The sequence below is a fragment of the Rhinolophus sinicus genome, linkage group LG14 (assembly GCF_036562045.2).
Source record: "Rhinolophus sinicus isolate RSC01 linkage group LG14, ASM3656204v1, whole genome shotgun sequence".
Taxonomy (NCBI): Eukaryota; Metazoa; Chordata; class Mammalia; order Chiroptera; family Rhinolophidae; genus Rhinolophus; species Rhinolophus sinicus.
In genome coordinates this window covers 20,994,004-21,047,742 of record NC_133763.1, presented here as the reverse complement: position 1 = coordinate 21,047,742, position 53,739 = coordinate 20,994,004, and the positions used below count along the sequence as shown (strand labels likewise).

At 38.7% G+C, this 53,739-nt stretch overlaps 1 protein-coding gene across 1 annotated transcript; it reads right to left on the bottom strand.

Moving 5' to 3' along the window:
- Window positions 1–7,072: 7,072 nt before the first annotated feature.
- LOC109434256 (short-chain dehydrogenase/reductase family 16C member 6) lies at window positions 7,073–33,108 on the bottom strand. The gene is made up of 8 exons (XM_074318621.1): window positions 32,976–33,108; window positions 29,568–29,914; window positions 26,937–27,170; window positions 25,394–25,490; window positions 23,632–23,694; window positions 20,964–21,129; window positions 9,812–9,937; window positions 7,073–8,537 (listed from the first exon to the last, which is right to left on the bottom strand). Exons 2-8 carry the CDS (start codon window positions 29,886–29,888, stop codon window positions 8,408–8,410), a joined length of 1,137 nt encoding a protein of 378 aa, XP_074174722.1. The 5' UTR covers window positions 29,889–29,914; window positions 32,976–33,108; the 3' UTR covers window positions 7,073–8,407.
- Between the last annotated feature and the right edge of the window lie 20,631 nt (window positions 33,109–53,739).

The window sequence follows — 53,739 nt, the reverse complement described above, 5'->3', positions numbered from 1 at the left end:
CAGGTCTTTAAAACCCACGTGTACTCTTCCCTGAAACTGTCTGCCTGAGACTAGCCTGTGGTCTGCAGGTTTTCCTTTCTCATCTTTCCTTATAAGCAACCTTATCCTACTTTACAAGTGGGAGTACATCTCATCCTTTCTGAACTTACTCATGATTCATGGGTTACTCATGATGGCCTGGGTTGCAAACACCTTCTGGGTAACATTTGGATAATTTGAAAATGGATGTCTCCTGATGAAGAGATCCACGAGGGCAAAGCAAAACTAGCCACAGTGCACAATGCTAAAGGGGGCCATGCCTTTTTTTATCTAGGTGGTAGTCCCAGGATGAGGCTTTATGCCGTCTCCATCTATCTGAGAACTATAATTTAGAAGTGAGATTTTTATATAGGAATGTGTATTAACACTCTCATTTTTAAATCTAACTCAGATTTTTTTCTAATAGTAAGTAAGCATTACTTTGCTTTGGCGCTTTAGTTTGACATTGAGGACTGGCTCTATCCTTTACATGGCAGAAGTTCTCTACCAATTGAATGAGCTCAATATATAGCTTCAAGATTATGATGAAAATGTACTGAAAGTACATGAAATATACAGTACACAGGAAATTGCATCTTTTCAATTACTTACATTTATGATCTTTAAAAATATAGAAAAAATCATAGATGCCAAATTAAAAACCTGTGAGGAGATAATATAATTTTGAAAGTTGTTTAGGGGTTATTCAAACAAGTTTGAAGACCATTGACATATACCAATTTTTCTTTCATAATTTTGTATTGCCATTTTTATTGCTTTTACAATTACCATTTTAGTAATAGATTTTATAATCAATAGTTATTAATTTGTGAAACTAAAAACCTGTTTCATCTAGCTAGAAACAATGGAAAAAATAGAGGGATTATCCAGTTATCAAATAATAGAGCCATTGTTAGAAATTAGTTTTGAATTGAGAGAGTCTTTAGAGGTTTAGGTCAACCTCATTTTAATGACATATACCAAGTGCTCATTTTAGCATTATCTGTAATGGCCCAAACTGGAGCAAATATCCAGATAATTTGTGGCGTATTCATACAATGAATACTATACAGTAATGAAAAGGAGTGGACACACAATTTGTGGATGAATCTCATAACCATAATGTTGAGCAAAAGAATGACATACACAAGTAGATGCTATGTGATACCACTTAACATCAAGTTCAAAAACACAATATCTGTCTCTGGTGCTGAAAGTCAGAACAGTAGTTACCTAGGCAGAGTAATGACAGGGAGAGCTCAGTGGCCGCCTCTGAGGTGCCCTAGATCTTCTACATTGTAATCTGAGCAGAGGTTACCCTGGTGCATTTTCTATGGAAAAGTCAGGAAAGTATACACCGGAGTACTTTTCTGAATGTGTGTTTTATTTCAATAAAAAGTTTACTTTAAAAAAACATATTGAGCTTCTCTCACCAAATTCAAACCACTGCAACTATTTTATGTTAAATATTCTTTGTTTTACTTATCTTTAATTGTTGCTGATAATGGTGATGATATTCAGGTGAATATTTTGTCACTTTGCACTTCATCACGCCACTGAGCGTTCTTTGTCAGGTGTGACCTTGTTAAGGATTCGTGTCCTTTGGCAGCCCTTTTGGCTGAAGCAGTCCCTGTGAAGCAGGTGTAAATGTGAGTCAGATCAAGTGTAACAAGCTTTTACTTGAGTTTGGTTTCTTGCAGCATCTCTCATTTCTGGCAGGACTGAGGCACGTTTTGAAGTGGCAGGTCCACAGGAGGATTTTCTAGTCTGATCGCAAACGCCCGTGCTTGGTAGTACACTGTGAACTTTCCCTTTGAGACCTGCTGCTTCCAGAGGCTCCTGTGGGTATAGCGGAGAGTGCCCCCAAGCAGAGGCTCAGGGGGCTCGGAGCACGCAGCACCTTTTCCTACACCCACACCCAGGGAACACATGTCCGTTTGCCCATGTTCACCCCACCCCCAGTCTCCTACCACCCCCCTAACCCCCTTCCTTCCACCCGTGGTGCCCAACCCCGTGGTGCTCTGAGGCTAGCCCCCACATGCAGCGGGGCCTTCTGCACCAAGGCAAGCAATTTCTTTGCTTTTAGATTTAATTGATTGTTCATGTTTAGCAGTAGATACATGCTTTTTAAGGATTAATTCACAGACAGCTTCCATATCATCAAATTCATAATTATGGGTTTTGCACATACTATGCCACAATCTTATCTTTACATTACAGTTTAGAAAATGACAATAACAAAACCTTCTGGAGAAGCACCTCTGTAGTTTTGCCAGGTGGGGAGCATGGTCTTTCCCAGAGTGGGACAAACACCTGTTCCCTATGAGGACCAGCAGCTGGTGTACCTCACTTCTCTCCCACCCTTGTAGGGCTGTTCTTTGTCCTCTCTATGTCCCCAACCAAAGGTGACACCTGGGTGAGTTTGGAGCCCAGCCTAGCCTTTGCTGAAATATGGTTATTCCCTAGGAGTGGGGTTCCAGGGATAGATGGGGAAGAAGGAAGAGAGAGCAGCATGGAAAAATTACACTGGATCCTGGCTCAGCAGAAACTGAGGAGGAAATTGAACCGCTGGCTTGTGGGCAGAGGCTGACAGGCAGTACCAGCGCGCAATGTGGCACATAGTCATCATTTGTCTCTTGCTCTGTTCCGTCTGTGAAGGATTGCTCATGTATGTCAGTGTGGAAATTGCAGGTGAATGAAATGCAAACGTAAAAAAATCAAAAGGTGATAGAATACAGTTTTGACTTGGGTTTATAAGATGTTAGAGCTGGAAAGGATTTTGGAAATCAGTTAAATCCAGAAGTTTTCTGACAGTGGTTTTGCAGAAGTAACTTAGGCGATGTGGGACCCTCCCTCACCACCCTCTGTTTTGAATGTCTTCTATATTAGGGACTAACAAGTGGCTATGAGTCCAGGCCTTGGAATCACCTCAGGCTGGATAGAGGTGCAGTCGCCTGTCTTTGGGATGCAGTTCTTCCCCTTATTGGGTGTGTGCCCCTGGGTAAGCTGCTACATGACCTCTTGGCACTTCAGTTTTCTTATCCATAAAGTGAACATCACAACACATACTAACTCTCCTGTCTGAGCACCAGAACAGGAATTACATTGCTAAGGCAGTAAACCTTGTCAGTAAATCATTAACAGAATAAAAGCGTACACATGGGCATTGTAATAAAACATATCAAATAATTATTACAATTCTTCAAAGATTTAGAATTTCTGGTTGTGAAAACTGCAGTACATTGCAAAGCTAACATCCACAGGCTTAGGAATAGAAATTACATTTAAAGATCGTTGCTTTGGATGGAAAAACCTTATTACTCAGCAATAAAAAAGAATGAAACCTTGCCATTTACGACAACATGGATGGACTTACAGGGTATTATGCTAAGTGAAACAAGACAGAGAAAGACAAATACTGAATGATTTCTTATTTGTGGAATCTAAAAAAAGAAAAACCCAAACCAAAAAAATGAATAGAACAAAACAGAAACTGACCCATAGATAGAACAAACTGATGATTGCCAGAGGGGAGGGGTGTAAGGGGATGGATAAAAACAACCACTTTTCATTCGAAGTTTCACATGAACCAATTAGTGAGGAAGACAATTTTATTATTAAGTTTTCCCTTGTAATTGAAATACAGTGACAGAATCCCTAAACAGGCATTTTGAATTATGTACAGTCATGAAGTATGTTTTGGTTCCATATACGACATCCACAAGTTATAGCAAATATCAGAGGAAACGTTAAAATGCCATTGTATACATTTGCATTCAAAGTTAAATACAGACTTAAATGCATCTGATTTGTATGCGGAGTTAAATATTTTTAGACAACATGTTCCATGAGATTCATCAAGCTCTAGATATACTCAAATTTATGTTTCAAATAATTTGTCCTAAATTTATCCTAATGTTGTCATAGTCTGTAACATACTCAACAGCTCCAGCACCAATTGTATCAGCAGAAAAGTTCCTTTTCAAAGTTAAAAAATTTAATAAAAATAATCTACAACCTTTTATTTGCCTAGACTAACAGCAATGTAATTGCTTTGAATTATATTGATTGAAAATGAAGTTGGTAAAAGTATAGATTTTGATGGTCTAATAAATGAAGTTGCAAAAAAGTAAGTCAGAAAACTCTTATGACCAACCAACTTATCGTACTAATAAAGTATTTATTGTATTATACAAATTATGAAACCAAAATGTTTATATTTCTGTATTGTAATTTGTAAGTTTGATGTTATCCATGTATCAGAATTATCACTAAATAATAAAATATTCACAGTTTTCTGTTTTGGTACCGTTTGTGGCACTTTTCCCTGCTTTATGAACAGAGAGTGCTGAATTTTTATTTTGCCTTGCACCTTCCGTCCCAACCTTGCACAGTTCTCCTCACACTTGGATCCCTCTTCACTGGATCGCCTTGAAGTTGATTGGGACCATGGCACCCCAGGAACCTATCTCCTGCTCCTGAACCTGGGGTGCTTACTGGAGACAGCTTTTCTTCATTTAAAAAGTATTTTAATCAAGTAATCAATATTATTATAAATATTTTAATATTCACTAACGATTAATATTTATTTCTGATATTAATAACAGTTATTAATTAATTAACTTTAATTAATTAATGTGTATTTTCTTTACCGTTTTCTTTGATTCTCCTCCAGTATTTTTTTTTTTCCTGTCATCCATGTAACCCAGGTATGGGGTATTTCCAGGGCGGAATCTGCTTCTATCCTAAAAGCACTTGAAGGCCGGCAGTGAGTTTGTCTGTGAGAACCTGCTGCTCTCAGACTTGCCTCTTGGTTTAGGGAGGGCTCATTCCTCATTCCAAGAAGTTTCCAAAATTTCTTCCAGCAAAAGCATGTTTCAGCCTAAGGTATAATTCCTCTAAAAAAAGATTCTCCATTTTCTTTTTGGCTTCTCCACTTACCTTTCATTGTTTTTCTTCCAAATTCTGCAAAATTACCCTCAGACAGAGAGTATTTTCCTTTTCTCTTACTGAGTTCTGTTTGTGAGTCAAAAGTACATTCAGTAATTTCACAAATATTTATGCTTTGTGCCTAGGTTCTCAATAAAAACATATTGCAAGAATGAACCCTAAATATAGATTTTTCAGGACTGGAAGGGATCCGGATAATTAAATTATTAACCTTTAATTTTCAGAAGTGGAAAAAATCCATTTTCAAGAGTCATTTTTATCTCAAGCATCTGTTGTTAGAGAGTTCTTTCTTCTGTTAAACCAAAACCTGCCTCCTTTCCAGTATCAAGGAAAGTAAAAAGCTTACTTTAAAAAGTGAACTTACGCAAAAGAAAGTGCTCTCATTTTCCAAAGCCCTTGGAAGATTCTTTTAGTTATCACAAACTTCTATCTTCTCAGCCTGTAATTTTTTTCAAGCATTTGATTTAAAATTGTCTAATTCATTATTAAATATTATTCACATATTTTAATTTTTAATATTTTTGACTATTTTTATTGCATTAGATTAGGAAAACTTTTGTAGGATGAGAGTATCTACCAATTACAATATTATTCTGTTGCAAAAATGAATCTTCACTTTCCCACACCGACATGGCTGTGTAGTGTTTTAAGTACAGTGAGCAGGTAAGGTGAGATTTCATATATAAAGTGCTATGGTAACCAGGGTGCTTTTTAAAAAACTTGGTGGGAAAAAAATAATAGACATGACTAAATTTCAAACACAATTCAGTCTTGTTGCTTTTATTGGACAGAGTTCATGACTATATGTGAAGATTTGAAACACAGTTACATGGATAGCTATTATATATTATAATAGGTATTATAATATTATAAAAGTTCAAAGATAGCCTAATAGGAAGAGAAAGAGAAATGCCCACAGGGAAGTCTTTAGGTACAACTCAGTATTCAGATTCAGAAGACAGCCATGGACAGGAGTCAACTCAGAGAGTGTGAGATGCAGTGAGAGTTACTCTTTTTGCCTGTGTGGGGGTATGCCTTGCAAGAGTCCATGCAGCACTCAACAGACATGCAGAGATGCCAGTTCCAGTGCCAGGAGATGCACATAGGGCAAGTGAGGGACCTGCTTAAAAGCCTCATGCCCCACAGAGTCCACAACTCCATGGGCATAGACTTCAAGATCCCAGTTACCAAAATCCCCTAGCTCAGGGAAGCCCAAAGTATGGCGTCCTTCCGCATCAAGTATTTGTAATTCATTTATAACTCCTCTAGTCTGATGCAGATTACAATTCAGTGATTCTTTTTCTCATAAGCAGTGTTGCTTAGAAACACATTTGACATTTGACTCTTATCAGGTTACGAGGGGAACAGAGCTTGGAAGTTAACCTAACAGAAAATTATCTTGCAGAAAAGCAAAATGTTTTTTTAGCTCTTTAACCACAATACGTAAATACGAAGGAAAGATAACAGAGGAGCAAGCTATGCAGACTTAAAATGTTGTAAACTTAATAGATGAGAAGCCAGACTTCCACCAATATTAATCATGAAATAGGCAAAACCAAACCAAACCAAACCAAATCTCCTTTGTGGCTCATAGCTGTCACAAAGATCTTGAACCTTATTTACTGACTGTCTTATTCACCACTATATTTCTAGTGTCATAAATAGTAGGCATGCAGGAAATGTGTGTTGAATGAACAGTAAGTGAATGAATAAAAGACCCCTTAGGCTAGACAATTGATAAATAAGACAGGCCAAACTTGCAAGTTAGCAGGTTACATTCTTGAGTGAAGTGAAAGCTGACAGATCTTTTGATATCCAGGTAAGGGGGTATGGACCAGTTTACTTAGTGATAAGTGACCCCTGAGAAACCACTGCTGGGTGTCAACTCAGACAAAAATATGTTAATGCTCCTGAAGCATTAAGGAAAATTTATTTGGTTTAAGAAGCCAAGGAGGTATCAAAGTTTTATAAAGTTTGTATTAACAAAAGTGTTAAAAGATAACTCATTTCCTTAAAAAATAATTACATTTTGGAGTGTTTATTCCTCTCTTTAAAAATTTTTCTCTAGTTCATCTTAAATAAAATTATGCTTTCTTTGCGTGAATATAAAATTATATCCCAAATAATGGGATAGATCTTATGTATTGAATGTGCATTCTTTGGTTAATAGAACACATATTTCAATTTACTTGAAAATGTATTTTTTTTTATGTTTTACCATTAACTCACTAGCTCTTAAACCTGGTTGAGTGAGGCACAGTCAGGTTGATGGTTTTAGTGATTGCAGCTAAAGAACCATTCCACACCCAGGAATTCAGGAACATTCCAAACCCAGTGAATTCCAAATTCATTGTTAGGAATGCTTGCAAAATGGCTGGTATGTATCGTGCATTCAAATGAGTATAACACTTTTTTTTTTTTTTAAGGGGGGAGTTTATATTTGTGTATTCCAGTACATAGATGTTAAGAACATTTATTAATTATGAAAATAAGTTTCCATTTCAAACCAGTAGTATATAAAAGTCTAATCTGTACTTTTATTTGTTTCTTATGTTGTAAAGAAGTTATGAGTTGTTTGGTACATTTAGATGCAAACCTGATTAGTTATGGATTTATTTTATTGAATAAGCGGAATTTGATATGATCATCTAACTCCAGTAGGAATTGATAGGCAATACAAATAAGCCTTCACTTTGTGAGATGAACATTGTTGTCCTTAATTACAAAACTAATATGTTTTTTAAAATCTGATGTCAAAAAATTATCAGCCTACGGACCGGCCCGGTGGCTCAGGCGGTTGGAGCTCTGTTCTCCTAACTCCGAAGGCTGCCAGTTCGATTCCCACATGGGCTAGTGGGCTCTCAACCACAAGGTTGCCAGTTCGACTCCTGCAAGGGTTGGTGGGCTGCACCCCCTGCAACTAACAACGGCAACTGGACCTGGAGCTGAGCTGTGCCCTCCACAACTAAGACTGAAAGCACAACAACTTGACTTGGAAAAAAGTCCTGGAAGTACACATTGTTCCCAAATAAAGTTTTGTTCCCCTTCCCCAATAAAATCTTAAAAAAACAACAAATTATCAGCCTAAAACACTGATTTAGAGGGTAGTTATTTATACTCTTATTTATTCCTTTTCTAAAAGTATCATATATTATCTTTAAAAATTACTTAGGGTCAATTTGTATTAATATGTTTTTATAAATATATTCATTGGAATGGCTATGATGTCCTTATTTACCAAACTAAAAAATGATAGGAAAAACTATACATAATTTGAACAGATGGAAAAATTACCAGTGTGTAAACCATGTCCTGGCCATAAGGTTGGCACTTTTGAATGCCTTAATAATCCTTGGTACACTGGAATGATTTAAGCACTAGAAGGAGTTCCAAATGGTGTATCCTTACAACACTTTATTTTATTAATATATTTGAGGCTTCACCTTTTGTATTCCTCCTTAGTTTCAGTCTCAATTTCAATTGCTTTCTGTCTTCCTTTGAAAGAAGCCATGCAAGTATCCACTCCAAGGTACTCTGCAAGGGCAATCATCATGTTTGGAGACACCATTCTAGAGAAAAACAGAGAAAAAAAATCATAATACTTTAAGAGGAGTCAAAGAGACTTCTTCGCAAAGATTACTTTCCAAGTACACAAAGTGTGATGCCCTTATTCATGCCGTGTACATGTCACTAAATGAGAGGGATGAACAAAGAAATGCTGTGTCACCTACACTGTGTGGCATCGGACATCCAGGGAGCTTGGAAAACTCCCAATGCTCGGGCCACAACTTATCCATATATTATACACACTGAATTTTGTGGAAAGACTATGTACATCCTTATTTACTAGACTAACAAATGGTAGCAAAAATGAGAAAGAAAACCAGACCGACTAAAGCAGAATTTCTCAGGAGTGGGCCCAGGCATCAGGGTTAAATGTTCCGCAGGTGACTCCAATGCATACCTGAGGTTGAGAACCATCGCTCAGGTTCCGTGAAGATGAAAGAACTGTACCTTTAGCTTAGTTCTGCTTAGATCAGCTCAGTTCTGCTCAACCTAATTTAACTTAGCCAGTATTTATTGCGCGCATATTCTGTGTTAGGTACTGTACTAAGTCTGGAGCATATAACCAGCAACAGTGCAGAAAGTGGGCCCTGTGCTTCTGGAGCATGCAATCTAGCAAGGAAGACAGATGTTATACACACATTTGTAGGTGTAATGAGTACTGCAAAAGGCAGGGACAGGAGAGATGGGATGGGACATCCAGGACTTTGATGTAGATGCTTAGGGCAGCTCTTAAGCCAGGATGAATAGAAAGTGCCATCTTAGGGCTTCCTGTGTGCATACATGTCCAGTGAACACATGAATAAACCCAACATGGCAGGAAAGTATGTTGAATCAGGTATAAATAGTAAAGTACTAGATTTATTAATAACATAATTTTATGATAGTGAATCACTGGTTGTGTTTTTGACTTGGCAAGTAACTTTTTAATTATTCTGGTGACACACTCAGTTTTTACCCCTCTATTTTTCAAAATAGAATTGTAGATTAGTCAAACTAAAAGAGTTCGCCAATAATAATAATAATAATAATAATAACAACAATAACTGTTTCTCTTGAAGTAAATAATTTGTGCTCTGTGAGGCCTAATTTTCTTAGTGTCTGGAAAAACCAAGACACAGCTAGCTGTAGTCTAGTAAATTTTCCTTGTGCTATTGAAGTTCTTCCTTTTACCATTTAAAAAAAAAAAATGAAGTTACTTTCTGGCAAAAGAGGTAACAGTGATGGGACAGTTTGTTCACAATTAACCAAAATGATAGAGAGGTCATTATTAACTTACTGTTTAAGGAGAAATGCAAAATACATAAATTTGGGCATTACTAAGTAAAGTTGTTCCTCTAAAATAGCATTTACAATTTTCTGAGCCACATACTCCTGCTCCAGTAGAGGCAACAGAAATGGATACCTGGAATAAAAAGAAAGAGTTACATTGTCAGAGTGGTACTTTTTTTTTCCCCCAGACTGGTATTTTTTGTTGTCATCATGAACACTAATCATTAACTTTCAGATATGGAATTAATAGTTATAAATATCCAAACAAAATGTAAATATTAAGAACTGCCTTATATTTTCTCTTATGACCAATATTGGGACAGTGCTAATACATTTTATTTCCTAGAGTGAATTCCCTGCCTTTACTGATTTTCTGCTATGTGATGGTCTGGACATATGGAAGGAACTGCTTTTAGATTTTTTTTTCATTTTTCTTCTCTCCATCTCAAACATCAAGTAAGTGTGTACTATTAAAAAGCAAACTTGCAAAAAACAGTATTTTACCAAAATAATATCTTGAGCATGTGTAATATGTCTTTATTTTAGGCAGACCATTGTTAAATAGTAAGCAGAATTAGATGTTTGGGGGCCGGCCTGGTGGCTCAGGTGGTTGGAGCTCCGAGCTCCTAACTCCGAAGGCTGCCAGTTCAATTCCCACATGGGCCAGTGGGCTCTCAACCACAAAGTTGCCAGTTCGACTCCAGCAAGGGATGGTGGGCTGCACCCCCTGCAACTAGAAAAATGGCAACTGGACCTGGAGCTGAGCTGCACCCTCCACAACTAGACTAAAAGGACAACAACTTGAAGCTGAACAGCACCCTCCACAACTAAGATTGAAAGGACAATTTGACTTGGAAAAAAGTCCTGGAAGTACACACTGTTCCCTAATAAAAGTCCTGTTAAAAAAAAAAAAAAATGAATTAGATGTTTGTGAAATCAGTGGAAGTTGAAATGGGATGAGCATATCGATAAAGCTCCTATAAGGCATTACTTTGACATTTTATACTTTTATATCATGCTTCTCTATTATTTGAATCACACCTCCTCAAGAAATTCTGTTTATCTCAGCTGATTCTTGAAATCAGATCAATTCCCATAATTGAATGTTGGTAGTCTTTGTATTTTGTACTCCTAAAAGTTCCTTAGAACTGTGTCCTAAAGGGCTCCACCATTTATTAAAAGACACTTTTCCAAAGAAAAATAAAAATGATTAACAAGTACATAAAAAGGTGCTCAGTTTCACTAATCATTAGGGAAATGCAAAGCAAAACCACACTGAGTTATCACCTCACACCTGTTAAAATGGCTACCATCCAGAAGACAAGCAATAAGTATTGGCGAGGGTGTGGATAAAAGGGAACACTTGTGCACTGTTTAGTGCAAATTGGTACAGCCACTATGGAAAACCATATGGAGGTTCCTCAAAAAATTAAAACTAGAACTACCATATGATCCAGGAATCTCACTTCTAGGTATATATCCAAAGGAACTGAAATCAGGATCTTGTAGAGATGACTGTACTCATTGCAGCTCTATTCACAATACCCAAGATAAAGAAAGAGCATAAGTGTCCATCAACTGATGCGTGGATAGAGAAAGTGCAGAATATTATTCAGCCATGAAAAAAAGGAAATCCTGCCATTTGTGACAATTTGGATGAAACTTGAGGGCAATATGCAAAGTTGAAATAATCAGACAAAGGTGAATACTGTATGATATCACTCATATATGTGGAATCTAAAAATGGCAAATTCAGAGAAACAGAACAGAACGGTGGTTGCCAGGGGTTGGGGGGTGGGGGAAATGGGGAGATACAGACTTCCAGTATAAGATTAACAAGTTCTGGGTATCTAATATTAGTACAACATAGTGATTATAGCTAATATTGTGCTTATATACTTTAATGTTGCTAAGGGAGTAGATCTTAAATGTTCTCACCACAAAAAAGAAATGGCGGGGTCAGACAGGTGGCTCAGTTGGTTAGAGTGCGAGCTCTGGGCAACGGGGCTGCTGGTTAGATTCCCACATGGGCCAGCGAGCTGTGCTATCCTCAACTAGAATGAAGTCAATGAGCTGCCGTTCAGCTCCCAGGTGGCCAGATGGCTCAGTTGGTTGGAGCTCGGGCTCTCAACCACAAGGTTGCCAGTTCGATTCAACTCCCGCAAGGGATGGTGGGCTGCACCCCCTGCAGCTAAAAAAGGCAACTGGACCTGGAGCTGAGCTGTGCCCTCCACAACTAAGACTGAAAGGACAACAACTTGACTTGGAAAAATCCCAGAAGTACACACTGTTCCCCAATAAAGTCCTGTTCCCCTTCCCCAATAAAATCTTAAAAAAAAGAAAAAAAGGAAATGGCAATTATGTGATAGGATGGAGGTGTTAACTCAGTTATGGTGGTAATATATTGCAGTATATAGATGCATCAATACATACATCTTAAACTTACACAACGTTATATATCTATTATATATATACATCATATATATAATGTATCTCAATAAGGCTGGAAAGATATTATCTATATACATCATTGTTACTAAAAACTAAGAAACTAAGAAAACAGTCCTATTTATAATTGCATTAAAAAGAATAAACTACCTAGGAATAAATTTATCCAAGGAAGTGAAAGATTGGTACACTAAAAACAATAAGATAGTGATGAAATAAATCAAAGAAGACATAAGTATATGGAAAGATATTCTGTGCTCATGGACTGGAAGACTTAATATTGTTAAAATGTCCATATTACCCAAAACCAGTTATAGACTCAGTGTAATACCTATCAAAATTGCAAATGGTATTTTTCACAGAAATAGAACAAAGAATCCTAACATTTGTATGGAACCACAAAAGACACTAAATAACAAAGCAATCTTGAGAAAGAAGAAGAAAGCTGGAGGCACCACACTTTATGATTTTAAACTATATTACAAAGCTATAGTAATCAAAACCATATAGTTCTTGCATAAAAACAGACAAAAATCAGTGGAATAGAGAATCCATAAATAAACCTGTACATATATGGTCAATTAATTTACAACAAAGGTGCCAAAAATATACAATGCAGAAAGGATAGTTTCTTCAATAAATAGTGTTGGGAAAACTGGACAGTCTCATGAAGAGAATGAAACTGGACCCCTATCCTACACCATACACATATGATTTATAAGTAAAAAAATATTATAAATTCCACATAGTCAATTGCTTCTCATAGATACTTTCATTGATTTTTGAGGCATTACTGCATCACATGTAATAGTTCACTGTATGGATATGCCACATTTTGGTTATCCATTCATTAGTTTATGGACATTTGGATTGTTTCCACTTTTTTGCTGTTATGAATAATGTGGTATGAACATTTGCATATAAGTTTTTGTAAGCATGTATGTTTTCATTTCTCCTGGGTATATACCTAGGAGTGGAATTGCTGGGCCATGTGATAACTCCCTGCGTAACATCTGAAGAACTGTCAAACTATTTCCCAAAGCACCTGTACCAATTTATAATCCAACCAGCAATGTGTGAGTGTTCTACTTTTAGTAGTACCTCATTTTTTTCTTATGGCTGAATAATATTTCCTTGTATGGTTATACCACATTTGTTTATCCATTCAGCAAGTGATGGACATTTGAGTTATTTCCACTTTTTTAATATTATGAAGAATGCTGCTATGAACATTTGTGTACAAGTTTTTGTGTGGGTATATGTTTTCATTTCTCTTGGATATATAGATCTAGGAATGGAAATATGGTAACACTATATTTTTGAGGAACTGCCCAACTGTTTTCCAAAGTAGCTGCACCATTTTACAACCCCGCTAGCAATATATGAGGATTCCAATTTCTTCATATTCTCATCAACATTTATTATCTGTCTATTTGAGTATAGCCATCGTAGTATGAAATGGTTTTTCATTATGGCTTTGATTTAAATTTCCCTAATGACTAATGATGTTGAACATTTTTTAATGGTATATTGATTATTTGTATGTCTTCTTTGGAGAAATGTCTACTTAGATCTTTTGCCAATTTTTAAATTGGGTTGTTTGTCTTTTTATTGTTGAGTTGTAAAGACCGCCTAGTACATTCTGGATACAAGTTCCTTATCAGCCATATGAATAGCAAAAATTTTCTATCATTCTGTGAATTGTGTTTTCACTTTCTTCATGTCCTTTGAAGCACAACTTTTTATGTTTTGATGAAGTCCAATTTACTTAACTTCTGTTGTTTCTTGTGTTTTGGTGTCACAGCTAATAAATTATTGTCTAATCCAAGGTCACAAAGATTTGCACTTTTTTTTTGTTTTTGTTTTGTTTTTTTGGTTTTATCTCTTACATATAGGTCTGTGATGTATTTTGGATTAATTTTTCTATATTGTGGGAAGTAGGGATCAAACTTTACTCTTTCGTGTCTGGCTGTCCAGTTGTCTCAGAACCATTTTTTTAAAAAAGACTATTATTTCCTCATTGAATTGTTCTGGCATCTTTATTGAAAATAAATTGAGCATGATTATAATGGTTTATTTCTAGACTCTCAATTCTATTCCATTCATCTATATATCCTTAGCCCAGTATCACACTATCTTGATTAGTGTAGCTTTGTGGTAAGTTTTGATATTGGGAAGTCTGATTCACTCCAACTTTCTTCTTCTTTTTCAAAATGGTTTTAGCTTTTTCGGTTCCCTTACATTTACAAATAAGTTTTAGAATCAGCTCATCCATTCCTGCATAAAAAGCATCTGGGATTCTGATAGTAATTCCATTGTATTTGTAGATTAATTTGGAGAGTATTGGCATCTTAATGACAGTAAGTCTTCCAATCTATGAACGTGAGATATATTTCCATTTATTTAAGTCTTCTTTAATATCTTTCAAAGATGTTTTGTAACTGTCAGAGTATGTTTTGTACCTTTCTTGTTAAATTTATTACTAAGTATTTTATTATTTTTGATGCTATTGTGGATGGAATTATTTTGTTAATTTCATTTTTAGATTGTTGCAAGTATACAGAAAGAAAATTATTCTTTTGGATATTGATCTTGTATATTTCTTGCAAACTTGTGCAATTGATTTCTTTGATCTAATAATTTCCCTGTACATGTATGTATTCCTTAGGATATTCTATAAATACAAGATCATGTCATTTGAGAATAAAGGTAGTTTTACTTCTTCCTTTCTAATCTGGATACCTATTTTTTTCACATTCTTGCCCAATTGTCCTGTAAACAGGAATTGAATCAGAATGTTGAAAACAGACATCCTTGTCTTGTTCTTCATCTTAGGGTAAAAACATTCAGTCTTTTATTACTAAGCATGATGTTAGCTGTAGGTTTTTTTTTTTTTTTGGATGCTGCTTGTCAGGTTGTAGAAGTTCCCTCTATTCCTACTTTTTTGGGGTGTTTTTGTCATGTAAGTGTTAGATTGTCATATGCCTTTTCTGTGTCTATTGAGGTGATCATGTAGCATTTATCGTTTATTCTATTGATGTGATGTGTTACATTAAATTATTTTCATGTTAACCCAATCTTGCATTCTCAGGATAAATTCCACTTGGTTATGGTGTATTATCATTATTATATGTTGCTGGATTCAGTTTCTAGTATTTTGTTGAGGATATTTGTATTTATATTCATAAGGAGCATTGATCTTTAGTTTTATTTTCATGTGATGCTGCTTGATTTTTAGTATCAAGGTGATACTAGCATCATAGAGTGAATTGGGAAGTAAATTGGGAAGTGTTAAGTCCTTTTTTTATTTTTGGAAGAGTTTTTGAAAGTTTGGTATTAATTCTTATTTAAATGTTTGATAGAATTCACTAGTGAAGCCATCTTGACCTGGGACTTTCCCTGTGGAAAGTTTTTAGATTACTAATTCAATCTCTTATTTAACTCAATTTGGTATTTTTTATTTCCTCTTGAGTCAGGTTTGTTAGTTTGTGTCTCTTTAGGAATTTGTCTATTTCATCTGAGTTATCTAATTTGTTTTCGTGTGGTTGTACTTAGTATTTTCTTATGATTTCTTTTTCTTTCTGTCAGAAGTGATGACCCTTCTTTTATTCCTGATTTTAGTGCTTTGAATCTTTTCTCTTTTTCTTTGGTCAGTCAATCTATTTCATTAATTTTGTTGATCTTTTCAAAGAACGAACTTTTGGTTTCATTGACTTTCTCTAGTTTCTTATTCTCTATTTCATTTATTTCTGCTACAAATTTTATTATTTCTGCTTACTTTGGATTTAATATGGTTTTATGTTTTATAGTTTATTAAGGTGGAATATTAGTTATCATTCAAGGTTTTCCTTCTTTTTTTTAATGTAGTCATTTACAGCTATAAATTTCCTTCTAAGCACTGCTTTAGCTGCATCCCATAAGTTTTGCTATCTTGTATTTCCACATATTTATAAATCTCAAAATTTCTTCTGGTGTTGATTTCCAGTTTCATCACATTTTGGTCAGAGAACATGCTTTGTACGATTTCATTCCTTTCAAGTTTATTGATGGTTGTTTTATGTCCTGGAATATAGTCTGTCCTGGAGAATATTGTATGTGTATGTGGGAAGAAGGTGAATTCTACTGTTGTTAGGTGGAATGTTCTGTAGGTGTCTATTTTGTCTATTCATAGTGTTCTAGTGTTCTATGCACTCTTGATCATAGGACATCCTTTAATGATTTTTTTTTTTTTTTTAGAATAGGGGATTTTATTTATTTTTTATTATTTTCCTTTTTTTTCCCCCAAAGATTTTATTGGGGAAGGGTAACAGGACTTTATTGGGGAACAGTGTGTACTTCCAGGACTTTTTTCCAAGTCAAGTTGTTGTCCTTTTTCAGTCTTAGTTGTGGAGGGTGCAGCTCAGCTCCAGGTTCAGTTGCCATTGCTAGTTCAGGGGGTGCAGCCCACCATCCCTTGCAGGAGTCAAACTGGCAACCTTGTGGTTGAGAGCCCACTGGCCCATGTGGGAATCGAACCAGCAGCCTTCAGAGTTAGGAGCACGGAGCTCTAACCGCCTGAGCCACCGGGCCGGCCCCGATTTTTAAACTATACTTTTTGAGTTATTTTCTTAGAGGTTTTTCTAGAGCATAAATAACCGATCAGAATCTACTTCAGATTTATACTACTTAAATACCAGTGAGATACAAAAAACTTTACTGTATTTACTTTACTTCTTTGCTACGAGCTATATTATCTCTCCCACTTTTGTGTTACTCTTATACATATTATGTATATATGTCATAAACCCAACAATACATTGTAATTATTACTTTATAAATTTTATGTTTTAAAGAAGCTGAGAGAAGAAAGGAGAAAAATTATATACCGGGGTGTCAAAAAAATGTATACAAGTGGACATGTTGGTCAATGTTGCAGAAGCAGTAGTTTACCATAATCGGAGGTGCCTGGACGCTGATGGTAACCATTTGAGCACCCCTTGTAATTGCAGAAGTCAAATGTGATTTGTATTCATCTTTTGTTATTAGTATATATTGAGTATTACAATTTTAATAGGTTTTTTTCCTTTCTTAAAATGTGTACATTTTTTGGGTACCCTTTATATTTATAGGCTTTGTTATATCAATCTTCTCCATTTTTGATTCTCTTTATTTCTTCCTGTGGATTTCAGTTACCATCTGGTGTCATTTCCTTACTCCATTACAGTTTTGTCCCCACCTTCTCCTTTGTGATCTTATTGTTAAAAAGATTACATTTCTATATGATATAGGCCTAATAATACTATTATGTCCATATTGTTTATATATTCGATTTTAAAATCAGTTAAAAAAGGGAAGAAATACGCATTTATGCTATCTTTTTAAAATTACCTGCTTTATTACCTTTACTGGCATTCTTTGTTTTTCTTCATGTGGATTCAAATTATTCTCTGGTGTCACTTACTTTCAGCCTAAAGAATTTCTTGTAGTATTTCTTTTCTTTTCTTTTTCTTTCTTTTTTTTTTTTTTTAAAGATTTTATTAGGAAGGGGGAACAGTACTTTATTGGGGAACAGTATGTACTTCCAGGACTTTTTTCCAAGTCAAGCAGTCCCTTCAATCTTAATTGTGGAGGGTGCCATTCAGCTTCAAGTTGTTGTCCTTTCAGTCTTAGTCGTGGAGGACGCAGCTCAGCTCCAGGTCCAGTTGCTGTTGCTAGTTGCAGGGGGTGCAGCCCATGATCCCTTGTGGAACTCGAGGAATTGAACTGGCAACCTTGTGGTTGACAGCCTGCGCGCCAACCAACTGAGCCATCTGGGAGGCAGCTCAGCTCAAGGTGCCGTGTTCAATCTTAGTTGCAGAGGGCGGAGCCCACCATCCCTTGCGGGACTTGAGGAGTTGAACCGGCAACCTTGTGGTTGAAAGCCCACTGGCCCATGTGGGAATTGAACCGGCAGCCTTCGGAGTTAGGAGCACAGCACGGAGCTCCAACCGCCTAAGCCACTGGGCCGGCCCTTGTAGTATTTCTTGTAAGGTGAAATGCTAGCAGCAAATTCTTTCAGTTTTTGTTTTCCCTTAATTTTTGAGTTCATTTTGTACTTGTTTTGCCTTAATTTTTTGAAACAGTTTTGCTGGATATAAGATTCTCAATTTTTTTCTTTCAGCACTTAGAATATATTAGAATATATCATTTTTTGGCTTTTATTGCTTCTGTTGAGAAATCAGCTATTAATTGTATTTGGACTCCCTGTACATAATGAGTCATTTTTCCTCTTCAAGATTTTCTTTTTGTTTTCATTTTTCAATGTTTTGAATATACATTGTGTCTGAGTATTTACCCCTTATGTTTATCCTAGTTGGAGTAAAGTTAGCTTCCTGAACATATAAACTAATTTTTTTTCCATTAAATTTGGGACGTTTTCAGGCATTATTTCTTTGAATATATATTTTTTGTTCTTTCTCTCATTTCTTTCTGTTACTCTCCTGTTCATGTGATATGAATAATGGTGTCCCAAATTTCTCTTAGTCTCTGTTCACTTTTCAGTTATTTTTCTTTTCCCGTCCCAAATTTACATTGTTTCTTTTCCACTGTCCAATTTACATTGGGTTCTTTTTTATTCCAAAAATAATTTCTATCTATCTATTGATAGTTGATGAAACATTGTCATACGATTTTTGCCATTTTAAAAATATGGATTCTTTTAGATCTTTGAATGTACTGATGATAGCTGCTTTGAAGTTTCTCTGCTAAATCCAATGTCTGGGTCCCCTTCAAAGTAATTTCCGTTGCTACATTTTTTTCCTCTGTATGGCACACTTCCCTGTGTCTTTTCATATCTTATACTTTTTTTTTGTTAAAAAGTAGACATTTTAGATAATACTGTGGCAATTCGGAATAATAGTCTTCCATAGGGCTTGTTGTTAGAGTTGTTTGCTTGTTTATTTATTTATTGACTGGACTAGTTCAATGAAGTCCTGCAATGTGTAGCTTTGGGTGTCATTCCTTGGAAGATGCCATCTTGGGCATAAATACAACTCTTCCTGACTGTTAGGTATAACTGTGATTTTAGCCAGGCAATTTTTGACTGTTTCTTTTTCTTAAGTTTCTAGCTTGTCTGCTTCTATTTGTATCACACCCAGCTCTTAACCTCTACAATTTGCTAGCTGATGGCACTATTTTCTTGATAATGCTCTGACTTTTGGTCTTATGCACTTTAAGTTAGGTCCCATAGCAGAGACAGAGAGATCCCAGTCTGTGAGGCTGACTTTGACCCTCGCCTGGCAGAACCTTTGTGTTATAAAACAGAAGTTGGGTATGATGAGAAACTCACTCTTCACTGAATTATCTCTATTGAGCAGGATCTGAGGGTTGGCAGGAAGTAGTGTCACCACCCGGTTGCTGTGTGGATTTTCCACAATGCAGAGCATTGAAGGTTGGGATCTGCCAATATTTACTGTCTGGTGAGTCTACCTAAAGTAAATCTTCTACTTTAAGAAGATAGGAGATTTGGGACCTGTGATTTGACTACTGAAATTACTCGTGTGGCTCTCCAACAATAAAGAGCTGTTCTGCAAAGAAGAACTGCTCTCTTTACCAACAGCTTCTCCCCAGATCTTTCCTACCTAGTGGGAATTGGGGGTGGAGGGACAAATATTGTCTGGCTGAGTCTATCTACTCAATATCGGCCTTCCACAGAAAATGGGATCTTCAGATGTTCACTTGCTGTCAAACTAACCAGAATAGCTCTTTTACCCCAGGAAGCTGGGGAAGATGGCTACTGCTACTTGGTTGCCAAGCCCACTGAAACAGTTATTCTACAAGGCAGAACTGTGGGTGGGTAGGTGCAGTCCCTAGCCCCAGTGCCATTGCCTCCCAGTGTTCTTACTAAATTTCCATAGATTTTCTTTAATAATACTTCTCAATCTGTTTCATGCCTTTGATCAATCTTCAAAGATTTTGAATGATTGTCTTTGCTAATTTTGACCAGCTAAATAGATGTCTCTTTGTAAGAGATATTCCCCCCTATAGTCTGTCAACTCTTCACCTCCTGTTTTAATACTTTCTATTTAATTTATAGTTTTACTAGACTCTAAATAGCCTTATTGCTTTCTAGTCATCCTTTTTGTTGGCTGCCTCTTCCCTACAAATATTGCTGATTCATGTCATTTGTATCATATCCATCCCCTTTTTAGCAATTGTAATGGCTAACACATATTTATACTTTTCAATATAGTCTACTGATTGGCTCCTTTGTGTAAAAGCCCCCATACTTCATTTGCTTTCTCGTTTGGACTGTTCTGACAAATGTAACCTTTATATCAAAATACCTCCCCCAGTACTTCTCCACATATATAAATCAATCTTACAAAATATTTTATCTTTTGGATTATTTTTACTTCAGTATACTTGTTAGGAAAGAAATAATCTTTTCAATACTACAATGCTATATATTTTAATAACTTCTCACTACATGTTTCTGTTATATTGTAATATTCTGATTAGCAATTTAGGTTTAAGTTTTCACCATACCATAAACTTTATAACCATATTATTATCCATAATTGAATAAATTATTTAACTTAATTCATATTGAATATTTTTCTTTTACTAAATTAGGCATTCAAATTATTTCTTTTGTTTTACTGTCCATATTTCAAAACTTCAAAACAAAAAGATGACAATTGACATATATTAGAAGATTATTATAAGCAAAGATTACTATAAGATTCACTTACTTGGTTGTAGCACCATCAAACATCCCAGTTTTGATGAAATATGGACAAACAATGGTGGTTTTAATTTTACTTTTCTGTATCAGTTTTAATTCAAGGAAGAGAGACTCAGCAAAACCAAAAGCTGCAAATTTGCTTGAACAATAATCTGAAACAAAGTGAAGAACTGCTAGTAATAGAATTTGACAAGTTAATTTTTGGAATTATTTTGAATATTGAAATTCCCTTTTCTCTGATCTATCTTTGAGCATAAAGCATCACCATTAAAGTCATTTTTGTGACCACTCTGCTCCTGTATCTCCACATTATATACTCAACAACAAGATGGAAATTATTTCAGTTTCTCTTAACCCAAGGAGACTAATGAACCAAGAGGTTCAGTTTTGTTCGTTTTTCTCCACCAGGGTTGGTTTTTAATTTTTTCTTCAAATGTATCTGTATTTGTATTTGCTTTTGAACGAAGGTTAAAGTTGCTACCAGTTTTCTGTGTCCAACTGAGAAAATTTTCCTTCCCAGAGAAAAAGTGACTAGGTATTTCAAGGGTCTGTCTGTGTTTATAGCTCTATGTATGGAGGGACTTTAAGAACACTCTATAAGATTAATTTATCATAGAAACCCATCATTTGTTCTTACTACGTAGATATCCACCATTAAAGGGAAGAGAAAGGAATGCAAATAAGTGTTCGGTAAGCAAGTAGTCATCAAAAATGTATTAATGAAACTTTTAAAACTCATTTTTAACCAGGGAACTTAATAGAGAATTATATATTGATTCAGGTTTACACATTACTCATAATCAAGGTAAATCTGTGAACTAATGAGACTTGTTTGATAAACAGCTATTTTCTCTGATTCTATCACCTGTGAGATATAATACAAAAAAAAGCATCAGATTTGCTTGATTTTATTTTATTGAATTTGATGTAAGACTTGGTTTTTCTCAGGAAAAGCCTAATTAATGAACTTCCTAAATTTTTTCACACTGGTCATGGGTCAAATAAGTTATCATTTTTGCCACAAAATATTTTAGGTTATGAAGATTGCAATGTGTGTTTAGTTAAATTGAATTACAACAAATGATGAATTTATTGTTAAAAAAAGTATTGACAGTTTTGAACTTCAGACAGTTCTGCCAATTGTTTGCACTTAGTTACTCCACTTGCACTCTTTTACAATTATTTGCTGTCATCTTTTTGAGAACCTTTTAATATCTTCAGTGATTGTGCTACTCTGAGTGTCCACGTAAATGACTTGAAGACTTTAGGATAATATCAAGTTGGGTAAATTTATGAGAAATCTTTGGTGATGCATAAAGTTTTTTTTAAAAATTAAAGGTTGGGGCCGGCCCGGTGGCTCAGGCGGTTAGAGCTCCATGTTCCTAACTCTGAAGGCTGCCCGTTCGATTCCCACACGGGCCAGTAGGCTCTCAACCACAAGGTTGCCGGTTCGACTCCCGCAAGGGATGGTGGGCTGCGCCCCCTGCAACTAGAAAACGGCAACTGGAGCTGGAGCTGAGCTGCACCCTCCACAACTAAGACTGAAAGGACAACAGCTTGACTTGGAAAAAAGGCCTGGGAGTACACACTGTTCACCCCCCCAAAAAAAAAAAAAAAATTAAAGGTCATAGTGCGAAGGTATGGAGTCAACTAACACAGTTTTGACATGTTTTTGTAAAACTTGAATTGAGAAGGTAAGTTCAATGTGGCATATACTATATCTTGTAATATGATGGCAAAGTTAATTATATTTTAACATTATAGTTGAAAGCTAAACATGATATTATTATATAGCTATATGTATATTTTTATGTTTCAGATCATATGTATATTAATGCATATTAAAATTAATAAGCAAAATAAATGTATATATGATAAAGATTAGGGACTTGGGAGCTTAAAATTAGCTTTGGAATATTCAGTCTGGCTTAAACAATTGGTATTAATAGGCTATTCTTTACTTTTGTATAATCTGCTCAGAGAGTGGAGATTCTTGTCAGAATATTCTGAACTCTTAAGCTAATTTTTATCATGCTATTGAATTGCTAAAACAAAGGACAAAGCTTTGTCACATCTTAAAGCTCTTAGGTCTCTTATTAATTATACTGTTAACTTCTGTTAGGTTTATTTCAAAAAGAAACCACCTGTATTGTCACTCTAGCTATTAAGTTATCCCATACAATCATTCAGCTATGTTTTTGTTCGGAAAATAAAACTGTGGAGGTTATCATTGCATTCAAAGTCATCTTTGGCACTTTTTAGGTGACCAAAGTACCCAAGGCCTGTTCCCTTAGCTGAAATCATGACATGGTAATCAGTAGCATCAGAGATGCTAGGAACAATGAGGTCTATTTGGTATGTACCACATTTCTTCATTAGCTGAGCCCTGTTTTAGGAACTGCCCTGAGGAAATGTGGGGAAAGTTGTCAGGTAAAAAGAGAAAGTCAACCTTCCCGAGTAAATTTACTAACACAAATATGTTCCATCAGAAATTGTACACTTGCTAGGGTGGAGAGAAGGGCTTTGGGGATTTGTCAGAGCTCTCATTGCAATGATTAATCAGATCTGTTTGAAATAGTTATGTTTTACACCTCTACCAGAGGGTTCTACTTTCACCAATTGATATTTCTAGTTACTGAAATAAATTAATCTAATCCATTCAGATATGTCCTCACCAGGAAGTTTATGGGCTCCCCTCATCATGTCTGAAGGATCTGGTGCAACACCAGAAACTGTGTCTGTGGAAGACAGAGCACAACAGGACACTCTAAAAGTTACGCTGGAAAGGACGGTGCCAGGCAGTCAGCTCATTGGTGCAAGCCACCCCGTGTGAGTGGACAGCGCCACTGTGAGAGGATACTCCATAGGCCCCACCAGGGCCTCTTTAGACCAGAAGCAGTTGACAGTATGAAAGCAGACTCTGACCAGGATCCAGCAGAGCAGGAATAATTATACAGGGCTGGATTATGGAATCAATGAGGAAAATTTAAATGTGCTCAGTGTTCTATTTTCTTATGGGCATATGAAGAAGGCTTTTTCCTTTGTGATCTATTTCTAATCTTCAATTAGGGAAGCTATACTTACGCAAGCTGCAATGAAACACTCTGAAAGGTACCTCATTCCAACCATTACTTTCAAAATTCTAGAAAAGTATCTTATGGGGAATCCTAGGGTAGATTATAAACTAACAAATCCTCAGGGAATGTGAGGATGGTGGTGATTCTTGTTCTGAACTTGGATTTCAGATGAGTATCTTCATAATGGGTTAAGCTTAGACAAATATATGGAAAGACATTGACTTATCCTAACTGCCATACATCCATAAATAATCAAGCCATTTTTATAGATAACATGAAAAATATTAATTTTCCTCTCCACAATCTACTTAGGGCAATAAGCAGATTCTATTACAATGACTTACTCTCAGTATTTGCTTACTGAGATCCTTCCTCTTTCATGGCCATGTACTCATTTTTATAGGTTCAATAAGAATCAGGCCTTATTCTTACCAGGATGTAATTAAAGAGATTGTTAGTGCAACAAGAGCACAAGTGTGTCATATATAAGAATATGTTTCATTTTATCATATATGACAAGACCACATTTGAGGGATATAGCAGTTAGAGTTCATATGTGGAACAAATGCCTGCTAAGCTGCCTTTCCAGGAAGCTGGACTGATAACTGTTCTGTGGCTTACAGGAGCCCTCCCAGCTTTACAGATGTTAAGGAAGGTCATTTCCTGGCAGGCCAGAAACCTTGGCAGGATTGAGGTACCTCAAGAAAAAGGAAATCTGTCATAATTAGAAATACTACTGGCAAAACTTGGTGGAGACATTTTTTGGTTTTGGTTCTGTAGCCTTGGAACACATGAGCTAATAAGAGCATTAAAAAATTAAAAAAAACAAAATCTTTGGGAGGCGAAGGAAGATTCCTTCCACAATTTTCAGATGGAAGTTTATTCTCTGGTTTTAATGGTTGCTCAGCATCATCTCTCAAGATTTGTTGACATTCAACAAGAAGACTATGTATGTTTATTAATACCTTTTACTGCAACTATGTAAGTGAATCAAGCCAAACAGATTAGAACACACAATATCAAGGTACAAGTTAAGAGACTTCATGAGGCCTGAAGGATGAGAAGGAACCACCACATAAGAGGCAGGAGAAAGAATATTCTTGTTAGAAAGATCAGCTTGTGTAAAGACCCTCATATCGGAAAGAGCTTTATATTCCATGGGGTCTTCTCAGAATCCTTGGAGTATAGAAAGTGAGCAGAAAGTAGAGAAAGTGAGAGGTGGGCAACAGATGAAGGAGGCTATTGCCACATCATGTAGGGGCTTACAGGCCTTGATAGGTAACTGTATGTTATTCCAAGTGCATTTGGAATGCTCTGAACAGTTTTGAGCATGAAGTGAGATGATTTGGTTAGCAATCACCTTGTTCCTGTCTGAAGACAGGTGAGAAGACATCAGCGTTGAGGATGGAAGGCCATGTTGCACTGCTGACAAGAGGTAACAATGTCTTGGACCAGGGCTAACAGCAAAGAAGGAGAGAAATGAATGCGCTTGAGCATGTTTTGTAGGGAGAGCCAAGGATGTTGGCATTAGGCCAATGGAAGAATCAAGGATGGCTTCTAGATTTGTGGTGTGATTAGATATGGGTGCCCCTAGCTTTATTTGCCAGGTAGTATTTTCCCTTCCCCAAAGAAGTTTTGAGGTGGGGTGAGCGAGGGAAAGAAATCAGTGATTTTCGCAAATACTTATGGAACACCGATTGTGTGTCAAGCACTGTGGTAGGTGTTCACTAAATATTGGTTGAAAAAGATTTGTTTGTCTCCCGTAGGGCTTTCCAGTGACCAGGAAAGAAGGTCAAGGAAATAGTTCTGAGGACTTCAGAGAGTAGGTATAGAAACACTGAGTGGAAAGAAGAAGGAGCTTGGGAAACCTAAAGCAAACCATTCTAAGGGCCTATCCTTGGAGCCACAGAGGACTGAAGCCCTTCCTCTCTCTCCCTTCCCCATGGCTCCTAAAGTCCATTTCCAGCCACCTGTGCTTCCTGAATGCCCTGCCCCTGCTGGTGCCTGTTCATTTTTATCATAGCATCAAGCAGAAGCCCTCTTGGTGGAAACTCCCTTGGTAACACACGTCTCCTTCAGCCTCCTAGTATTCATCTTCCAGCATTGCCTTGTTGTAGATGGTAGCCTCTAGACATATATGGCTATTTAAATATGCATTTAAATGAATTACATTACATAAAATTAAGCGTTTAGGTCCTCAGTCCCACCAACCATATTTCAAGTGTTCAATGGTCATGGGTGACTAGTGGCTACCACATTGAGAAGCACAGAAAAAGAACATTTTTATCACAATTCTACACAACAGTGCTGGTCTAGACACTACAGGCCTAAAGGAAGGCACCTTTGAGCTATAAATTTACTAATTCTCCTTCTTATGTAAAGAGTCCTTCCCTTCTCTCTTGCTTCTCCCTTCTGTAAGCTTGGGCTATCACTTAGCAGTTACAGGACCGTGGTAAGTCATTTAAACCTTTTGAGCTGCAGTTTCCTTATGTGCAAAATGAGGATGAAAATGGTACCATGGCTGCCATGTGGAGGAAAAGAACTTAGAGCAGTGCCTAGCTACAGTTATAGCTCATTTCCTTTGCTATGATGCCCAGTCATGCATGGACATAATAAACCACCACTCTGAAAATAGCCACTTTCTTTCTGCATAAGCTCCTCTTTCACTCATGAACAAATTAAATATCTTTTGTTTATCCAAAAAGAAATGGCTGTCACATTCTGTTTGTATTTTGGTAGGAAGATTTCTGAATAGTTTAGCATGTCTTGGGACCAAACTAGAGAGGGTGGAGGGAAGGGCCCTCCCCTGAGAGTTTGGAAGAGGGCAAGAACTAGCCTGAGCACGTGGCAAGGTGAAACCTGGACATGGTGAGAGGTCATTAGCCTATCAATGGGAAACTCACAAAGGATATATTTACAGATAAATGGCTGAACAGTTGTTTACAGAAATACATGGAGTTTTCATTCTCATCAAGAAAAGAAAATGAAAAAGAATGAAGATTTACCCAGAAATGAGACAAGGCATTTATAAGAAATGATCTTTCCACCATGTCATCTGGAGTGTTGAGAAACAGCTTTCCCGTCACAATTCCAGCATTGTTAATGAGGATGGTCACGTCACCGACTTCTTTTTTAACCTGGACAGAAATGAGGCAAACATTAATTCATTTGGGGGTGGTACAATTTAATATTTACTTTTCCAGGTCATCATTTTTTCCCTCATTTTATTCAGGGAGTTTCTTTAAAACTAGATATTTGTTTGCTTTTGCACATAGAAAACCAACAATTTTAAAGTAACTGTATGATCTAATTATATTAAAAAACACTGTGATTTGCCAGTTTTGCTTAAAGAATCGTGAGTGTGTGTGCGTGTGTGTATGTGTGTGTGTGTGCGTGTAGAGATGACCTAATATTGCAACATTTTTTCTCTACCTCCTATTTCTGTTATGCTACTAAGCCTTTCCTGCCTGTTGCTAATGCCAGGCGTGTTGTATGTGTGGTGTCTCCCTGTGTGCCTCCAGATGTCTTCCTTCAGATGACAGTTAGGTCTTCCCTCAGCCTGGTGAGGGCACTTCTGTTAGTGCCTTCTTCCTGACTCTTCTGTGAATCGGGTAGCAGGAGCACATCCTATCCCCCTGGAGCCTGGCCAGTGCTTGGCACGAAGACATCCCAAACACAGATGTGTTTGGCCCACTGCCCAGAGACCTCTGTGAGCTTGTGCACTTCTGTCCAAAAGACCTCCCTAGATCTAATTCCTGTCCGAGGCTGATGTTTCCCTGAGGTCCACAGCTGTGCTACAGCTATTTTCTTCCCCTTTCCCTCTGCATTGCCTACCTCGCCTGCTTGCATAATTCACGATCCACCACCAGCCTTACTCGGAGGAAAGCGTGCTCCAGGAAACACTGCAGGGACTGTTTTCCGTTCTTTCACCATTTTACCTCAAATTATGGCTTTGTTGGCAACATCGGCAAATTGGACCCAAGAGCAAAGCATGATGCATGTTTAAATAATTTGAATACCTTTGCATGTTTAAATAATTTGAATACCTTTTTTTTTTTTTTTTTTCTTTTTTTTTTTGCCCTGAACTAGATCTTTTGTGCTGATGCAGCCATCTCTTCCTGAACAGGAAGCACTTCCTGCCTTGACTTGATTTTCTAGTTCTGGATCACATACTGCTTTGTGTTGAGCTTTCCAGATAATATGATTGGGACATATTCGGTAAATATTGCTCCTGGTGTAGTCAAGTCGAACAAGCCATGACAGAAATGATTAATATTGCTGAGCTGAGGTTGGGCTGAGGGGTTAGACTACTTTTGGGAGATGCAAGGCAGAGGAAGATATGCAGGAGAGGCTAACTTTTAAAGAGAGACATCCCATTGGCTTGAGGAGGGAATCAGCGTGTGCAAGTGCTCCATCTTAGACCAATTGTGAGGGAGAAACATGAGCCTGAGAAAGAGTTGGACTCTTTGATATAAGACATTCTTGAATATTTAAGAAAAACCTAATGGTCGCTGTCATCCTGTCCAAGACCTAGAGAAGACAGGTAACTACCATGGAGTATTACTTGGCCATAAAGAAGAATGAAATCTTAACCATTTGCAACGATATGGATGGACCTAGAGACCATTATGCTAAGTGAAATAAGTCAGATGGAAAAAGACAAATACCATATGTTCTCACTTATATGTGGAATCTAAAGAGTAGAATACATGAACAAACTAATCAGAAATAGTCTCAGATGTAGAGGAAAAACAGGGTTGCTAGATGGGAGGGGGGTGGAGATGAGGAAGATGGTAAGGGGATTAGATAACACAAATTGGTAACCACAAGATTGCCACGGGGATATGAAAGACAGTTTGGGGAATATAATCAATAATGTTGTAAGGAGTTTGTAGTGTGTCAGATGGGCACTTGTCTTACCTTCATGGAAGGTGTAAATAAATGCCTGACCACTGCAATGTACACCTGAAGCTGAAGCTGAATGATACTGAATGTCAACTATAATTTATATAATATATATATATATAGTCACAGGATGTAGAGTACAACATAGGGAATAGAGACAATGGAATTATAACAGCTATATACGATGTCAGAGGGGTAGTAGATTGGGGGAGGGAGGTTATCACTTTGTGAGGGGTGTAAATGTCTAACTATTACATTGTTTTGTACACCTGAAGCTAATAAATAAATAAATAAATAAATAAATAAATAAAAATTGCACATCTAATGAGCAATAAAGCCCAGACTAGTCCTCGTTTCTGCTGACTCCTGATGGTAAATGAGTCTCTGAGAAAAGCAGTTGGGCAACAACTCAGAAGCCTCATTAGATTTCCACTTCCACTGTTTTATTCTATGGCCCTTTGTGGAGGCTACAAAGTCAGATATCTGACATGCAGAATCAAGCAAGACACATACAGAGCTCTTGGGGGAAGTCTATGACAACCTGTTCTCCTCCTCTCTTTGTAAAAGCTCATACTAGATGCAATATTTTTCTTGGGCATAGAAGCTAAGATGGGCACCAATCAACTTACCCGATCAGCAACTCTGTAGACCTCTTGCCTGTTGCTACAGTCACATTTATAGGCAAATACTTTCACACCACCCTTTTCTTTGGCCAGTCTACATGTTTCCATATTGCTTTCTTCATTTATGTCCCACAGAACTAAAACAGCTCCCAACCTGGCAAATTTGATGGCCATTAGCCTCCCAAGTCCACTTCCAGCTCCTGTTATAAGTACAATCTCTCCAGCAACATCCTTTTTTCTCTTGGGAATTATCTTGTAAGCTAAAGATTCTAGAAAATAATATAGAAATTTTCCCAAAAATATGGAGGTATCCAAAACCACATCCATGTTGATTCACTGAAGAAAAGATTGTCCTGGTAAGAAAAAAGGTAACTTCATGATAAATTCATTACATTATCACAATTGCAATACACATGAAGTAGTTAGTACAATGGTATTTACCCTTGAAACATTAATTCTCCAAAATATGTATTTTAGCAACAGCTTCTAAAATCTTTGAATTTTTAAATTATGTAAATAATAACTATGAAAATATTTTATGTTAACAAGAATCTTTCCAATTGACAGGGCACTTTCTTACCTATAGGTAGTAATCTGTGGTAGTAATTTGACCTGTGGGTAGTAATCTGTGACCTCACAGATTACTAGAGCAGCTTTATAATTAAAGGCACAGGTCTTTGAGTCTTGACTTACCCAACATTAATGTGACTAGTAAACCAAGACTGGATTCTCAGTTCAGTGATTTTTCTATTATATGAACTCACTTGATGAACTCATATCTAATAGAAATTTGCTTTTCATTAGGCAATTGATCAATAATATAAAATAACATCATAACAATAAAAACCTTTATACAGTTTCACCTGATCATTACAATATCCCTCTGAGAAAGTAAAGCAGGCATAGTTATTATTTTATAGTGAGGACCTGAGATAAAAAAGATTGAGTAGCTTTATTCAAGGTCACTAATAAAATAAGCAACATTAAGGTTAAGGACAGAGGTTTTCTGCATTGTAGTCCAAGCCTTTACCATTAGAATAGGCTTTTCTTGGAGCTAATGTATTTTTTTCCCAGACCCACCATTTAAAAAAACAATGGAGCATTTTTTATTTCTGGTGACACATCCTTGATTTTTGACAATCATATTTTGTTACACTTGAACATTCTTACACAATCATTTCATGTGGAAATTAGACGGGGATATCTACAAAACCCAGTTTAAAACAGACCACAGCTGCTTGAAGAAATAACCACTAGTACCATAATAATAGTCATAATAATAATAATAATAATGCATCAATACATATGGAATCTTCCTGTAAACCAAGAAGTTCTAAGTGCTCCACATGCATTTAACTCTTGCAAGAGTTGCCCTATTTTGTAGTTAGGAGAACAGAGTTACTAAGAGGTAAAGCAAACTATCCCATGGTCACACAGTTAATAAAAGTGAAGATGGAATTTGAACCCACACGATGACTTCGCTGTCCAAGCTGTCAAATGCTAAGAAATATAGCAAAAAGAGGGGAATAAAGCTGAATGTGGTAAAAAGAATTATCTTTGTCTTGCATCTATTTCATGTTAAGTCAGGAATTAATTTTGAGGTATCCCAAAGTCCCAAGAGAGGACACTGAGGGATCCAGGCTGCCTTTGTCTTGCTATTAGCCCTGACCTGCTAGAAATTCCCACTGAAATGATATTAAAAGAGCGTTATTGCCAGAACACTATTATAAATATGTGGATTTGGGGAGGGAAGAAAAATCCTGGGAAGCCTGCCTTTAGGACAGAGCAAGGAGTAAGGGCATTACAGAGCTCTTCCATTAACTCATTTGGATTTATTAAGAATATTAACCACATGCCTGAAAGTATTTTAGGGACTTCCACTTATCTTAATGTTCACTATGAGTCAAAGCACATTTGAAGTTTACAATCAGGAAAGACATCAAGCTAAAGAAAATTCACTTTCCTCTCCAAGCTTATAGAAACTTTTCTGGCTTAGGCACAATCCTGGCAACATGTATTGTATTGTGATTATGAAAAGAAATGATATCATCTATTAAAAATAAATGCAAATGTGATGGAGAAAGCATTCTGGATTGCAGGAGAAGATTGTGACTTTCCTCATACTTTTCCTGTAGGAGAAAGTTTATTCTCAAAGTAGATGATGTGTCTTGAAAGAAATTCAAGTAGCTTTCATAAAAATTATTAAATTTCAGCAACACATTGTTACACTTTGAGACCATTCTGAGGACAAGAGTTTAGACATGTATCCAACCATTCATTGTTTAAATGTTACCTGAACGGAAAGACCTCACTCTCAGGCTGCTGAAAGCATTCAATTTTGGAACAAAGGAGAAAAGTACATGTAAGCCCTGCATGTAGGAAGCACAGGCCAGAAAAGACTATTACTCCCAGGTGGGTCCTTGGGCAGTTGTGGCAACCAGGCAGTTAGAAGAAAAAGCATTGAACATTATGACGAGCAAACATTTATCAAGTACTCCACTGTACTCTGCTTTCCAGGCCTCATTTTATTTAATCCTCCAAATAGCCCTGTGTGTAAGTATGAAACTCAGGTAGATACATAATTCGCCAAGGGGTGCATGGTTCCTGCATATAAGTGGGATTTGAGCCCAGACTATGATTCTAGAATGCCTGCTACTTTGACCATTACACATGTAAGTTCCCTAAATAACTTTCAATAAACCGGGCTTTGACTTACAGGACCTCCTTTCATTTTTCAGGCACTGCCTGAGTGCTTCAGGCTAAAGGATGGCTGTGAGAATGGAGTAAGTAGTTGTACAAATATCTGACTCTCAGGAAGGTAAAAAAAAAACCCATCAAAACAACAAATATAACAAAGCATTGTGTAAATTGTAAAATGCCATTCAAATATTGATTTCTGTCATTGGCACAAGAGACTCTTTAATAATGACACTGACTTTATAGCCAGTCGTCCATAAAGACAACATCGAGCAGGCAAGCATTGAAGGCTTTTCTCTTACTTTTTAGAGTTTGCCTCAGCTATGAAATTGCTGAGGAGGGCTTGGGAGAGGGGATTGCACAGGAGTTTACCTGAGTCCCATTTTTCTCTTGAGCTGTTGGTAAAAGTAGGAGCCTGTCATGGGATTAAATCCATGCATTCACCTGAGCCCAGCCCAGCCCAGCCCACAAGAAGGTTTCCCTCAGCTCCTTCTTGCCTTTCTCCCTTGTCTTTTTTTACCACCTCTTCCCCTCATGCTGCCAAAAGTCAGCAAAGTGAACAAAAACAATTAGAAAAAAGGAATAGACATTGCAGATGATAATAAAATTACCTCATGCCCCAATTTTGGAAATGCACTAAACTGTGCCCAGAGAAACTGGCTGTCAGAGTAGGCATCTAATATTTTCTCCTGAGTAGCCAAAGAACCTAAATCTTACCTGCAGAAATGTTGCACTCCAGTGGCATGAGTTCTCACAGGGGATGAAGCATACACAGCTCATGTCAGCTGCTAGAAGCTGCCTCTTAAGTGATTTTGGTTTTACTTGCCCTCCCACGCCTTTTGCTACCTCTGTGGGTGCCAGATGAAGGCGTGTCAACCATGAGAATTTATATGCGTTTCACCCATGTTTACATAACTGCAACATGTGACATGTATCCTGTACTTTCAACTCCCACAGTGATCTGAGGGAAAGGTGTGACCTGTGAAAGCACATGTTTAAATTAATTTATAGGCATAAAACTGCCATTATCATCAGCCCTCCTGAAGCTATATTAAAATATTTACTTCTACATCAGGAAAACAGAAATACTTTTTTCTTTTCTTTTTTTAAGCTCAGTTAGGAAAATGTGAAACTCAGTTGCTGACTCATCTAAACAACTTGAGGATCAGGATACATTATTTTCCTCAGATTTTTATTATGGAAATTTTCCAACACAATAAAACTTGAAGAAATAGTTCATAAGTGTTCCAAGAACCTATGCTTAGATCAAACCTTTGTTAACATTTTACCAACTTGCTTTCTATTGCCCCCTTTCTTTTGGAGAACCATGTAAAAGTAAGTTGTAGATATGACACACAAGTACCCAGCACTCATCTCTGAAGACGGAAGTCATCATACATAACTGAAATGAAAGTACCATACCTAATAAAAACAACTTAGTTCTATGATACCATTTAATATTAATCCATATCCAGATTTCGCCATTGGTCCCAAAGATCCCATTAAGTCTTATGTATTGCATTTAGCTGCTATGTCTCTTTAATAACTTTCTGCCTAGAAAAGCTCTGTCCATCTCAAAAAACATTTTAAATATATGTATCACTGGCCAGGTGTCTTATAGAATGTCCTGTATTCTCTGTCTGACTTTTCTCATGGTGTCATTTATCTGGACTTCATCCCCTGTAACTTCTGCAAACTTCAATTTAGATTTAGAGCCTTGGTTATATTCAGATTAAACATTTGTTTTTGGCAAGAAAATATCATTCATACTGTTGAACACTTCATATTACAGCCTGTCACAATGTCTGGTGTCAGGCTATGCCACTATTAAGATGTTGAATTTATTCCCTAGGAGGTGATAGCAACCACAAACTTTTTCCATTGTAAAGGCACATTTTCCGGTTACAGTTTCTAGTAGTTTGTGGGGTGGCACTCAGGCATCATGTGACTGTTTTGCTTCCCACAATCTTTCAACTAATGATTTAAAAAATATATAGACTTTATTTTTTTAGAGCAAAATGAGTGGAAAGCATAGTAAGTTCCTTCTTCCCCAACCATACTCACAGCCTCCCCCACTTTCAACATCTGCACCAGATGGTACATTTGTTACAATTGATAAGCCTACACTGACATATTGTAATCACCCCAAGTTCATAGTTTACATTAGGGTTCATTTGTTTTGACAGATGTATAATCTTCACTATTATAGTATCATACAGAATAGTTTTACTGCCCTAAAAATCCTGTGTTCCATCTATTCATCCCTCCTCCGCAGCCCATAGCAACCACTGCTGTTTTACTGTCTCCATAGTTTTGCCTTTCCCAGAATGTCATATAGTTGGAATCATACAGTATTCAGACTTTTCAGATTGGCTTCTTTCAATTACTAATATACGTTTAAGTTTTCTCCATGTCTTTTCATGATGTAAGAACTCATTTTTTTTTTTTTTATAGCTGAGTAATATTCCACTGTTTGAATGTACCACAGCTTATCCATTTATCTTTTGAAGGCTATCTTAGCTGCATCTTAGTGGGCAATGATGAGCAAGGCTGCTAAAAATATCCGTGTACAGGTTTTTTTGTGGACATGTTTTCAAATCCTTTGGGTAAATACTAAGGAACATGATTGCTGGATTGTATGATAAGAGTATATTTAGTTTGTGAGAAAGTGCCAAATGTCTTCCAAAGTGGCTGTACTGTTTTGCGTTCCCACCAACAATGAAAGAAAGTTCTGCTGCTCCAGATCCTCCCCAGCACCAAGTGTTGTCAGTGTTTTGCATTTTAGTCATTCTAGTAGTTGTGTAACACATCCAATGACTTTAACATCCACTTACGACTCTTGCCTGAATGATGATTATACTGGGACTTACAAAATGATTTTCTAATTTAGCATTCTTTCTACATTTATTAATTGGCCTTCTTCTGTAACAGGAAACATTTTGCTTTTTAAATTTTTTTTTTTAATCTCTCTCACAGTGGGGAATTCTAAAGAAAAGAATGACTCTCTTGCCTATGTGAATTTATCATGCTTTACTGCCCACTGCGACTCACAGAAAGCTACCGGAAGACCAACTGTTACTCCGTCATTTTTTGTATTCCCCATAAAACTTAACTCAATATAACAAATACTAAGAGGAGGCCTGAGCTTAGTGAGGGGTCTCCTTTCCTCTACCCACTGCTGACCAGAGAGGGAGAGCACAGATGGGTTGTCTGCATTCCTCCTTCTACCTTTGATACCTTTGTTCATGGAAGTCTGTCCTCAAAACCCCAGTCTCTCAAACAAACTTGCCTTTGCCACTGGTACCTTAACCATCAACTAACTGTAGCACACACAAGTTCCACAGAGTCTGAATGAGTTTCAGGACCCCGGCACCGAAATAGCACTTTATTTCCCAAGAATTGAATTATCTTAGCTCTCAAGCTTCTATTTCTACTGCTGGCAGATAATCTTACGAATTCAAAGTGATTCCCTCTTTCTTCTAAGTTAAAGCCTAGTCTTTTTGGGTTGACAATAAAATAAATTCTGACGTATCCTAAATTAAATTGCAGCAGGCCAGAGTGAAGGAAGAGACAAGAGAGATAATCAGTTAACAACTTGATGAAGATGAAACTGGAACTTGAAGCAAACATAACCAGTTTATGTTTGCTTAAAGAAGGTCTGTGGGAGGGGCTAGGGCTTATGGAAGTTCTCACGTGCTAGTAATCGTAATCGCGATAACCCTACAGGAAGAACTCTAAGTTTACAATAAATCTCTATGGTTCTAACTTCCTTTTCCCTTCCACAGACACCCTTCTGTCTTGACACATACACCAGAGTATTCACGTGGCTAGCCATTCTGCATGCGCTGGGTTGCAACACTTTCTTTTTTCTGAATAAATCCTTTTTGGTGATAAAACACCTGGTTGGTATTACTTTTCAGTCTACAAACTGCAGGGCATGACCAACAAAAGACTGCTTAGATACCTGAATGTATGTTGAAACTTTGAATTAACTTCCAGGTGGATATTTCCAAGGATAACTGAGTAGCCAACCACCAAGTGCAGCCGTATTCTGCTTCCCCATGAACTTTCTGTACTGTTGTCCACAACTCATCCTGAAGAGCAAATATTAATACTTCTTTCTTATGCACTCTGCGCCTATTCCAGAAAAGCTTTCAGTCATGAGAGATTTTGATTAACAAGATGGTCAATTTGTAACAGAGTGAAATGCTTAGTCTCTGACTCCATCTTCTTCAAGCCTGTGTTGTTCCCATGGCCTTCAGCTCCTGCATTAGATACGCTAATCATCAGAGGAATTCAGCTTGGGGCGTAAGCTTTTACAAAAACAGCCCCTCCCATTTTCCCTTCCTTCCCAAACTCTACTTTATTAAGATGGATTTGAGGGTTAGGTGTTCCATCTTCTAGATTGGTGCCTTCTTTTTATTTAAAGATTTTTTTTTTTTTAAATTGGGGAAGAGGGACCGGACTTTTCATTGGGGAACAGTGTGTATTTCCAGGATTTTTTTGTTTTTTATTGGGGAACAGTAGTAGTGTGTTTTTCCTAGGACTCATCAGCTCCATCCAAGTCAAGTTGTTGTCCTTTCAATCTTAGTTGCAGGGGGCGCCGCCCACCATCCCTTGCGGGAATCAAACCAGCAGCCTTGCTGTCCAGAGCTTGCACTCTAACCAACTGAGCCACCCATCTGCCCTGGTTGGTACCTTTTGATCAATGTACCTTTCCTTACTTCAAACTCTGACATTTTGAGTTTTGGTCTTTTGAAGCATTGGACACATGGCCTTCAGACTGGTAACAAATTCAAATATGCACCTGCCCCACACCTTTCGGCAGCATCCGGGTACTGCATGGGCTGTGGGTCCTTGGTGGGTGAGTTTCTCCACAGCTTTTTATTCTTGGGAGCTTCTACCCATGGTGTCTGCTGCTAGGTTCTCCTCTAGGCTCTGTTCCCTAGAGGCCAGGTCATTCTAGTCAGTCTGCCTTCCGTGACCCATCAGCAGTTTCCTTGATTTCCTCTCTCTCCTCTCTCAGTTCCTATAGGCCTTTTCCTCAACCTCCCCTTAGTGGGCCCATTGTTTTTGCTTCCTGCCGAGCTCTTTCCTTTTCTATGCAAAGTCTTCCAGACTCAATTTAGGGAAGCTCAAAAAAACATACTATCCTCTCAAGTTCAATTTCAAAGGCCTATTTTGCAACTCGAAGCTCTAAATTGGACTCTTTGTTCTGGTGAAGTAATTATTTTCTCCTCCTTTGTTTGGGCAATAAGCCTGGAGGCATGGAACCTCCCATGTAAGAATGCTGTCTTAGGCAATGTTTCCATTTCAGCTGCTGGGATCTGGGAGAGCCAGTGGACCAAAGGTGATTCAGGGCAGCTGGGAGGATGCCTCTCATTTTCAACTGTTACTGGAAAGTGATATTACAGAAGGAGGAGACATTCCATATGAAGAAAAATCCAGAAGCAACATTATCAAAGCGTCATTCTGAGGACCCTAGCCCTGGGGTAGGGATGTAGGAGACTAAACATCAGAGGGCAGAAAAAGTTCAGTGAGGCGGGGAATCCAAACCCAGTGGAGCCTGTCTCCTGTGGAAAAAGAGCCGATATCCCTGAGAACTCGTACTGTCTTTTTATTCCGACACAGCGCACTTTTAGTGACTAGGTTAGGGTCCAGCATTATTGATCAAGGGTTGGGATCTGCATCTATTTAAATTTAAATTGTAATTAAAATCATATCAAATAACAAATAAAATATTCAGTTCTCAGTCATAGTAGCCACATTTAAAATGCTTGGTCACTGTATGTGGCTCATGGCTACCATATTGGATAACAGATTTAGAACGGTCCTTCCCATTGCAGAGTCCTGTTAGACAGCACCAGTTTAGGGCTTTTAAAAATGGTAGAGGACCTGTCTGCTCGGAACACGGCAGGCCATTGGGGAAGACTGTAATTGCCTTGAGAAAAAGCTGCTGATGAAATTATGCAAATTTAGCAACAGCAAGGCTTCTTGGTATTTTTTTTCTGGCATTTTTTCTCAGACTTTAACTCTGTTCTATTCCCAAATTTGTTCCTTGATCAAAATTTGGTTTACATGGACCCTACCCCTATTTGTGACTAAGCATAATGTCATGCTTCCCCGAAAATAAGACCTAACCAGACAATCAGCTCTAATGCGTCTTTTGGAGCAAAAATTAATATAAGACCTGGTCTTATTTTACTATAAGACTGGGCTTAATATAATATAATATAATATAATATAATATAATATAATATAATATAATATAATACAGGGTCTTATATTAATTTTTTCTGCAAAAGATGCATTAGAGCTAGTTATCTGGCTAGGTCTTATTTCCGGGGAAACACAGTGGTTCAGTTTTGCCAGTAATCTTTTTTTAATCAAAAATAACCTTTTTAGCTTCTGGTGTACTGTGTGAGGGATATAAATGATAAATGTCTAACTATTACATTGTTTTGTATACCTGAAACTAATAAAATAAATAAATAAATAACTTTTTTATGTAAACTGCTTTTATGAAAGTATAGGGTACCTCGGTTTTTGAACATAATCTGTTCTGGAAGACCGTTTGTTCGAGTTCTGAAACGTTTGAAAATAGCCGACAGCTAGGCCTCAGGATCTTGCACTCAACGGAAGCCACGTGACATGGTCAACTTCTGAGGTGTGTTCAAAAACCGAATCATTTACTTCTGGGTTTACAGCATTCGTAAACCGAAATGTTCATCAACGGAGATGTTCGAAAACTGAGGTACTACTGTAGTTCTTTTTTCATTGTGGATTAACAAAAATAAGAAAGTAAAACAACTATGTCCTTGACATCCAAAGTATACCACTATTAACACTTCCATATATTATAAATATAAATGTGTGTTCCCTTTCTCTCTCTAACCCATGCATACACATACATAATATACACATAAATGTAAAACAAAGTTGTTTTGTAACTTGCTTTTGAAATTAACAAACTCCAACTTTGCATGTCAAAATTTTACATCCAGTCCATATTTGAATTTTTTCAATTGACTCCCAAATATCTTTTTGAGCAGTTTACCCAGATTGAGATCCAATTCAGAAACAAGCAGTGCATCTCTTGCTTTGTGTTTGAATCCCTTTCAATTTAGCACAGGTCTGGTACTGGTGAAGAGTAATTAATGAGCTGACAAAGCCTGACATTGCACTTGCTTTAGTCAAAAAAGTTTGGGTGGCTCTCTCCCACCTTGCATTTGGCCATCCGGATCTGGATGGTGGCCTCCAAGAGAGGAATGGAGGCGGGCCACTGGCTGTTAACTGCCTTGGCCCAGAATTGATCCACATTCAAAGTCTTTTGGCCAGAGCTGACTGCATGGTTCCAAACTAACAGCAAGGGAATTTGGAAAATATCAGGGAACACCTGAAAGTGTACTGAACATGTCCCTGCCATACACTCCTCCCTTGTGAAGCTCCTGACCTTGGCATGTTGAAGAGGCTCAGGTGCTATCCTGTGGGTAGTCACATCTTTGAATTTTTCTGGTTGTTTCTCTTCTTCATGGTGCAATTTAAGTTGTTCTATCTCCTATATGTTTTATAAACTAGTAGTTAGATATAAAAACTTAAGGATAAATGGTCAACATTTATATTTAGACAAATGATAGGTAATGTGTGATTTGTATTGTATCACATCAGGAAATTTAAATATCTGATTAATTTAGATTATAAAGCTGAGGTTGCTGGATTAATGTAATGAACATCTGGTGACGTCTTTAGACAGTTACATTTTCCCTATTCATGAGTAGTAAACAAGTGATATAGGATTCTGTTATCTGATGCCCGCAGGCTGTGGTCACACATACTGGAAGAATGAGAACGTGGACCCAGAGAGGTAAATTGAAGCAGTATACAGTTTTATTGCAAAAGCGAAAAGCGCAAGAGTACAGCTCTCTGAAAAGAGGCGGGGATCCAAATGAATGCCCCGCAGGCTAAGCTGAGCAGGAGACTGTATGTCCTTGGATCCTTAATCCTTAAATTGCTCACTTAAAGATTGGGCTCGCCCCCTCCCCTTCCTGCACCTGGGCTGGTATCTTGGCTGACTCTGCAGTCTGATGCAGTAGCCCCTCCCGTCCAGTTCCCTTTTCTACTTTTTTTTTTTCCTGTTAGTTACCGTTCTCTTTGGCCTTGAGGTTCTCCACCACACGTCCCTGACTGCCCGTGATTTTCCCATCTCACTTTGAGACTTTGTCTGGGCCTTGATGCCCTCCAACAGGGTTCTGTCCCTAACTGCCAATGACTTCCCTATCTCATAAACACCTAATTTATTTAAGACTGACATAATCCTTGTATAAGTCAATAATCTTCTTAGGTGTTGCAGAATGATGATTTTCTAATCCAATCATTCTTTCTACACTGGTAGCTAGATTTCTTCTGTAAAAATCTGTCTTCACTTGGTTTCGTTAATATACGGTGTGTGGGGGCTTAAAAAATAAATTTCCTCACACTTTGTAAATTCTTCTCGCTGGGCTAATAATCACATTAACAGAGACAGATTAACAGGAGAAAATGCCCAAAGTTTATTATACAAGGGCACATTCGCGGATGCCTTAAAAAATGAGACCTGAGGTTAGATTGGGTAGTTGAGTCTTATGTGTCATGCTGGAGCTAAGGAGAAAGGTTAGCTGTGGTTTGGGACTTCAAAGGGCAGGAAGGGAATTCACATGTAGATGGAAAAGCAAATGCTTGGTAAATAAATGTTTGCTGGGGCATCTTTAACACTGGGCACAGAGAGGACTTTGAACAAATGGACCTTGCTCGGTTCCTCCCTGCCTCTCACACACTGGTTTATATTAAACTGTGGTTATCTGTGTTGCTTTCTTCCTTCCTAGAGCAGGTCCTCTATTTAAATTCCTTTTAGGCAATTAGTGGGAAGGTCAAAGGTTTTTCCTGAGTCTTTTGTTCCTTCATAACCAGCTTAAAATCAATATCCCAAAAGGCATAATTCGGGGTAGAAAACTGCTTTCCTTCAGTGCCTACTGGAAATGCTTAGTTATTTCTCTTTAGTTACCGATTTTCTAAGTAAGGAGTTGACTTAACAGATGCCTCAAGTAGTACCTGTTTTTAAGTTCTCTCTTTTTTTACTAAAACTTTTTATTGAGACAATGGTAGACTCACTTGTAGTTGTAATAAATAATATAGAGCAATTCCTGTGTACCTTTAACCAGTTTTCATACTGGTAACATTTTGCAAAACTATGGTAAAATATCACAGCTGAGATATTGACATTGATACAATCCACCTCATCTTGTTCAGAGTCCCCCCATTTTACTTGTACTCCTGTGTGTGTGTGTGTGTGTGTGTGTGTGTGTGTGTGTGTGTATTTAATTCTACATGATTTTCTCCCACGTGTATGCTTGAGTAATTGTCAAGGTGCTGAATAGTTCCATCACTACAAAGGCCCCTTGAGTTGCCCGTTTGTACTCACACCCACCATAACCCCACACCCCATCACCCCCTCCTGATCCCTAATCCCTCGCAATCACTAATCTGTTCTCCATTTCTAGGATGCTGTCATTTCAAAAATGTTGTATAAATAGAATCATACAATATGTAATCTTTTGAGACTGTCTTTTTTTCCACTTAGCATAATTCCTTAGCAATGATTCGAAGTTGTCGTGTTTATCAATAATTCAAATTCTCTTGTTTTTAGGATTGTTATACACGTAATAATTTCGTAGACTAAGTGCACTTAAATCAACTAACCTTATTATTTTGATGCTGACATTGTCACAACTTTGACATGTTGGATCACCTTCCAGCTGGTGCTTGAATACTTTCTATATGGCCCCCATCATTTTAAAACAATAAATTTATTTATTGAAGTAAATAAACTTGCTATTTATTTACTTTGTAATTACTAATAATTGCTATTATTATTGAAATGTGCATAGATTGTAAAGGTATAGCGCAATGGATTTTAAGTTAAGTTAAGGATTTTAAGTTAAGATCCAGAAAAAAACTACCACCACTCTAAAATCCTGTGTGTGCTCCCTCCCAGTCACTATTCTCTCACACCCCACTAGTCAGCACCATAGATTAGTTTTGGCTATTTTTGAACTTTATGTAAATGGAGTTTTACAGCATGTATTATTTGTTTGTTTGTTTCTGTCATCTGTCACTAGCATTGTTCATAAGATTCATGTTGTTGCATGTATCTGGGGCTTATTCATTTTCACTGTTGTATAATATTCAATTGTATCAATGTCATTCTGTTCTTAATGGACATTTGAGATATTCCTAGTCTTGGATACTACAAATAATGCTATGAGAGTTCTTAGACAAGTCTTTTGGGATGCAGAAATATAAATTTCTGTGGGTAAAACCCTGGGAATGAAATAAATTGCTGATTCAAAGAGTATGTGCATATTGTACTTTAGGAAATATTGCCGAAGAGTTTTATAAAGAAATTGTACCACTTTATACATACATCTGCCAGCACTGTATGAAAGTTACATTTGTCTCACATCCTGACTAATACTTCATATTGTCTGTCTTAAATTTTAGACATTCTGGTGTATATCTAGTCCTCTCTATGATTCTGATGTTCATGGATTTTAGTTACCACATTTTAGTTAAGTCACACCAGTCCCTCAAAAGCATGGTTCACATCAGTCATCATGGTATGTTGTCTGTGATTAATTACATTAAATGCAAACTTTGCTGTCAGCTCTTCAGTTTGCAAATCATTACATAAATAGTAGAGGTGCATCATGAGCTGTGACCTATCATGCCACATGTCATCGTCATTGGTAATGGGTCACTGTGTATTTGTTATTCAATTTACACACAGACAGCAATGCATGTAGTTACTTTACCTCCGTCTCTCCCACTGATAAACCCATGAGACATTGTATATAAATACATGATTGAAAGAGGAAATTGGCAGCAAAGAATTAAAAACTGATAACATCAAAAGTAAATTAGATGTGATTAGAAGATACGGAAATGACACAGTAAAGATAGAATGAGACCTGGGCCTGCATGGAGCTTGGTACGAACAATATCAAAATGTTCTATGACTATAAAAACAAAGTAAGGATGCTTCAACATCTTTTAGCTTAAATTGTGATTAAGGAGAGGATGCTGAGAGGAGGATATTATCTCATATTAACCTGTCTGGGCCCTAAATGCAATCACAATGTATAGGCATACCTCAGAGATATTGCGGGTTCTATTCTAGACCACCACAAAAAAGCTATTATCTCAATAAAGTGAGTCGTGAATTTTTGGTTTCCCAGCACACATAACAGTTATGTTTACACTACACTGCAGTCTATTAAGTGTACAGTAGCATTATGTCTAAAAACAATGTACATACCTTAACTAAAACATACTTTATTGCTTAAAAACTTAACCATAATCTGAAAAACGGCACCAACAGATTTGCTTAATGCAGGATTTCCACAAACCTTCAATAAAAAACACAGTACCAGTGAAGTGCAATTAAGTGGAGTGCAATAAAACAAGACAGGCCTGTATGCTTATAAGAGACAGGTAGAGAGCATTTTGAGGCAGACACCCAGAGGACAGACAGACACACGGAGAACAGGCTGAGAAGAGGAAGAGGCAATGTTACCTCAGAGGCAGAGATTGGAGTGAACGTGTGGTGTTAACAGAAGCTGGAAAGGCAACGGATTTTCTGCTAGAGCTTCATGGAGGGAATGGGGGCCTGCTGACATCATGATTTCAGACTTCTGGCCTCCAGACTGTGAGAAAATACATTTCTGTTGTGTTTGTAGTAGTTTGTTATGGTATCACTAGGAAACTAAGGACTTGAGTATTTGAGGATTTTGGTATCCGTGGGGTGTCCTGGAACCAGTATTCCCACAGACACGGAGAGGCAACTGTATATCTACACATACAATTTTGTAATATTTTCTTATTTTTCATTCTTATGCTTCTTTTAAAAAATATAAACACTTGTGTTTGCATATGTGTATTTATATATTCATATTCTTAGCTCTCATTTGTTCGGCACACAGAGATAGCACTATATGCACTGTTTGTGCTTTGATTTTTTTCCCTTAGAAATATAGTCTGGTGACATTTACATATTAGTATATAGAGACCTTGTTTCCCCCCGCCCCTCCATTGCCAATCAATTTCTTTGTTGTTATTGTATGTTAATAATTTTTTATTTTTCATTTACAGTTAACATATTATATTAGTTTCAGGTTTACAACATAGTGATTCAACATCTGTACAATTTACAAACTGATCACCTCAATAAAACTAGTACCCATCTGACACCATATATAGTTATTACAATACTGTTGACTATACTCCTCATGATGTTCTTTACATCCCTGTGACTATTTTGTAACTGCCAATTTGTGCTTCTTAATCTCTTCACCTTTTTCACCCAGTCCACTAACCCCCTCCCATCTGGCAACCATCAGTTTGTTCTCTGTATCATGAGTTTGTTTCTGTTTTGTATATTTTGTTTTTCAGATTTCACATATAAGTGAAATCATATGGTATTGTCTTTCTCTGTCTGACCTATTTCACTCAGCATAATACCATCTAGGTCCATCCATGTTGTTGCAGATGGCAATATTTCATTCTTTTTTATGGGTGACTAATATTCCATTGTATATATGTACCAAGCTTCTGTATTCATTCATCTATTGGTGGACACTTAGGTTGCTCCCCATCTTGGCCATTGTAAGTATCTTTTCAAATTAACGTGTGTGTGTGTGTGTGTGTGTGTGTGTGTGTGTATTTTGATAAATACCCAGAAGTGGAATTACTGGGTTCTTCTTTGTCTCTTGTTATAGCATTTGTTTTAAAGTATATTTTGCCCGATATAAATATTGCCACTCCAGATTTTATTTTTTTCATTTTCATGAAATATCTCTTTCCATCCCTTTTCTTTCAGTCTGTGTGTGTCTTTCAATCTGAAGCACATGCAAGATCTTGTTTTCTTATTCAGCCACCCTATGTCTTTTGATTGGAGTATTAAATCCATTTACATTTAAAGTACATGTTGGTAGATATGTATTATTGCCATTTTATTATTCATATTTTTTATTTTTTTCCAACTTCTTCTTAAATAAGTCTGTTTAGCATTTCTTGTGATACTGGTTTGATGGTGATGAACTTCTTTAACTTTTTCTTGTATGGAAAGCTCTTTATCTGTCCTTCAATTCTGAATGATAGCTTCGAGGTATAGTGTAATCTTGGTTGTAGGTCCTTGCTTTTCATCACTTTCAATATTTTGTGCCAATTCCTTCTGGCCTGCAAAATGTCTGTTGAGAAATCAGCTGATAGTCTTAAGGGAGTTCCCTTGTAGGTAACTAACTGCTTTTCTCTTGCTGCTTTTAAGATTCTCTCTTTGTCTTTAACCTTTGACATTTTAATTATGATGTGTCTTGGTGTGAACCTCTTTGGGTTCATCTTGTTTGGGACTCTCTGTGCTTCCTGGGTTTGTATTTCACTCACCAGTTTAAGGACGTTTTCTTCAAATAGGTTTTCAATTCCTTGCTCTCTCTCTTCCTTCTAATACCGCTATGGTATGACTATTGGCACACTTGATGTTATCCCAGAGGCTACATAAACTGTCCTCATTTTTTTAGATTCTTTTTTCTTTTTGGTGTTCTGATTGGTTGTTTTCTGCTACTTTATCTTTCAAATTACTGATTCAGTCCTCTGCTTCATCTAATCTACTGTTTATTCCTTCTGAAGTATTCTTTATTTCAGTTATTGTATTCTTCATTTCTGATCAGTTCTTTTTAATGTTTTCTACTCCATTTTTATGTTTCCTATCTCTTTGTTGAAGTTTTACTCTGAGATCATTGAGCATCCTTATAACCAGCGTTTTGAACTCTGCATCTGGTAGAGTGCTTGTCTCCACTTTGTTTTGTTCTTTTTCTGGAGTTTTGTCTGATCTTCATTTGGGACATTTCTTTGTCTCCCCATTTTGGCTGCCTCCTTTTGTTTGTTTCTATGTATTAAGTAGGGTTACTATATGTATAGGAGGTGTCCCAGTCTTAGTAGAGTGGCCTCACATAGTAGGTGTGCTGTGAGGCCCAGTGGCGCAGTCTTCCTAGTTTCCTGAGTTAGAAGCTCCATGTGTGTTCCTTGTGAGGGTTGTCTTTGCTCTCCTGTTGTAGTTGAGCATTATTTTCTGCTTGCTTGTCCTTGGGAGGGATTGAACCTCAGGCTGATTTCTTGTGAGGACTGGCCATGACTACAGTGGAGGAGCTGTTGTGCAGGGGCACCCTATAGAACAGAATTCGCTTTAGCAGGACTCTGGTGCTGACCCAGTGTGGGGACAGAGCCCCAGAAAGCAGTTTCCGGGCTCTCGGCCTCACATAGAAAGGTGCTGGCTCAGGTAGTAAATGGCCATCAACTGTGATTGGATGGCCATCAGCTGTGGCTAGTTGGCCGTCAGCTGTAACCAGTGAGCCATTGGCCACTAATATAACTGCTGTGGCTACGCTAGCAGGAAAATGGGGGCTAGCAAGAAGATGGTGGCTGAGCCTGCAAGCGGCGCAGTGAGGCTTGCGAATTGTGTGGCTCCTGTTTCCTGTGTCTCCAACCCTGCCTCCAGCAAGAATATAGTGGTGTGACTCCCCTCTCTATGGCTCCGTGGTTATTCCTTTTTGGCCTCACCATATCCTGCGTTCTTGTGCAGGGAGTGGGAGCAGAGACCTCGCATGACTCCCCGCACGACAAATGGCGCAGCGAGCAGTGTACGGTGCCAGCCAAAACTCCCCGAAGGGCGGTGGAGCAGTTTGTGTGTATGAACACTTAGTCACAGGAAGACCAGGAGGAGCAGCTGCCGGAGAACTGGACCCCCGTGGAGGGGTGGGAAGACGTGGACGGTTCCCCAACCAGCATAGGCCGAGAAAGCAAAGGTCATTGTGGCCCTGTGGGCTGGGAAGTGCTTGCTGAGGCAGCCCGGATGCAGGACTTGTAGTCCCAGGAGGAAACGCTTGCTGAGTCCTCCTTGGGAGATGAGGGTGAGGTCAAGGTCGTCCCTCACCCCCAGGACAACCCTGGCGAATGACTATGGACTATGGGGAATTGCCTTCCATCCCTAATTTAATGGACCACTTGACTGTTTGGGAACTTACCACCATGTAGTGGAACTGGCAGATGTTTGCTTTTGTGTCTTGACCGGCCACCATTGAGAATATGTAAGCACCTTGACTGTGAGTCGCTGTTGTTCCAGCACGGTACCCTGAGAGCCCCAGAGAGAGTGGCAGTGCCCTGAAAGCCCTGGCTGAGTCCAGGAAGTCTGGCTGTGCCCAGAGAGAGTGGCAGTGCCCTGAGAGCCCTGGCTGAGTCCAGGAAGTCTGGCTGAGCCCAGAGAGAGTGGCTGTGGGGGCAGAGCCCCAGAAAGTAGTTTACAGGCTCTCGGCCTCACATGGAGGAGTGCTGGCTCGGGTAGTAGATGGCTGTCAGCTGTGGCTGATTGGCCGTCAGCTGTAGCCAGTTAGCCAATTAGCCGCTAATATAACTGCTGCAGCTACGGAGGAGAGAAGAGGAGAGAGAAGGGAGAAGAGAAGAGAAGAGAAGAAAGAATGCGGCTAGCAAGAAGATGGCGGCTGGGCTGGCAAGCATGGATGGCGGTTTGCGGACAGTGTGGATCCAGCCTCCAGTGAGAGTATAGTGCCGCCAGAGAGAATATAGTGGTATGACTCCCCTACCTATGGCTCCGTGGGTGTTCCTTTTTGGCCTCACCATATCCTGCGTTCTTGTATGGGGAGCGGGAGCAGAGACCCTACAGGCCGCCCCGCACGACAAATGGCGCAGCGAGCAGGGTCCCCCGCACGACAGTGGCAGTGCCCTGAGAGGCCCTGGCTGTGTCCGGGAAGACAGGTGGTACCCTAAGAAACCCAGGAAATCTGGCTGTGCCCAAAAGTACTGGTGGTGCCCTGAGAAACCCTGGCTGTGTCCGGGAACACTGGTGGTACCCTGAGAAGCCCAGGAAGTCTGGCTGTGCCCAGAAGCACTGGTGGTGCCCTGAGAAACCCTGGCTGTGTCCGGGAAAACTAGTGGTACCCTGTCGTGCGGGAGACCCTGCTCGCTGCGTCATTTGTCATGCAGGGAGGCCTGCAGGGTCTCTGCTCCCGCTCCCCATACAAGAACGCAGGATATGGTGAGGCCAAAAAGGAACACCCACGGAGCCATAGGTAGGGGAGTCATACCACTATATTCTCTCTGGCGGCACTATACTCTCATTGGAGGCTGGATCCACACTGTCCGCAAACCGCCATCCACACTTGCCAGCCCAGCCACCATCTTCTTGCTAGCCCCCATTCTTCTCTTCTTCTCTCTCCTCTCTCTAGCGTAGCCACAGCAGTTATATTAGTGGCCAATGGCTCACTGGTTACAGCTGACGGCCAACTAGCCACAGCTGATGGCCATGCAATCACAGTTGATGGCCATTTACTACCTGAGCCAGGCACCTGTCTATGTGAGGCCGAGAGCCTGGAAACTTCTTTCTGGGGCTCTGTCCCCACATACCCTAAGGAGCCCAGGAAGTCTGGCTGTGCCCAGAAGCACTGGTGGTGCCCTGAGAAACCCTGGCTGTGCCCAGAGAGGCTGGCTATGTCCAGGATATTGCATTCACCTCCAGGCTTCTCGCACAGGGCCCCTCGCGGAAGACGTTTGTCGCGTAGATTGTGAGGCGAGAGCCTGTAGGGGTGGAGTGTGGGGACAGAGCCCCAGAAAGCAGTTTCCAGGCTCTCAGCCTCACATAGACAGGTGCTGGCTCAGGTAGTAAATGGCCATCAACTGTGATTGGATGGCCATCAGCTGTGGCTAGTTGGCCGTCAGCTGTAACCAGTGAGCCATTGGCCACTAATATAACTGCTGTGGCTACGCTAGCAAGAAAATGGGGGCTAGTGAGAAGATGGTGGCTGGGCTGGCAAGCACGGATTGCAGAGAGGCGGATGCCGCCAGCGAGAATATAGTGATATGACTCCCCTACTTGTGGCTCCGTGGGTGTTCCTTTTTGGCCTCACCATGTCCTGTGTTCTTATGTGGGGAGCGGGAGCAGAGAACCTGCAGGCCGCCCCGCATGAAACCCAGTTTTCCCTTTTGGTGTGTCACTTGTGGAGGGGCATGAATGGTGCTCTGGTGTGGTCTGAAGCTGCCTACTGGGTGTTTTGATTCTGGGATCTCTTGGGAGTGGCTGTATTGCCGGCCGAGGTCAGCGGCTGCCTATGTTTTGCCCAGGGCCACTTGGTATGAACTACAAAGTGATCTGCAGATGGTTGCCAGTTGTACTGAGCTTAGACATGCTTTGAAGAGGCTAAGCTGCAAACCTAAGCTGGCTGCTGCTAGTGTCGGTGTCATGAGGGGTATCAGGCAGGGTCTCTGGTCCCGCTCCCCACATAAGAATGCAGGACATGGTGAGGCCTAAAAGCAACACCCACGGAGCCATAGATAAGGGAGTCATACCACTATACTCCATGCCTCTCTGCAATCTGCACTTGCTAGCTCAGCCACCATCTTCTTGCTAGCCCCCATTTTCCTGCTAGCGTAACCACAGCAGTTATATTAGTGGCCAATGGCTCACTGGTTACAGCTGACGGCCAACTAGCCATAGCTGATGGCCATCCAATCACAGTGATGGCCATTTACTACCTGAGTGAGCATCTTTCCATGTGAGGCTGAGAGCCTGGAAACTGCACTCCTGGCTCTGTCCCCGCAGTTGGGCTTGAAGCTGCTTAGCAAAACGTACAGGGCATGCCAAGCCCAGATGCTGCTTGTTTGGGGTTTGTGAACATTTGAGAGATTTTAGGGAAATTTGCAGCATGAGCCAAGACAGGCCTTTTATATGGAAGAGACATGGAAGCTCCTTGGGTTGGTCTGCAAGTTGGGTGGAAAGGACCTTAGGGAATCACCAGGGCAGGTGAAGGGTGTTAGTCAGATTGATGGAGACTGAGATATGGTGTCCACCTGGGTGAAGGGTGGGCTCTACAAAGAAGCAATGGCTTCTACCAGCACTTCTGTCTGGGAGAAAGCTGCCCCTCCAGCACTTGCCCTGCAGACCAACAATTCAGTTCCTCCCCATATGTACCTGGTGCCTTTTGAGCTGCCACCCCAGCACCTGAGCTCTGAGCTAGTGAGTCCACCAGCGAGTAAGTCCGTGTGTGGGCCCTTTAAGAGGAACAGCTGGGACTCCAGCGGCCCTCTGTCTCACTTAGCCACAATATCTGCTGGTTTTCACAGAAGTTGTAGGGACTTCTCTTCTGGGCACTAGGGTCCTGGGCTGGGGAGACTGGTGTGGCGCTGGGACTCCTTATTCCTCAGGGGGTGCCTCTGAAGCTGAGATACCAACTTTTAACCACCATATGTGGGTGTGGGACCAGCCTGTCTCGTATCTCTGTCCCTCCTACCAGTCTCAAAGTGACTTCTTCTGTATGTCCTTAGTTATAAGACTTCTGTTCAGCTAGACTTCAGGCAATTCTCAGTGATGGTTGTTCTGTACTTTAGTTGTAATTTTCAGGTGGTTACGGGAAGAGGCAATGTGGGGACAGAGCCAGGAGTGCAGTTTCCAGGCTCTCGGCCTCACATGGAAAGATGCTCACTTGGATAGTAAATGGCCATCAACTGTGATTGGATGGCCATCAGCTGTAACCAGTGAGCCATTGGCCACTAATATAACTGCCGTGGTTGCACTAGCAGCAAATGGGGGGCTAACAAGAAGATGGTGGCTGAGCTAGCAAGAGCGGATTACAGTTAGCAAGTGAGGTTGGTTGGCAGAAAAGCGGACGGCAGGTTGCAGATCGTGTGGCTCCTGCTTCCTGTGTCTCTAACCCAGCTGCCAGCGAGATTATAGTGGTATGACTCCCCTATCTATGGCTCCGTGGGTGTTCATTTTTGGCCTCACTATATCCTGCGTTCTTATGTGGGGAGTAGGACCCCACATGACACCCTGCATGACAGGCAAGCACAGGGTTTTCCTTCTCTGCCATCTTGACCAGAAGCCACTCTTTTTCTTTCTTTTCTTTCTTTCTTTCTTTCTTTTCTTTCCTTCCTTCCTTCCTTCCTTCCTTCCTTCCTTCCTTCCTTCCTTCCTTCTTTCTTTCTTTCTTTCTTTCTTTCTTTCTTTCTTTCTTAACATCTGCATGGTATTCCAGTGTGTGGGTAGTTTCCAGTCCCTTGCTATTTCAAACAATGCTGAATCCAATAGTTAAAAAAAAAAAAAAAGTTCAGTTTGTTCTTTGGCAGACATACCTGTAGGATAGATTGCAACACATGAGCTTGATGGATCAAAGGGTAAATGCATTCAATAATGTTTTATGTTGCCAAACCCCTGCCTGTGGCGTACTCCTTCTGTTCCCATGTGTGAAGGGGATGCTTCCCTAGTGTGGGCAACAGTCTGTGTTATTATCTTTTTGGATTTTTAACAGTTTGATGAATGAAAACCAGGGTCACAGCTTAGTTTTAATTTTTTCTTTCTCTAATTATGAGTCGGTTGTTTTTCATGTTTAAGGGCCATTTTTAATTCTTTTTTGGTGAATTTGGTGGTTATTTATGCTCTTCACCTATTTTTCTATAGGATATTGTTTTTTTTCCTAAATGTCTACTAACACTTATATATGTATTTGTCAGATTAACCCTTTAACTGACAAGTATCGAAATGTTTTTTCTGTTTGCTTTTTGTCCTTTGATTGTGTATGATTTTTTTGGCCATGCATAAAATTTTTTAAAGTAGTTGAATTTATCAATGTGTTCTTTTATGGTTTCTGAAGTTTGAATCATAGTTAGAAAGACCTACCACTGTCCAATTTTATTTTATTTATTTTTTCCAAAGTACATACAACTTTCAGTGAATTAACCTTACAAAAGGCAATGGCATCAAACATCAGATATATTTGGTACAAAACTGGTCCTAGGTTGTGAGAACTAATTCTGGTGATGGATGGCTATGAGCTTCTGACCCGACACAACAGACAGAGTAAGGTGATAGAGCCACAGATCCCAACTGGGGCCCATGGACAGCCACTGGCAAAGACACACATGGGTGAACACACTCAAATTCCATTTAAGGTGAGAGAACCAACTTACTCACACAAACTGTGTTTTAATATCAGACTAGCAGATGAGGTTGGCAGGCATTTTCCAGAAAAGAACATGCACCAGAAGATAATGTACATCCTCTGGTTTTATTGCCTTAAGAATTTTTGTTTGTTTCATCTTTGTTAGTTCTTTGACTGTTTTTCTCCTCTATCATGCACCCCTTTTCCTTTTCCTTAGGAGTAAGCACAATGCAAGTGGCAGAGCAATCTTGGCACACATCAGAAACCAAACAGTATGCCGCCAGGTCACCAGAACGAGCCTGCAGATGCTCCAGAGGACAGAACAGAGCATGCACATCAAAAAATGAAGGCCGAAGTTGCAGTCAGAAAGTACATTGTACCTTCCTAAAAATAGTCTTCTTGCCAAAATGAAGGCAACTCTTTAGGAAGCCAAGTGGCTCTGGGAAAGGGACCTTGACATTTCTGTGTTCACAAAGTACACCTTCAGTACCCCCTTTCCTTTCGTGTTGATTATTCCTTGACACGTGTAAGTGTACCCTAGGGACTGCAGAATGAGGCTTGTCTCCTCTGTAACCTGTATTTTGTCCAGGACTCCAGTGCTGTCCATCCTACTGACCACATTTCCAGTGTTGCCCCAGATATCATACTGCGGCTTCTGAGCTCCAATTACACCAGTTATTACATCTCCATGGTTCATACCCACTCACAACTTGAAGTCATTGAAAAAGCGCTTGTTGATGGCGTCCAGTTTCCCCACCAGTGCAAAAGCAGGCTCTACCATGGTGCCTATGTGCATATACTGCCTCTAAGGCTCCTGGGTGTGCTCTATCATGGTCCAATTTTAAAAGTAAAGGAATTCACACATGTTTTTTTCCAATAATGGTATAATTTTATCTTTTTACTTTGAAATTTTGATCATTTGGATTAAATGATATAAACTCTATAGCAGAGAACTCAGCGATACCAAATAATATAGAAATGCATTCGTTCTTTGGCTCAGCAATCTCCAATTCATGTTTGTAGTGTGAAGTAGGGGTTCAGTTTTATCCTTTTAAATGATTACCAGTTATATACCAACATCATTTTTTAAAATTCCATTTTTAACACATTGAATTGAAATTATGCCTTATCATATACTAAATTCTCATGTATATTTATGTCTGTTTCTAGCTTTCTAATATGTTTCTTCATTCGTCCACAATGTTTTGAATATTGAGGCTTTATATTTTTGTTTTACTATCTGGTAGGTCCACTTCTCAATATTTGCTCTTCTTTTCCACTGTTTTCTTACAGATTTTTTTTCTTATGAAATTTAGAATCAACTTGTTTAGTTCCAGAAGGAAAAAACTGTTCATATTTTTATTTGGGATCAAATGTATACATTAACATAAGAAGGATTGACACCTTTACGATGTTAGACCTTCTTATCTAAAAAGCTGGTATTTCTT

Bases quoted from the DNA above. Each gene is read 5' to 3' on its own strand.
- LOC109434256 (XM_074318621.1), bottom strand. From the start codon at position 29,888: ATGGATGTGGTTTTGGATACCTCCATATTTTTGGGAAAATTTCTATAT. The intron at 21,130-23,631 runs GTGAGGACATAT...TTCTATTACTAG, and splicing joins GGGAGCCCATAAACTTCCTG to CAGTTCTTCACTTTGTTTCA. The intron at 8,538-9,811 runs GTAAGTTAATAA...GTTTTTCTCTAG, and splicing joins TTTGCATTTCTCCTTAAACA to AATGGTGTCTCCAAACATGA.